Source organism: Passer montanus, unplaced genomic scaffold, assembly GCF_014805655.1.
Source record: "Passer montanus isolate IOZ18808 unplaced genomic scaffold, ASM1480565v1 scaffold103, whole genome shotgun sequence".
NCBI classification, from domain to species: Eukaryota; Metazoa; Chordata; class Aves; order Passeriformes; family Passeridae; genus Passer; species Passer montanus.
In genome coordinates, this window is record NW_024356838.1 from 759,213 (window position 1) to 831,301 (window position 72,089).

Below are 72,089 nucleotides of genomic sequence, written 5' to 3' on the forward strand. Positions count from 1 at the left end.
GATACAACAGTGGCATCTAGTGGCCAGCGGCCGGGCTCTGCTCCAGCTGGGAGAGGGAGACGGTCAAACGCAGGGGTAATGATAAACACCACCGGGTTTTTTGTTTGTGTAATAGATCGCATTATCTCAGATAACGAAATACTTCATGGATTATTATGCTCATGTTAATTATGGGCCTTTCAGCATCCTAGCAGAAGGCACGAACCTATTGATACTTGGACACTGGGAGAGGAAAGGGAAAGCCAGCCCAATGGAAACTAGGGCTGTGCCAGGCGCTTTCTGCCGTGCTAGCAACATGGACACACGTAGCCTCTTTCTGCACCTCCAGATTTGCTCCCTGTAGTCCATTTGGTTTATCGTTGAGGTCGGGAGGATTTTGGCCGCCAGCGGGGGTGGAGGCGGGAGCTGATGCGGCGGCCCCAGAGCCCCGGAGCACCGAGCGGCTCCGCTCCGCGCCCCGCACCTCGGCCGCGGGCAGGAGAGGATTCTGCCAGCCCCGTGCCCCCTGTCAGCCACACCGCTGAGGATACAGCAGCATGCGCTGCCTCTGACTGCAGCACTGGAGATAAAACACCCCGTGGAATAAATAATTACATTTTACAGACCTGCATCCTGGAAGTATTTGTAATTAATGAGAAACAGGAAAAAATGATGTGATGACAACATGCCCTAGAAGCAATGCATCACCATGACCCTGACTAACTTGCCATCAGCTGAGCACTGCATTTACCAGTAAATCTCATTTTATGAAAAATAAGAACTTTATATTCTAGAACTAGCCGTATGTTCTGGATAACAACATTGTGAGTATACACTCTTGCTATAGATGACAACCACAGGCTTCAGTGAAAGCCATGTTTTAAAAAGCATATGCCTCTGAGATCCAATACTGATCTTATTGCTCAGACATGCCAACCCAAATAATATTTCTCAGCTCCTCATTGTAACAGGCTACTCCTATTCCCAGAAAAGCCTTGGGGCTTGATACCAGAACTCCTGAAAACTCAGGCATCGTCGAATTGCCAGATTGGCAAGGTGTGACTTTGGTTACCTGCGATAACCAAATAAAATCCAGATTCAACCTCAACTCACAGGAATGCAGTACTATTTCTGAGAGTCTATAAACTCAAACATATGCCTGGCAGATTTGAGCCCTTATTTCTTCACAAATAAATATCATCATTCAGATCATGAATTAAATTTGGAAGGTCTTTTCTGTGTGTGTTCTCAAAAAAAAATATATCACAATACATTAAACATGGGTTTTGAGCATCATTCACTTATTACAACTAGTATTGTCTTATATTTAATTGCTCATAATCAATGGCATTATGAAAAGACAGAATATCTCATAGAAATCAGCTGTTCTGTGCAGTTTTTTTGGAGGTAAAAGACAAGTCAAGGATTTCATGCAGCAAACCTGATCTCTAACTAGTCTGGGATTTTCCCAATTCCCTGCTGCTGGGTCCCACTTACCCAGCTTTTTCTCTCAATCCAGCCATCCTGCGAAGGGCTGCACTAAGTCAGCATTCTTCGACTGGATTGTTCCAGTGATCAATAGAGAAAGGACAATGATTTATTTATAAAGCAGCAATGCAGCACTGCAAGAATTAGTTCTCTTCTGGCAACGTTTCCCATTTTACACATTTCCTACATAAAAGAATGCACAATAAACTTCAGCATGAATTGCAGTGCAAACCACATTTTAACTGTGCTCCTTCATTTGGTTCTTTTTAGGAAGTATTGTGTGGTTTTGTTGTTCGGCTGTTGAGGGTTTTTTTTGGGGGGTGGCGTAGGAGTGTGTATTTATTTATTTATTGATTTATTTAAAGCTTGTTGTGTATTGATTTAGCAAGGAACAGGTAATAGCCATATCAATTTTCTCACAGTGAGATGTATTGGTAGAAAAACAATTTTATAACTAAACAGAAATGACTGATCTATTGGCTAGTATGCGCTATTCTATTATACATAGATTATACAGCTGATATATATAAATAACTTAAGTGAGGTCTGTATTTTAGATATGCTTCAACTAACAGAGGCAGTATTGCTAAAAGCAAAAGGGTCACATCAGCAGTATAACATACACTAGAAGCCGATATTTTGCATAGGAAATGGGATATATGTCTCTGAGTTCCTTATTATGTTGATTATTACGTTTGGGAGAAATAACATTGAGTATTATTATGGCAGCTTGAGAAATAACAATATATCTGAATCTGCAAAAAATACAGCTTGTAACAATTTGGGCACACACTCAGCATTTCAGAAAAAGTAAATGTGATAGAAAGTATGTTTTACATTTTCAAGAAGAGATTCCTTCCCCCCCTTTTTGGGTTGTATGTTTCTTCATAATCATCATTTTGCAATCTAATGTCAGAATGAAGCACAAAAGAGAATTTTTTCCCAACAATTGGAATTGCCATGGCAACACCCCAGATCTCAGATAAAGTTTGGTCCTGTACTGATAGTCACATTAGCATTTGTTTTTGTGCTAAGTGCAATACTGCATGTGAAAAGCACCTCAGTCTCTCTAGTTATGTATAAGATGATGTAATTTGATTATTTCAGAAATGTGAAATATAAAATTTTGACAGCTCCATAGAAAGCTTCACCTTTAAAATAATGTTTTTGAAATGACATAAATCATCAGATAAAAATTAGGTATGGCTACCAACATTAAATGCAGTTGTTTGCATCTCTAGTCTCACTTATGCTGAATCTGAGTAACTGTCCACTGTCCCCTTTCCAGTAGATCTTAAGTTTCCTAAACCTACTGATCTTCAGTCTTTGAATTCACATACATATATAAAGAAACGGATGAATTTAAGCAACACCTGCTAAAGAATCAAAGGAGACTATTTTTACCAGACATATTTATAATTGCTTTACACTACCGCAAAAAAATCAGTTGATGATAAAGACAGACATTTCTTTTCTGACACATAAAAATCCCATCCAAACTACAGGGCAACTAAGAACCTTGAAATTGCAAATATTCTATGCTGGCAAATCCACATATTTATAAAATATATACATGTCAAAACATTTAGGATGTATTCAGAAGGCTTTTATTCTGTATCATTAATCTGCTGGTTTGTAGAACAACCTACCAGAAACAAAATACAGAGGGCAAATATGACCATTTGAGCTGAAACTTGATTCCTCCCCAAGCAGAAAATAAAACCAGGACATACGGGTAGCATACAGCTCAGATTTCAATCACTGTTTTTTTCAAATACTGTAGAGCCAAATGCTGTGTTTCAAAAAAACACGATGGAAATATCTAGGAGATAACCATAATTGTTCCCAAATAAACTGTCTAACAAATAGACACAGTGCCAAATCACTTACTATGAATTTTAACAGTTTGATGACTAAATAAATAGTAGAGAATACAAGATGAGACCGAAATTCTGTTGCAAAACTAAGCTTTGGGGGTAAATCACTGGGCAAATGTTATGAACATTTTTTTAAAAAAGCAATTCAAGTATGCTTGAACACTCAAGCAGGTACCACATACTCTGTAATAAATACAGTAAAGAATGTACTACACAACATTTCCAGATGGAGTGAGTAACTCAAATGCAAGATCTGTGTCTCCTTTCTCTTTAAGAGACAGATAGGTAAACAGCATTGGCTAGGAAAGGATCTTTCAGAAGCCTGACATTAAACAAAGCAGTCATGGCTGTCATTGGAAAGATCCTAAATTCTAACATTTAATGAGTATACAGGGTCTGCCTGAAATACATGCTGGTCTTTGAAGTGTTACTATTCTCCTGTTCATATTACAGACACAACTTCATGGAACCAGGATGACAAGCTTAACTCCTCAAATTAAAAACCTGACAAGCTGCAAACTCTATTTAAGGGCAGAATAAGCTGATGACCAAAGCATGAAGCTATGAAAATAATAAAGCCTAGGACCAGATACTGCTGGCTGTTGTGGGGCTCAGTTTCTAAGCACCCAGAAGAACTTTTAAATCCCTCTTTACTTGCCCCAAGAAGTGTACATTATTCTTTACTGGCTATCTCAATACCTTCACACAACAGCATCCTACCCTGACACACGGGTCCTCAGAGCTAGGTTAAGAGTCCTGCACCACTTTTGAAACCAACAGCCTCCACTATTGCAAAATCCTTGGCAAATAAATTCTGCATGTCCTGGATGAGGTCCTGAGAAGCCAGGAACACATGCTGCACCAAAGTCAACTTAAATATGATTCCTTTTTAATATTTACTGTGGGATGCTAGGGAAGAGAAAGGAACATTATGCTGCAATTCCTCAACATAGTTTAACCTTTTTCTTTATCCTATTAATTTCTATCCGACAGAACAGGCTGTGAACTTTACAGTCATTGTTTGGATTTACCCCTGCTTTAATGCACAAATTCTAAATTAAGAGACCTTTGTTATGGAAAAGACAAAGCATTCTGTTAATGCACATCATATTGCACTCTCCCAAGCAAAATGTTTACTTTGTGCAGGTAAAAACTGGAACCTTTTTGAAGACATAGGCATACTCTGAATCAGCTTTTCCATATTTGACATTGTTAGGCATTCTCTGTGATGTGAGGCAAAAAATAAGTTGAGCTATGAAAACTCAGTATTTTAGAGATCATAAGCTGAAACAGAAAGCTGGGAGGGAGATGGGAAGACAGACAGCGGTAAGACTACACCACTAAGCATCTGTTTTTTTCACACATTTCCTTGCTGCCCTACAATTCTTCTAGTAGCTCCTCTTTGAAGGGAATAACACATAGGTAGCTGTGTCACTGGCAGCCCTATCAGCAAGCATGCAGTTGTGATTTGCTTATGCAGTGCTGTGTTTTAGCAGCCATTTGAAAGCATGACTGCTTGAAATATCCCATTGCACATTACGATGACTCTTGCACCAGTAACTAAAGATGTAGTCCCCAGGAAGTGCCATTTGTGTCAGTGGAGCACAGCTGCTCTGCAGGAAAAAGCCTGGGGCACCTGCAGCAGCCATAGGGAAGCAAAGGGAACCAGCAGCTTTGCTCTGATTTGAAACAGGATTCACCTCCTCTAAAGTATTTATTTGCAAACACTTTGCCCAACATTTTTAGAGGAGTCACCATTTTTTTCTATTCTTAATTACTTATTTCTTCAGGTGTTTAGATTATTTTGCTAATCTTTCTCCATGCAAATATATCTATTCCTTTTTAAAAAGTCTATCAGTTCTTTTTTTAGCATCCAGTATGTTTATACGTGGAAATTACACATTGAAAAACGTATGTCCCTTTTCAACTTGTTCTTGAGCTCTAATGGAGAAAAACCAGAAAGCTTTGAAATGTCTCTTTCTATGAAAAAAGTTAGTTTTCTTTTTTTTTTTCCATTTTAGAAAAACATTACAGAATTACAATTGGAAGCAGTAGTTTCTGAAAATGTTTCAAAGAGGTTTACAATAGCCACTGTATATAGTTATAATTATTTTGGTAGAGATGCACAAAAAGGACAAAAAATTCAAGACAATTCTAAACTCCTCACCTCTTCCTATAATCAGGACTACGTTTCTGATGACTCCTTATTTAGCAGGTTGGGCTAGGAATCTGCCTCTCATGCTGTCAAAGCTGTGTGTTGTGATATAGAACAGGTCACTCAATCTGTATCTGCTGCTCTCTTTCTCCCTTCCTTAGCTGTCTAATTTATACAGTGAAATATCAGGACAGACTACAACACTGCTGCCGACACAGCACATAGAAAAATGAGGCATGATCTTTTAAATATAGTATTCATTATAACACTGGCACTGGAAACACTTTACTCTTTTACAATGCAAATAAGCACATCTTAGTTATGGAGGTTACATATACAGATGTCACAAAAGCACATTTAAAGATAGGCAAATATATGAAAAAAACACAGAAGAATCTGAATGAAGATTAAATTTCATGGGGTAGAACTCAGATCATGAAAGACACTTTCTGCACAGTGCATAATGGAGGGTACAGTGTATTCATTTATATTCCTCAAATGTGCACATTTTCAGTGTGTACATTTTGAGTAATTAGAAAATAAATTTGGGTTAGAGTTTACATAAATAACAAAAACTATCAGGATACCTTTTTCGTGTGATTTTTTTTTTCTTTTTATCTCCTTTATATTTTTTTAATTTCCTTTATGCGATCTCAAGATATTAAAGTCCAAATCACCTAGCTATATCACTGGAAAAATAAGTCATATGTCATGCTCAATTTTAGAGTCATTAGCTCTCTGTAGACACTGTTTTATGCAGTGGAGTTAAAAAACCTAAAGAGAGAAAGACAGAATATATCTGAGGGTAAATGTCTTTGTGGGTGTTGATGGGAGTATATGGAAGAAACCAGCAAGAACAGTGGATAATGGAAGATTGCTAGTGCAGGTAGTGGGCTTATCTATATGACAAATTGATGAAGAATGAGGAGGAAAACTATGTTGATTTAATGCTGGCAATTTGAAGCATAGGCTGCACAGCTGTTTCAGACAGAAATACTAAGATAAATTCAGAAGCAACCCCTGCTCTGACAGATTAATAAAAGACCAGGAATTATTTGAGCTTCTTAGAGGAAGGGATCACTAAAGAGCCCTTCAAATACCCAAGATATTGCACATAAGAATAGAAGAACAGCTCATCCAGGCCTTGCCTGCCTGTTATCAAGAACATGCTTTAAACTGAGAGTCAAGCTTCTCTAGCAGACATGAAAAAATACACACTACAAGTGAAAAAGTAAAGAACAAAGTGAACACTTGCTACTGATACAATTTTAGGAAAAAAGTCATTGGTAGAACCTTCAAATAGGCTACCTTAAAAAAGGCTTACCTAACATAAATTTTTGAAAAAGCTGTACTGGGTCTTCTGTTTCAACTGGTTTCTTAAAATCATTACTAGCAATAGGACCATTTATCCAGGTGAAGGTACAGACGTTTTAAACTTCAAAAGTCAGACAAAGCAACTCCATGCAAACATTTTCACCAGTGCTTTAAATATGCCTGTGGTCACTGAGCCCTCCATTCTCTGGTCAAATACAAAAGGGCTCCTTCCCCTGGTTCTGCCAGCAGTGTACTCTGTGTCCTGCAAGCTCACTGCTGGCAATGCAAGCCAGTCATTCCAAACATATTTTAGCACATTTTACTAAACAGCCAGCCATGCTTTTTCGCTGAATTTCTGAAACTTTGATTTACTGGCATTATTGTCCAGTTCCAGACAACCCAGCACTATCAGAAAGGTTATACTGCATCAGCAGCTTTCCACTGCTCTGATCCAGAACCCTTTAGAAAAATTATATGGATTAATTCACAAACGAAAGGATCAGAACTGAGAGTTATGTTAGGAGAGAAGGTTCCTATTGAAGAATACTTCAGAAGTGTTAAGACTGCAAGGTAGCATTTAAAAAAAGAAAAAAAAAAAAAAAAAAAAAAACCCAAACAAAAAACCAAACAATGAAAAACCAAAACCAAACACCCAAACCAGAAGTAAGTAGCTTTGGTATCCCTCTCCTGCTCCCTCAAAAGAGGGGAATACTTCAGTGTGATGACTCACTAATGAATTATTCACAGAAAGGTAGGGCTTTCTTTCCCAGAGGTTACAGCAATGTCAAGTGAAAACATGTCAGTCTGCCAAGAAACACCAATGGTGTGGAATATTTCAGCAGAAGGTGACACAATATCCCCGCTAATGATGTGAGCTCTTTTGGTGAGTCTATCTGAATTACATTCCTACAAAGGATGCCAGGCATTACCAATAATTTGATATTTAATTTTGGGAAAATTTAAAGATTAACAAGCTCCTCTGAGCAAATTGTAAAGCCAGGTTTTATTTTTAATTTATCAACATTGCCTAAGCTTATTATTCATCACACAGTGCTCTTCCAGCACTCTTCATATAAATAATAATTTTAATACTAAAATTACCTATGTTGTAAAAATGCCCACCACCATCTCATCTCAGTTCCGGAAAGAACTTCTCAGACTTCAGTTCAACAGGCAGTCCTAAACTGTGGGGAAGACCACAGGTCACAAAATGTGACTTTCTCCCTAATATTTGGGTTAAGCCTATTTTTCTCACAGTCCCTGTAGATATAGTGGAGCAAATGTGGCATTTAGGATGCTTTTTGTCAAGCTGTTGGTTCTGATGGTCAAGAAGAAAATTCCTGTGTCAGGAAACCTATTGGTAAAAGATCTGTGGGTCTTTTCACCTCTTAAATACAATTTAGAAATAAATTTAATTTTTCTGAACAGATTGCAATTCACAATTTATGCCTAGTGCTAGTAAGAGGTCTAAAGTACTTATCTTACAGAACAAAATTTGAAATTCATCCAGTGGACTTGATTCTTATGGGAAAATATTTGTAGACTCAAGTGTGTTGTTCACAATCTCTCTCATCCTCAAGAAGAAAGTTAAGATCATTTCACAGAGTTCACTGCACTCATAAGTCAGTGGGAGGGGAATCTCACAAAAACTCCACAGCCTCTGTTCTGCACCTATATTAAGTTTTAGCCTATAACTGAAATTCATGTTTATGCAAATCTTGATTTGCCCACTATGCACGAAAATTAAGTTACAGGCAAGGAATTAAGAATAATTTCTAGACTGAGCCATGCTCAGACACTTAAAAAAAAAATCTAACACTACTTAAAGATCCAAACTGTACAGAAATGTTCCAGCCCAAAGGTGGGGTAAACAGGCCCCTAAGAACTTGTGGTGTGTGAGGAGATGTGCTGTGCTGTGACAGCCCACGTCCAGAACCAAAGCTGGAATCAGTCAAGCATTTATGTGCAGGTACAGGAAGGATTTCCTTTAAAAGTTGTTCTCAAGCCCCAAGGTAGGACTAATGCACCCATAACAAGTTGGGTCATTATTCCTGCTCCATAATCACTGTGTATTTGCTGTCATATGGTCAGACAGGAGACTTCATGAGCCAGTATCTGACCAAGGAACTGTTGGTGGCCACCCTTCACTCCACCAAACTGCTTGGATGTCAGTTGCAATAGTTTTTATTAAGCTTGTGGACTAATTCCTACTATGCAACCTCCATTTCTCACCACAATCAGCACAATGCCTCTAATGAAGACAGAATAAAACATTTCAATTTTTTAGGGCAATACATTTAACCCCTGAACAGTAACCATGTGTTGTTCTTAGTAGTTTGTTTCTGAAACTGCTTGCTTAAGGCTAATTAATGTTATCATGTTCAATATCCAGTGCAAGGTCTAGCTCTGCTTGACTTTAATTCACCTTACTCCTATCCTTCTCTAACTCTTTTGCATACATTTCTATGCCTGTCAGTCCTTTCTGCAATCCTTTTACATTCTGCTAATTTACTTAAGGAACTGTTGGTGGCCACCCTTCACTCCACCAAACTGCTTGGATCTCAGTTGCAATAGTTTTTATTAAGTTTGTGGACTAATTCCTACTATGCAACCTTCATTTTTAACCACAATCAGCACCAATACCTCTAATGAAGACAGAATAAAACATTTCAATTTTTTAGGGCAATACATTTAACCCCTGAACAGTGACCATGTGTTGTTCTTAGTAGTTTGTTTCTGAAACTGCTTGCTTAAGGCTAATTAATGTTATCATGTTCAATATCCAGTGCAAGGTCTAGCTCTGCTTGACTTTAATTCACCTTACTCCTATCCTTCTCTAACTCTTTTGCATACATTTCTATGCCTGTCAGTCCTTTCTGCAATCCTTTTACATTCTGCTAATTTACTTTTAATTATGTGGCTATTGATCCAGTTATATTATTTCTACAATGCTTCTTTCTTTGTTCCAGGTATTAATGCCAGAGAGGGTTAAAGCTTTTGAATGAGGAAGTTCCAGACCTTTTCCATATTTAAGTTTCAGGGCTTCTTTGGTAGGTTGATTCACATCTGTAGAGTATTGAGCTTTGAAATCCTCAGTTACATACAGATTTCATTTCCTCCTGTCATTTAATTTTATCTGAATCACACATCATACATTCCTCAATCAGCTCATCTAGAACATCTTCATTACTTAAATGAAACCTTATAGATGAAGTGAAAAAACTGTCAGCTATTATCAGCAGAAATAACCAGTACTATCAGTACTTCTCCAAGCTATTCTGAAGAAGTTAAATACTTCCATATGCAGGGCTGCCCACCCATCTGGTCACAACTCCTAGTAGTACTTAAAAGCTTTAACCACGCACAGAATGTTAAAACATAAAATGCTTTAAAAAGATCCCTTTTAATATGCAAATTCAACCCTACAATATCCTACAGACTCACAAAACTAATAGAATTTTTCTATCATTCTCTGATTTTGAGGTGTTTTTGATTCAAAAAACAAAGCTACACTAAAGCTATTGACAAGAATTTGTGCAATTCTACCTTTTGTGATTATCACATCAGATTTCTCATCTGTTTTTCCACTATGCACCTGTAATCCATCTAACATAGAATCATTAAGGTTGGAAAAAAACCCCAAGACCATCAAGTCCAGCCTTTGACCTAATGCACCACACCCACTAAAGCCTATCTCAGTGCCACATCCCCTCACTTTTTGAACTGTTTCTCTCACTGTCAGCTCCATCATCATTGGAAAACACTTGAACTGACTTTTTCTTTTAACAGAAGGTAGGTTGGGCAGTCCAAAAATCTGTCTTACTCTGTTTCTTGGCTCCAGACTTATTTTGTCCATCATGCCAACCTCAGCCCCCAGAGGCAGATTACCAAAGCTATTTCCCATTTTCAGCTTCTTCAGTATGCAGCAGTACATACCATTATCTACCTTTTGATCAACTACCAGATAATTTGTATCCATTCCACTCTGCAGAGTGGTTACCTAAAAATTGACTGAGTCATATTTTAAAGAGACATAATTTTGTTTAAAAATCATTTGCATTTCAGGCCATGCTTTTACTGGAGACTCATTCCTCCAGCTTCCATGCTGATCTGCATGTTACTACATCACCTGGCTTTTTTGTACTAAAAATAATGAGCAAAAAATGATTAATTAATTAGATTATGCATTTAAATAAATTGCATAAACAGGGATTGTTGAAGCCTTTTTTCATCTGGGTTTAAGTTCATAACTTCCATTTTTGCTTTTATTGTTTCCTTTCTTCTCCTTTCCTTACTCCTATCAGGCATGTTTCTGTGTTCCAGTGTGCATGTAAAATTAAAGCATCCTAGAATCAATAACATATTTTCATGGAAACCTTCAGGTAATTTGTTGTCTTGTGAGTAATCTGAATTGGTTCTGCTAAAGCACAGGAATTAGGAATCTTCTTGGGGTATGCTCCTAAAGTCCTCAAAAGGCACACAGATATCAAAGGAGATTTGCTCCGATCTACTCAAGGACTTTTTTAGCAGAGGGAATAGCTGGAGGCAAGAATGGCTGCAGCACTACATCCAAAACACTTCTGTATTGCCTTATCAGCATAGGGCTTCAAACAGAATCCATACAGCTCATAGGAAATTATAGGAGATATTTTTGGCAGAGTGGGAGCCAAATATAAGTCTTCCAAGCCTAGTATCATTCCTCCTGGTGGCTTGAAGGGCTTTCTGAAACACAGAGATACAAATTCACATTCCTAAAGTATTGCAGCCTGCTAAAGAGCTGGAGTAATTCCCAGCTGGTTCAAAACCAGATGAGTTTACCACTGAGACCCTTCCCCCTCCACCCAGCTATTGAGTCTGGCTCAGAGTTTGACCATCTAAGATATAGTCTCAAAGGTGCTAGAATGGTTTTGCTCAAGAGACATTCCACTTTAACCAAAGGTGCTTTCAGAGATGTTGCACATGGAAATTGTATCCTTTCCAATAGCTGTGCTCTGTTCATTGCTTTTTTTCCTCATGTGTATCACATGAGAACAAGAAAAACCTAAAATTCTAGTCTGTTTCAATAGTTTCATATACAGTTTAGAAATGTGAACAATTTGGTAGCACAAATAATTAAGTCAGTTTGAAGAGATATTTTTACAGACCACCAAAACAACTATTATAGTATATATGGCCACAGGCTGAGAAATGCAATCTAGCAGATGGTCATTTGCTGTCTTAAGTGATATGGCATATAGAAAAGAAAATATTATTCTGTTAATGCTTCAGAAGCTCAACAAAGCCAAAAATAGCATGCAACTTTGCTTCATGGATAAAAAAAAGCACAATTACATACTTAAGGCAGAAGGAACTGACCTGATTTCTAAACTTTTTCAGAGTATGGAATAGGTTAAGTGTAAATATTGTAGTAAATGCCTCTTAAGCCCTAATATATTCCTTCCTATAGTCTTCCTTTTTGAAGTCTACAGCATCCTTCTAGCAATTGCTTATCAGAACGATGAATAAAGAGAAATCTAATGCATTTAAGCTTTCATGTAATATGATAGGGATTAATTCCTAGGAGCTGGGTAGATACACCTACTCTCCCCTGCAGTTTCATCTTGCCTAGCAGCTTTTCTCTTTCTCTCAGTGGTAAACAAGTACCAATGCTAGCTACAGAGCTCACTGCAACTCACCAGCACACAGTATTTCAATGCCACAGTCCATCCACCAACCCCATTTTAAACAGAAGTTCTCTTGCAAATCCACAGAGTCAACATCATCAGTGCATTGCTATCACATCATCCCTAAGTGCAAAAAATCTGCTGGATGTAATAATGACCTAATTAATCTCATTGTTTTCCCTCTAAGACACAGACCAATCTGGTCTCTTTCATTTTCTCACAAAAGAGAAAACTGCAGGAAGCAAATGACTGCTTGTGTTGCCACTGTAAATCACATCTGCTGGAATACTTCCTTCCCATCTGATCTAGAGCTCCTGCAGCTGCAGTCTGACCATACTGTCCAAAGTCACTCTATTCTTGGACTACATCATGGTATCAAGTCTTGAAATTTGTTTCCCCTGCTATTCTTTTCCAGAATTTGGCAATAGTTCTTCTCAATATCTGAAGATAAATACTTCTCAGTTTTCAAGACACAGAGCCTCCAAAATTGCACACAATGCAAACACACATGACAAGACATGCTAAGAGGAAATTAAAAAACTCCAATCTACAAAATTACTGAAGTCTGCTCTCCTGTGCACTTATGCTCATGCACACATTTGCTATATAGCATTCCCACCAGGTACACCACAAACCTTAGCTAATCCCAAGCATGTCATGCAGTGGTGAGAGAACAGACAGTAGCTGGTTTGTTGCTTTTTATGTCTTCAGAGCAATGGGAAATGCTCTGTCATTTTAATGTCCACCAGAAGCAACAGATATTTTTAAATCATGAAGAAATTTGAGGGGGTTTAAATATAAAATTAGGGCACATGAGTAGAACAGTTGTCTACTATACTACCAGTTTTACATGTATGTATCCTGGCAGGAAAGTTTTGAGGTTTCCTGAGAAGTTTTACCTAAGGTGTAAGAGATTTACCTAAGGCACAGGGTAAAAAACATTAATTCTTCTATAAATCTCTCTCAGTTCTTTTTGAGATTTAGGCATCTCTTTTAAAGGTGTTGAAACTATTTTGAGCTATTTAGCAATTTCATAACAAATAAAGTTAGGAGAGGAAAAGGATGTCAGTGGGAAGAAGAATCTTAGACCAACTTCCCATTTTTCACCCAAGCGCTTTTCCACATATTAATCTTTGAAAAGAAAACTATCCCAAAATATTGCAAACACAGCTGTTCCCATTTTAAGCTTGACATCTTCTATGCTGGGTAAGCTCAGTGCTCAAAAGGACCCCAATATTACTCCTTTGTATTTTTAAATTATTCATAAGCCTGCTTCCCTGACCAATGAGATTGTCTGATAAGATACATTATTCTTTGGTCACTTTGGAGTCTCACCAGTTTCCAGACTTTTAAAATAACCTCCACTATTAACTAAAATGCATTATTTGTTTGCCAGGACCTAAAAAGAGCTCTTCATACACTGAGGACGGTTTTTGTCTTATACAAAAAAAAAAAAAAAAAACCCCAAAAAAAAACCACCAAAAAAAAACCCCCAACAGCTATCTAAAAACTATGCAAATGACAAGAAAGCTATCCATGAAGTAAACTCAGAATTTATACCTGAAGACACTTCAGGTACCCTGTCAGGCTGTGTGGATTTTCTTGCAGCTCTGGCAGAGTGTAATTGTTTACTTAACCTGGATATTGATTGTAGTTAGACTGCTGGCTCACTTCCTTCAGCTGCAATTCTCATTTTGGCAGCTTCACATACATCACTTGAAATTCCTCTCTGCAGCCATGCTGTTCACATTCTTTCCTCTGGGTCATAATCTAGTAACATGACCATACTTTCATTTCGGCATTATGATGATGGGGCTTTTTAAAAATTTTCTGATCTTTGTAGAACAAAAAGTGGAAGCTTTTAGCAAGAATGACCTTGAGTCACTGTCCTTTACAATTAGTATTATACTATAGAGTTTTATGGAAGAGTTCAGATAGAAGGGAGAGATTCTCCAGCAGTGTAGCTGCAATACGAATTTTCTACGTGTTTTATAAATACCTATACACATGTCACTTTCTATCAATTAGTACTAAATTGTTAATTAGGTTGCATGCTGTTTGAAATTTTATGTCAATAGTTCAGATGTGAATTTGAGGACTAAAAAAAAATCTCTTATATAAAACTTTGTTAGTAGTCATCCTGGTAGTAATAAACTAAGGCAAAAGACAAAAATTTGCTATCTAAAAAAAAATCTATTAAAACATCATGAGTATGGAGTGTTAATTCAACCATAATGCATCTTCTATATTGGTTTAAGCACTTTCACCTACTACAAACATACTTAGGCTCCCCTAGTAAAAAGTTTTGAGGGTCACTGAAAGCATGTGTAAACATTAAAGATTGCTAAATCCATAAAGCAATTCTGTAAAGGCTAATTAACCTTGAAATGGTGGCAAACCCTCTGCCTAAAGGTCAAAAAATGATCACCAGTTTGCACAGTGCTTTCAGAGCCATTACACTGTACCAGCTGAAATGCACAATTCTTCAATTGAAATGGATTATAAAAAGACACTAATAAAGAAATAACATTCATATCAACCATTGTCACTTTTTTTGGATTTATTTAACAAGCAGGACTACACCTGGTCATTGATAAACAGAAAAACTGAGGTCCAGTATAAATCTATTTCTCTTTACCTAGAGTTCCAAACTAGGCATGAGAAAAATTAAAACCAGAGAGAACTCCAACTCCTGTATCAAATGAATTCAATAGGCCTTGATATGCATTTAATGTATGAATATTTTGCATACTTTCTGACTAGGAGATACTCTAGTATTTCATGCTATACAGTATGGATTGCCAAATATACAGTTCCTCAAAAAACCAGGACAGCAGCATTTATTTAAAAACAGGAAACCATTTTTTTTCAGCAGAAAAGACAATGCTATATTAGAACAGATAGACTCTATTTCACAACAATGCAAAGTATTACATCCCCTCACCCCCCAAAAAATGATGCTTTCATATCTAATGAAGCTTGAAAACTGGTTTTAGATATTGTAAAATATATGAGACCAAGTAGTGCTTCACCTGGAATATTTTCATGTCTAAAATTTGGCAGTAACATAACTTAAAAGGATAGCACATCTCCAGATATTGATCAGGGGTTTGTACAGCTGCAATGCCATAAAAATCATCTGCAGCTATAAAAGAGATAACATGATTATGAGTACACTACATTGTAATTTCCTTTGGGCAGTCAGAAAGGGAAAACAGTCTGATAGTCTCCGAAAAAAATAAGCTTGCAGGATATCCACCATCTGACAGATGAATCATTTTACAATATTCCAATTAAAGAATCTTCCAAATTTAAATTAACCACAACAAAAATAACACAAGAACTTAACAATTACCTTTCAACCACAAAACAAGAGGCAGCTGAAAACCTAAGCAGCTCACAAGTAGAGAGTTTTAATGTTCCAACTTCCTTGTGAGTTCAGGCATGGAACATAAATAGTTAACCTTATTCTAAGCCATTAAACGGAGCTTACTAAAAAGCTTGCTCTAATAAATGGTATGATATGAAGGTCAGCCCTTAATTCACCATCAAAATATCTTCTGGGTGTAAACATAATGACTTCTGCTTATGCACTACACAACCCTGACAAGAATGCTACTTGACAATCCATTTCAGACCTAGAAAAACGTTCTCATTTGCGTCAGGGTGCTGAATGTCAGCAGATTCACTAACACGCTTATTTGCACTGCAGTGGTGGAACAGAGTAAAACACCATGAGCCCTCCATGCCCCGCTGCTGCCTGGCTAGGGAGATGGTGAAATAAAACAAGATTTAATCCTGTCCATATCACTGTGCAGTTGGTGAAACTTGACAAGTCAACATTAAGTATTCAACATGGTATTGTGGCCTAAAGGGATCACATGCAGCTTGCACATAAGAGCAAAGGAATAGCTTGGTTCTGCTTCGGTGTTTGTAAATTTAATTTGTTCAAGGAAAAGCAACTCTGGAAGGGATTACTAGCTAAGATCAACACTCTTACCAAAGAAAAAGAGAAAATGCAAGTAGGAATAAATTGACGTTTTTGTAATACAAAATAGCTTTTTGGGCTTAAGTGAATAAATAAAATTTGGAGGCGATTGCAGCTCAACCCCAGCATATGAGAATATTCCACTCAGTGCTCCTGAGTAAGAGGGCTTGGGAAGCTAGAATATTTCATGAGAATTGCATAGGAATTTAGAAAAAAAAACATATTTTGCAAAATGTTACAATTTATTTAGCAAAATATTGTCAAATATAGTTTCAGTGCAATACCTATCTCTTTAAATAAGTGGGGCAACAATATTCATGCTACAACATCTAATATATTGACTTAATATTGCCAAGATCTCATTCCACAGGTTCAGGGAAGGTTATCTGCAGTAAAACATGTAAAACCCTGGTGCCCAAGAAACATGGAGCCTGTGAACATACACACATGGAAATGAAGAAAAACCAAGACCTACAGCAATGCACTTCTGAAATAAAAGTACAAGAGACACCTGCAAATCCCCTTTGCTAAGTGTAGCTCTGTATTTACACTATCTGCAGTATCTTTGAATAGAACAATTAGTCAACTATTTTAAGTCATCTCTGGTCCTACAGCAGGAAATGAGCACAAATTCCTGAGTCTGTAAAATGCTCTTTTTGCTAAACAATGTAGGGGAGAGGGACTGGCAACCCCCTGGGACCCAGCATGGGCGGGAAGGTACTCTGAAGCTGCATTTGCTTACTCAGCCCTTTTAATAGAAATTAGGGACAACTGGTGTTGAGGGTGGGGAGGACAAATGAAAGTAATCACAGAGCAGTCTCCTATTTTTTTTTAGCACGGGTTCTTTTGAGATTAAATCTCCAAATGACTGCTAAATGCTATGCATATTTTTATAGAGTGAAGGACAATGAATACCTTTTTCTTATAGATTGATACTTAAATATAAAGCACAGAAAGATAAGCACTGCCAGCAAGGAATCTAAAAATATGTCTTCTTAAGCTTGATTAATGAGCTAATAAAAAGTTATAATACAAAAAAATCCAATTAAAGTATCTTGTAATATTTCTCTCATACAGAAATAAAAAAACCAAGATCATGGTAAAACTTTGGAAAATTAGTATGATTCAGACAGCAGCCTTAATATTCAAGCCTATAGTACATCAATCTTATACTTTCTTTGACTGGCTGTCCTTTATTTATCATCTCTGATGTGTATTGTCTGAAATTGTGGTCCTTGATGAGTCCTATTTTGTTATTGCCTCACAAGCATATAATCTGAATTTAAATAGACATATTAAAAACTTGGGCATTATACAGGTTGTAGGTACTTATTTTATTCAGAAAACCTGCAGGCCTCTAGCAGAACATGTGAAACAAGGGCAAAGTCACTGGAAACTATATGCTATCAGCTATAGATGAAGTCAGAAAACAAACTAGCTATACTTCTCACTGATGGACAAAAGACAGAGTAGAAAATTTATATTGCAATAGTCACTTTTCATCAGTCTTTGGTACCTGACAGTAATCAGAGGGAACAGGAGCAGCGATGACACAGGAGAGGAGCCGTAAAAGACCCAGAGGTAGGAAGAGCTGGAGATTTAACACCAGCCGAGAAGCACCTGTGGCACAAGGAGCCCCAGCATGGCCCTTGCAGCACCTGGAGGTGAGCAGCACCCAGCCCAGGGTGCAACATTATCTAAGGGTAATGTTCTACAAGGAACACAGGCATTTTCCTCTTTTCCTTGTTTTTCAACAAGAGGAGCTTTAGACTTTAGTCATGCTTATAGATATCCCAATATCCCAATTTGCTGGTGCAGATGAAGGGTCCAGCCAGCACTAAAACCAGACAGATGTGCTGGTGGTCAAGGGACATTTGCAGGTAGCACCACAGAAATTACTGCAGAGGGTATCCTAAGTTATCACTATCAAGACTCCTGTAATCAAAAGCAACCCAAACTCCCACTTAGTCTTGCCTATCAGAGAAGTTTTCAAAAGCAGCTATGTTGAGTTTGAAGTCTCAGTCTTCAAGTAAGATTTTAGGACCTTTGGAGCCCATAAGATCTATTCCACATAGTGTTTAATCAATCTTGAAATTTCTGTGTAACTGGCAGAGAACAAGGGAAAAGGCAGGAAAGACACAAGGCATCAATGTTCCTCCATCTTCAGGACTGCCTGAAAAGGGGAGATGACAACATCTATGTTGGAGGAAGGCAACATGGAAGGGTAGACATGTACAGGTGCATATTTCAGTAGTCCTTCTGCTTCCAGAACACCTTGTTAGAACCATTAATTTAAAATTAAGAAAAGATTTGCAATTACAATATGCCTGTCCATGAAAGAACATGACAAAGAGATGGTCATGAATACCTTCAATATCCTCAACATCTTCTAAATCAAATTCCTGCAACAGATCTGCAAAACATAAAACAGATGCTTTATTAAATACTCCTAAAAGATTATGAAGCTAAATCCAGAATCACTTAAGACAAATGTACCTGATTTCTGCTGCCTGTTTTCAGGAGATGTTTCATTCATTTCCAAAACAGATATGGGAGTCTTCAGCTATGAAAGACAATTCAATGATAAAACACCAAATTCAAAGTAACTGCAAACTATTTAATGAGTGGAATAAGTAGCCAGTCTACATGAACTAATACTTACCTGTGTTTTGTTGGGTTTCTCCAAAAGGCCTGGAAGTGAAAAATATTTTGGGAAATGTTATTTTTTTAAATTGTGGATACGTTTTACTCCATTCAACATCAACAGTTTCTACAACTAAGTATTAGTCACAAGCATTATTTCACCAAGAGTACAATACTGAATTCCATTCACCCCATCATGCAATATGTGTCTTAGTATACAAGAAAAGAACAATGCATGCTTCCCATCATACACCCTGGATTTAAAATATGATTATCACAGAACTAGGACAATATAGGTGAAGCAGTAAGGTCATGCTTGTTAACAGAACAAGATTAAAATATTTAGTCCTTTTAAGGAGCTGAATCCTGCATTCTAAAAGGATTATTTCAAAAGCCAAAGCTGATCTGCTGCAATGAATAATCATAAAACAGCACTATGACTGTGATTATTCTGCAAGTGCTTAATATTGAGGAGCATGTTCTTTTCCATTGATGAGACTAAGAAAGCATGGATGCAGACAGTAAAACCTCATACATGTCTAACAAAGTAAAATCAAGGCAGTGTTCAGATTATTGTGGTTTAGCTTGCAGGGGAATAACAGAAACAAATGTTGTCTGGTTTTAATCTACATTTATAATATAGTTCCAAATATTTTTTTTAATTTTGTCCAACATTAAATCATTTCCAAACCCACACAATCCCACCTACACTTCTCAAATCCTCTGCTTAAGTCATCTTATGGTTTGAGTCTTCTGACTAAAGAAGTATATGAAAGAATACTTAGAATTATTAAGAATGGCCCCATGGCAAGAATTTTACATTTAAATAAAATTCTCTATATTTTATATTAAAAAACCAAACTAGCATTAAAAAACAAACAGTATTCAATTTCAGTAAACCTGGTGCTCCAGCAGTGTGAAAAGACCTTAGAAAGATTACCATAACCACCTTTTACCATCTTTTCACACTGATCCTAAACTTGTCTTAGTAGAATTCTTGTCTAAGCAGAATTCTGTGACAAATAGTTAACAACTACATTTGAAACTCCTGGAATCTTGTAAAGTTTTGCTCAAGACACTCAAGAGACAGTGTCACAAACTATAGGCAGAAATCCTCACCAAAAATCCCTGTACTTTTAGTCCTGCTTTAGCTCCTGGGCAAAGCACAACATAAGCTATCAAAAAGCCATCAAAGGCTAAGCTAAGGGCAACAAAAATGCTAAGCCAGATCATAGCTGTCTTCTGCTGCATTATCATCTAAGAATGTTAAATGTTGAGAAAGGTCAGTCCTAATAGACATACACTGTCATCACTATGAAACAAGAACCTGAATCAAAAAACTAGATACTCACTGGAAGAACACAAATAATGTAAAGAATTTCCTTTACAAACTGGCCAGCAAGTGCTGTGATTACTGGCATTAGTTAACAAACAATAAGCACTTCATTGGTACGGTTCGCACTCATACCGTGACAGCATTTCTAAGACAGACACTGATAAAAGTTTACTTTAGCTTATTAATGCTTACAGACAAACATTAGCCCACCAGGAAGTTACCATTGTCACTTTCCCCTGAAACAAACTGGGAGCATGCTCCATGTCTCTCTGCAGCTGGGAGCAGCACACCACATGGCATTTTTCTTGGCATTTCAGAATCTGTCTGTGTAACCTAAAACACATGAATGAGAATTGGTACAAATGCATTTTCAACTAATTGCTATACAAAAAGTTCCTGCTAAACCAATTCATGTAGCACAGTATCAAGTATATTCCAGATACAAAAATGTTTCTTAAGGCCCTTGGCATGAATCCATCAAAACACAGTATATTGGAAAATCACAGCAATTGTTTTTGTTTTCAGATCTTAAGCAAAAAATTCATACCACTATTCTGCCATACTGACAAACCTTGACAGACTGGACAACCACAAAGAAGAATTGACATGGTAACTCAAGATACAGGTTGTGAACCAACAGCCACATGTCTGCAGTGGTCCAGCATTTGTACTGAACTTGTATATGACATTCAAGTTGGTATGGACATTCCCATGGCATATATCCTGCGGTAGTGAATGAACACAGTGCTGCTCCCAACTGCAAGAGCCTTTGGATTGAGCAAAGATTAGCCAGGCAGAGCTTAAAATTACATTGAAACTAACAATGTTTGAGCCTTGTATTTTTAAGAAAGGGATGGGAAGAGTCCATTTTTCTCCAAAGAAGAACCAGAGGGACTTAGCTACAGACCTTGCTGATTGCCATGGACAGAAAGAATGAAAAAGGCAAACAAGGCCAGCATGTGCAGTGCCTCTGCTGAACGTAATTTTAAAGAGGACCAGAGTACACCTGCAGAAGGTAGAGAGGATCTGTTCAGAAGCAGCTAGCCATCGAGCTTGCAGACCCCAAGGGCAACAGCTAACCAGGTCAGACTAGGGCGGCATGGTGAAAAAGCAACAATCCTGCCAGCCTCTGTGAAAAGGTAAGAATATTTTAAGCAGCAAGGAACTTCACTGTTTCAGGACTATACTAGAAACCAAACTCTGCTGTGACCCAAGCAATTAGCTCAACCTAACTTCATCCCAAACCTAAACGAGCAGCTGGCCTAGAGCAGAATTATTTCAAGGGCCCCCAGTTATAAACATACAGCAAAAGGAAGAAAAGAGGAAATAAGCCTTATCAACAGCAGTGTCCAAATGAAAAGGAAGCTCTCAAGTGATTCTGGATCTTACTTCTATTTCCTGCAGTGGAAACCCTTGTGTCCTTCACAATAAGTACCTCGGAATCCCAGGGAGATTCAGCATCTTCCTCTTGTTCTGCTCCCACTGCTGGAAAGTCATCTACAAATAAGGTAAGAAGCAAGATTCTTGAGTGTTTGTACATTCAAAGATGCAGGTTTCATTGATGAGGTCAAACTGAGAAGCAAGTTTTATTCAACTGTTTCGTCCCACCCAGACACATCATGTTATCTCCTTTTGCTCCCTTTTCTTCCTTTCTATCAGAAGATGCACAACAGCTAATAAAGCTACAGGCAATACCCAACATGCTTGGGTAACATTCAGGAAGATACTGAAGTATCCTGCAGTTCTGCTGCATACAGAGTTAAGGTCTCTCCAGCCTGCAGCTCCAAAATTTGGCATTTGCCATGACTTTCCACTGTACCGGGGGTACCACAGAAACACTATCCAAAACCTCCTCACAAAGGTTACACAATGCACAAAGTCACCAAGAAACAATCCCCCCTTTGTTGTGCTACTAGGAAAGATCTTCCCTGACAAAGTTGTTACCCAGCCCCTTCCCAGAAGCTATACCTAAGCACTGCCATTTAAAAATAGAGGCTCACACCTCAAACACTTAACCCGAACACACAAATGCCATTTCTGTCTTGGGGAGGGGTATTAAAATTCAAACCGCTTCCCTACAATTTTAAGACAATTTTAAGGTTCAGTCTCAGGGGTTACTAGCCAGATTTTACTATCGTATTTCTATTTTAAGCTACTCCATTAGGAAAAATTGACAGATCTATGCTGCAGGAACTATGCTGCAGCCCAGGGCTTCTCCTTAAAGTAGAACTGTTAAGTGCTTGCTGTGCTTGACCCAAACCCCCACACAACAGCTTCTCCTGCAAGTCACAGACCAGATATTCCAGTCCAAGGTGCTGATCAGCTGTACCAAAGCATCAGAGCAAAAAACTGACTGCCACCTAAAACCACACTATGGCTTAGGCTGCCACATCACACTCAAAAAAGGCAGCATCAATAAACAACATGTTTATTTTGCGTTATAAATCCTTCCTAACTGCAGTGTCCAACTTTCTTTAAGTTGCTCCCAGCTGAGGCAGCGCATCCTTTGGGCTCAACTCCTGAACCTCACGCAGAGCCCTAAAAGGTGCATAAAGATGGGGTGATTACACTCAGACCTCAAACCCTGGCTAGATGGAGAATGGCCACAAGGCTCCTCTTGCAAGTCTCCTCTGCCAGGCTAAGAGCTCGCCTCCACCCCTGCCCTCGGCAGGGACAGAGGATGGGAGCCCCGGCAGCGAGCTCGACTCGGTGCGGCTCCTGCGGGGCGAAGCTCGGGGCCCGCGGCAGCCCCAGCGCGGCCCGCGGCAGCCCCGTCCCGCCGCCCCGGCACGGCCAGCTCCGCGCAGGTGCGGCCGCGGGAGGCGGGGAGTCAGGGACGGAGGAGTTCCCGCATGGAACTAGTGTCCCGGGGCACTCCGTGCTGCGTGGGTGCCGCTGTCGGGCTTGGGTGAATGGGTGACAAGAACAGACAGCAAGGATGAATGCAAGAGGAAAGGGGATGGAGCAGAGCTTCGGACATCATCTACTCACGTGCCTGAGGAATACGTCCGGTCCAGGTAGCTGGGATCGCAAGCTGCCGATTGAAATCTAGGTTAAGCTTCGGGTGGGAGCCCAAATAAGAGGCCGTGAGCTGCCAACCTTCGGGATATCCAAGGGCGCGAAGATGGGTGATGCTAGTCAGGCGAACAGACTGGGAGACACAGCAGGAGCCTGGAATTGCCTCTTTGGGTAACAAAGGAGATGAAGACCGGTGACGCCAGCGAAGTCCTTGAACATGGAGAGTGGGACAAGAGCCCAAGGCTCGGGCGGAAGAGCGAGACTGGCTCAGGGGGCCCCTGTGAGGCTGCAGAAGCCCAGAGGTTCTTTATGTAGGTGCTCTCCTCAGGGGCACTAGCTCGAGCTGTTTCTGTGCTACTGCTTTATGGAACGAGGTATCTGAGAGTCTGCTATGGGAAAGCGGGATCGAGCCGGTCAGGAAGCCCGGTGTGACCGTGTGAGAGTCGTGGTGCGGGGAGATGTGCTCAAGCGAGGCGCCCTCACCTCAGCAGAGCCGCCCGGCGTGCAGGGAGCCTTTGGCCCTGAGACACCTTTGGGCTGTGGGACTGTCAGAGCTCTGCGAACCGCCAGACTGGGAAGTTTCCCTAACACCCATGGCACACTCAGAAAGCCACAAGGTTGTTTACAGTCACTTAAGACTTGTAATATTAAAGGCTGGCAACTACCCTGTCCTAAAAGGCCTAGGCCTTTTAGGCCATGATATATACACACAACTGAAACCTCTTCACAGTCTGGTAGCTGCAGGATGAAAAGGTAAGCAGTAATTGAAAATAGTAGGCATAAAGTAAAACCAGTGCAGAATGGAAAGGTTTGCATAGCTGTGACTGGAAACACCAGTTACAAGCAAAGAAGAATCATGCCTAGAAACTGCTGGTACAAATTCCTGACCTAAGATAAATTTTCCCAGCTCCACTGATTTCAATAGAAGTAGAAAATTTACAGCGGTAAAAGCTGTAGGCCATTTTATTGCCCTGATTATGTTCTTGCCTGTGTGCAGCAAGGATGGATATCATAGACCCTGGTTTGCCTCTCACCCTGTGGAAGATGGATTTATTCTTGGGTAGTTTTAATGCGCTTCACTCATGAAGCAGCAGTAGGACTGGTGAAGAACAGGAGCACTTCACCCATTGCAAAGTCTGTGCATTCTCACTTCATCTGCATATGTGGGCTACTGCTGAGGGAGAGCAGTATATAAGCAGAGACATGAGCAGCAAATACTTCTGGAAGAGATCATCTGCACGGCCTTTGGAGGTCTAAGAAATTATGAAAATCCAGCCTCTCTCTACTCACTATTACATAGTTTTAATTGATGGGATTCAAAAGCAGTTTGAAAGTCTCAAGGCACTATTCCGCATAGGTGTGCATGTCATATCACATTTTCTCATGATTTATTAATTTTAATTCATAATTTAAATGAGAACATTGTAAAACATGACTCTAGCTGAAGATGTTGAAAATCAGTATTCTCTACCTTTTTCCTTTTTTCAGTTCTCTGCACCACGAATCTGACATAAAGGTAGAAGAAATTTAAAGGAAGGGAAGTTTTTTGGCAGAAAAATAAAAGGTATAGCCAAACAAAATCATGGGTTTGTATCTAGGAGTCATATTCTTTAAAAACAAGTTAACAGTTTTTATTTGCAAAAATTTGCTGCTAACCAAAGGAAGGGGACAGAAACAGATTCTTGGCAATCTGAGGAATTCACCTATGCATCAGCTCAACAGCCCTTGGCAATACAATTTGAATTGATGGTGAGATGCCAGGTGGGCAACTTCAATGAAGCCGAACATACAGAAATATTTAGGAATACCTGTGAAGACATTGTCACACATATTGCCATATTGTGTGACAGGAAACAGTTGATGGAACAGAAAAGATACTTCATTATGTCCTCTTGACCTCTTCTTATTACACAAAAGGATACTGAGTAAAACGGAATGATTAGAAAGATCAGAAAGATGATTAGATTAGAAAATATTTTCTACAACATATAATTAACTAGCAATAGTCATGATCCTCAACAGCAGCAAGTGGAAGGGCAACAGTTAATAAAGCAGTCGGGTGCTTGCACCAGCATTGATTCCAACAGGATTTGCTAAAGAAACACCAAGATATTACAATAAACCTGCACTGATTCAGTTTTTAAATACAGTTGGCTATGCTAACTTACAGAGACACAGAAATTACACAGGTTGCCTCTGAGACATCCCAGCGTATCTGCCAATATTCAAGAAACACAAGGGTGCTCTGGCACAGGGGATCCCCAGTTATTAAAGGTGTTTGCTGGTCAACAGGAGCACCCAACCAGAATACTCGCTCAGCAGCCATGGAGGTGGGATTCACTAGGTGAGGTTGCAAGGTTTTCAAGTTGTCGTTCAAGACTTCGCCGAAAACCGTGAAATATCAAATGTATTTCCTCATGAGCTGCCTGCAGTGTTTCACGAAGGAATACTTTTCAAAATACTTTCGTTTGATTACGGGGTTTGCCTTTTCTAATTTGACAGCAAGGGAATCAAGATACACAAAGACAATGTTGTATCTGCCAGTTTCAGAACCCGCCCACGACTCTTGAAATTTACATTAACAACAAAGTTGACTTCAGCTATCTCAGGCGGCGCCCGGAGAGCCCCGTTCCACACGGATCAAAGGCACAGGGCCGGTGCCAGGGAAGCGCTGCAGCCGGGGCAGCTCAGAGCTGCCTTCCCCTCCCTGCTCGGCCCCGGCTCCTGCAATCAGCAGCGCCGGCCATTACTTCAGTTCGGCACTGGCAACTTCCAAATCCCACAATTCCGATGGTTTTACTTTAAAAAAAAAGGACAGCTTTGCTGCTTTTAAATATTTGGTTTCTCTCTCCCCGCTGCTTTTCTGATGTAAGTGCTGTCACTTTGTTCTCACGAGCACATTTCTGACGCCCAAGAGTCCCTGGCCTCAGCACCAGGACACACTGCTGACCCCAGGGCGAAGGGGTCCAGCTACGAGGGACAGAGCGGCTGCTCAAGAGAAGCTGCACGAGAGGCAAGAGACAAAGCAGCACCGCGTGGGTTCTGCCTGCTGTCCCGGCGGCGGCACCTGAGTGCCTGCCACGAGGGAAGAAAGACCGACCCGGAGAGCGCAGGAAAGCGAGCCTGGGTACGCCCCTGCCCGGCCCGGGGGCTGCCCGGGGCAGAGCGGGCGGCTGCCTGGCAGCGCACGGAGCTCTCCGGACCGAGACACTGCACACACTTTCCAGCGGCCGCGGCCAGCCGCAGCCCTGTGGGCGGCTCGCCCAGTCCCCCCGGCAGCCCTGGGGCGGCCCGGGCGGGTCCCCCGGCCGCCACGAACACGCCTGTGGGCGTTGAGCCGCCCCGTCCCGCCTCCGCAGAGGCCGCAGCCGCAGTCCTCGCTGCCCGGGCCTGCCGGCAGGCTCGACACCTCCCGGCCCCGCTGCCTCCCAGCCCTGCCCGGCGGCGCGGCCCTCCTGCCGCCGCTTCCACTCCTGCGCACTGGGCGCGCTCCCGGGCCGGCCGCGGCACGGGGCGGACGGGGGAGCTGCCAACCGCGGCCCCGCGGGAGCGACTGTGGCGGGGCCGCCGCCCGCGCTCGCAGGGCAGGATGGAGACGGAGGGCCGGGTACCGGGGCCGGCGCTCCCCGCCGGCGGGGAACGGCCCGGGGCCGACTCGCATCTCCCTGCGGGTGCCCTCGGCACGGCCCAGGGGCCGCTGCTCGCCGCCGCTGAGGTGCTGGCCCTGGACGATGAGGAAGACGACCTGGAGGTGTTCAGCAAGGTACGGCAGCACCCTTCGCACCGGGGGCGGCCGGGCGGGCTCGCCGGTACTTTGCCCCAGCGGGCGCCGGGCGAGCCGGGGTGGCGCGACGGGACGGGACGGAACGGGACGGGAGGGACGGGACGGGACGGGACGGGACGGGACGGGACGGGAGGGACGGCAGGGACGGCTCCGCCGCGGGCGGCGAGCGCGGCCTCTGCCCGCCCGCCCCTCGCTCCCCGCTGCCGCCGGGCTCCGGGACGTGCCCGAGGGCGCGGGGCCGACAGGGGCAGCGCTCAGCGGCGCCCGCAGCCCCGGGTGACTTCTCGGGCACGAAGCGCGCGGTCGGTGCTGCGGAGCAGCAGTGCGAGCCGTGACTGCGCCTACCTGAAATGTGCCGTCTGCTCTGGACTCGCTGTACCCTCATCGTCACTTGTGTTCGTCAGGGGCCACATATGTATCTGTAAATCAAATAAACAGTCGTGTTTAGTAATTGCAGTTGTGTTTGAGTGTAAATACATGTTTCCAAGTTTCAGTTCGTGTTTTCTTTTAAAAGATGAAATCTCACTTCTTCACATGGGAGATTTGAGAAGATAATACCTGAATTTTGATGAAGGGAATAAAATGAACTGACAGTGTATCAGGGTCTGCCTTCAGACAGCACACAGCCAGGTACATGGGTGCCCTTCTGGCTGATAGTGCTGGTTTTAATTAAACCAACGAAGGGATTTAGTATATTGTTTCTCATTTAGTACTGATTTTGTACAGGTTAAGACAAGACTTACCTCTTGTCCCCTCAGTAATTAAAGAAGAGGGCATGTTATGGATCTATTTGCCTTATCCAGGTAGCATCTAAAATATTAGTGCATGCAGAGAGCTAGGGTGGAAAAAATGTGTATGGTGCTAGGGTGTCGTTCACCATCTGAGACTTGTGAACTGCTGTGACAGGGTGTGTGCCATGGGAGAGAAATAGCAGTTACAGTTCCAATTTGAAAAAGTGACAGTGTATTTCTATTCAGTAGGACAGGTTGTCATGGGCAGTAAATGTGTGGTTTTTATATTTCTGTAGGTGAGAAACACTGTTGTGGTATGAATGAATACTACTATTGGAATAAGGACTTCCTTCTTAGAAGCTATGTATTTAAACTCTCTAATAGAATTTATGTATGTATTGCTAGTATTTAAACTGTAATAGAATTCTTGAAACTCATGGCTTTTAAGGCCAGAAGGGACTCTTAGGTGATTTAATGGTCTGTAACATGCAAGAAGTTAGGCTAAATTTCACCAAGTTACCTGTATTTTTCTGAAGCATAACTAGGGTCGAGCTGAATTATATTTTCTTGGAAAGCACCAGTCCTGATTTGCCTTAAAAAGAGGAATGATTCCCTGAACTTGCATGCAAAAGCAGTGCTAAAATGTAATTTTAGTTGTTTGTACTCACTTTGCATCCATTTCCTTTTATGAGTGAAGTTCAGGCAGTTCTGCATGAAGGTATCTGCTTATCAACAGCGGATTGATGCTTATGCTGATTCCTTATCAAGAGCGATTATCCTTGGGAATAAAAAATAAAAACAAGTGGAGTTGATACAAGTTACTGCTACTTTATAGCAAATATTGAGATCTTTAAATTTCTGCCTGGATTCATGCCAAATATTTTTTACATATATGAAATCTTAACTACTATTAATGCATGCTACATGATAAGTTATTCCTGCAACCAAGAAAATTTGTCATATTACATGAAAATACAGTTTTTCTTCCAAAGCTTGGATACCTGCACTTATATATGGTTTTATATATCAACCAGAAATCCATGGTTTGTTTTCAAGTGCAATTTGGGATCTGATCTTTCGAGCTGATGAAAATCTGTGACGTTGGTTGGGCTTTACATCCTATTTATTCGTGTTCCATATATTCAAAGGAATCTGACAGGCTAAATGTAGCTTAGAACTAAGTTTTGTAAAACCAATTTTTCCATAACATAGTGTTCCAGGACTGCCTTGTTTTAAATTGCGTCTTGATGGGGTTCCTCATGCAGTGTCTGTAAGGGGTAGCCTTTGCAGGCCAAGCGGGACGGCAGCAGCCATGCAGAGCTCGCTGCCTGCCACTCTCGTCAGCTTCATCTTTCTCAGTCTAGGCAGTGCAATGTGCCAGCTAACAAAATGGTGAAAAATGAGATTCTTAAAAATTGTCAACCTCAATACCCTGAGTTATTACTCAGAATGTAAACACTGGGCTTTTATTTTATGAAAATCCATAGACGTTTAACCTGATAGTGTTATAAACCATTGACCTGGTATCCTGTGACATATCTCAAATATTACAGACCAGCATCTTCAGCAGCTCTGATAAAGCATTTCACAATGTGATATGCTTTTCACTTTATCCTAGTTTCCACTGCCACTGAAAAAGTTTGTAATTCTTTTCAGCAGAGACAAATTCTGGGAGCTGAGTTATGAGTCAGACAGATGGAATGTTTTCAACCTGCTTTCTTCCCTTAGCTTCAAAATATAGGGTACTGCCTGTATCACAAATACCCATTCAGTTATCTTTTGCATTCCTTGATAACTGATATGTAGCATTGACAAAGCTGTCAGCAGTTTGGTTAATACTTAAAATCTTTAGCACCTCTGCTTTCAAACTCTGTTTCGCAGTGGTTGTCTGCATTTCATGATTACAGAAAACAATGTTTCTCAAAAAACATGTATATGCCACTTCAGAATTGCATAGAAACTAATTTTTCTTTAAGATTTTTCTTCAACTTCATAAAGGATTTGAGACAGAATAGTTCCTTTGCCAAAAAAATGCACTTATAAATGAGTCCTCCTGAATCTCTTTGCTCTTTGAAGAATGCTCCAATAACCAAGCTATTCACTTATAAGACATACTCTGCCCCACGTCCTTTATCTCAAGACCTGTTTTTGGATCCTTGCTTCAGGATCTGCAAGCTCTGGATCCTTGCTGGGAGGGAGGGAGGGAGGGAGGGAGGGATGGATGGATGGATGGATGGATGGATGGATGGATGGATGGATGGATGGATGGGTGGGTGGATGGATGGATGGATGGATGGATGGATGGATGGATGGATGGATGGATGGATGGATGGAGTACAGAGGTGACCTTGGGTCAAGAACCTGTGCTCTGGGAGGGAGCACTGTTTAGACAAATCCCCAGGCTTAGTGTCCTCTCCAGAGAGCTGCAGTCTCAGCTCTGTGCCTAGCCTGTTTTGAGGCTGCTCCGGCTGCAGGAGTGTTTTCTTCCCTTAAGTATTTTGGAGTGTTACTGACTAGTTGCAGTCAAATGTGAGACTGAGATAGGGTAACTATCTCAGTCTGCAAGTGTTAGAGAAAGGAGACACAGAAAAAGGCCCTCATGCTGTGAGGAGCTCATTGATTTTCCCTTGCTTTGGTCTCTTAGCCAGTAAATCAAAAGGCATGAACCTGTGTGTGGACTGGCACTCACAGCTCTGCCAGCTGCTCTGTCAGGAGTGAAGGGGCTAGGAAAGAGAAGGGGCACTGCAGGTAGGTGAGGATGGGGGAAGTGTGGCAAAGGACATCATTTCCTGGGACAGGGTCTTGATGTTCTTTGCATGGATGAGGAGCAAGAAGGTTACACAACCCAAGAGCTGTCTGTTTTTCCTGTGCTACAGAACTCCTGCCATCATCAGTATGCACACAAAAACATAGTTCCAACCACAAAATTACAGCTGTATAGAAAATTATCATGGGTTTTTAACTGTGTTTCTGTGATGACATCAGGCTTAGGTCACATGAACTTCAGGAATTACTGGAAGTAAACCTGAACTATCATGAGGATAAAAGACAGATGCTTCTTTAAAAGTCACATGTATTCATCCATGTGCATGTGAATACTAAAAAAAAAAAAAAAAGACTTGCTTATTCTGTGGGTTTTTATTGCCCATATTTTGTTTCTCAAACTACATATTCATAAGCCCTTCCACATAAACATATACTTTCAGACACCTGCATGAATAGAGCAATTTTTAGTAGCAACCTAGAAGAAGGAAGGAAACATTAAGACATTAATGCTCCATGTAAAATGAGAAAATATGAAACACATTTACCTTGATCCAATTTAGGCTCTGCAGAGTCATTATTCCTCAAATTATATGGCCATTCAAGTCCTTTACATGCTCACATGCATTTTTCTTTCCCTAGAAATTTCCCATTGCCTCAGCACTTTGAATTGCATGGGCTGCTCTGAGCTAGCAGTCCTCATTCTTCATCTAGACCACAGGCAGCCAGTGCTAGCAGGCTCTGGGAGCAGCTCTGCTTCTTCTGCATGACTCAGAATAGTGCTGGCTGTACAGAACTCCTGTAGAAACACACTGAGAAAAAGTAAAATGACTGACAGGCATACAAGGAAGCCACTGTGTAATATTTAAAGTGTTGTCTTCAGTCTCCTGTGTTGCTTTTGTCTCCCTGTTCAAAGAACTGCATGTAAGTGATGGGAGGAGAACTAGTACATAAGCACTTTCTGGGCATAATTCCTGGTATAAAAGTCTCTTCCATATTTGTGGGAGTACATTGATAAATCCAAAGAAAAAGAACAAGATAAGGTGTTTCTTTCCAGAGAAAGTTTTGATCCAGTTGAATTCAAAGGATAAAAAGCAACTCTGACACAGTTCAGCAGCACTAAAGCAGGGTTCCCTTCATTCCTGTGAGATCAGCCTTGGGATGATGCCGTGACTCCAGTTAGTGTGGACTTGCACTATTCCAGTCCTAACATTTGAGCAGTTTTCTCTTTAACTACATCCCTGTTCTCTTTCCTCCATAGTTTACAAGGCACTGGAGAGGGCAACTCTTTGCCACTCATAGTCAGCGTAGTCTAACAACCTTTTTAGACAACTTCTAGAAAATAGGTTAATTTTAAAGTTTGTTATGAAAATAATTATTTGCATTACATATATTAAGGCTCATACAGTATTTGATATTTAAAATATAATGATTTATTCCCATTTCTCTGTTATCTCTAATAATTTATTAATTAGTTATGCTCTTTTATGAAGTTAGTGAATTCAATTTATTTTCATGGTAACTGTATCCTTCAAGATTCTAGATGAGTAGATCTCACCCAGATTTGTATGTAAGGAAGAAAATGAGATTTCTGGCCCATTTCCAATTTCCACTTCATTTCTCAGCAGATGAGTGAGTGCCATTGAATACACTAGCTGAAGCAGCTGCTATGGGGACATATTCTTATTGAGTTGTGTGGAAGTGGTCAGTGGTCAGTGGTCAGTGAAAAAACAGCCAAAGAGGTTTTTCACTTCAGCAAAACTGTGGTTTGACTTTTTTTTTAGAAATTAAGCAGCAAATTTGTACTGCATCCTTACTTACTATTTTCCTTAAGGAAAAAAAAAAGATTAATTTATGTACCTTTAATTGTTTTCCATTTCAAATCATTTTCCTTAAGGAAAAAAAAAAAAAAGATTAATTTATGTACCTTTAATTGTTTTCCATTTCAAATTTTATTTTAAAATAAACTCAAACTGAAATATCCAGTTCCAGTAAAAATTATATTTGAATTTTTCATTGTTTTTTTGAATCATCATTTTTTCATTCATCCTGTTCAGGTAATTAATTCCAGTAAAAATTCTGATTTGGATTTTGCATTGTTTTTTTGAATCATCATTTTTTCATTCATCCTGTTCAGGTAATTAGAGATAATTCAAACATCATACTGAGCCCGCCTCAGTAACTGGCATCTAACAATTTTAATAAAACTGGTAAGTACCCTACACAATTAATGGGTGCTTGGTTCATAACTAATTATACTATTTATAGGTAAGTTCTGTTTCTAGCTATGCAAAACATTCTTCTCAAATGGTAGTATTTTGTTCTTTCATCCATTTTAGAATAAATCTCATTTCTTACATCCTCACCAAAGCAAATACTGAAAAGGATAATAGATTTGCTATGTACTACATAATTATTTCATTTGCTCTGAGTTTTATCTGTTCTGTCAGATTATTTTAAAGCTTGCCATTTTAGTGTCAGAGACGTGTTTGTATGCAAAGATTGTTGATATGGATGTCCTCATGTCTTATCTGTAGGATACATCTCTGACTGAGGTAAACTCATTCAGTCCTTCAGTGCCAATATCCCCCTCATCAATGATAAACCAGTATAAGTTTGAAGATGGGCCAGAATTAAGAGATCTCTTCATTACAGTCGATGATCCTGAAAGCCACATTACAGCCATCGAAACGTTTATCACATACAGAGTGGTCACAAAGGTAGGTATTCATGGATTAATGGCTTACTTTGATAACAACTGACTTTTTCACTCTTCTTGCACACCTTTCTCTGGCATATTGCTAAATTTCAGCTTTAATTTTGCCATGAGTTATAAACAACTAAGACTGCATGAAACTGCACTATGTAATGGAAAAAAATTCAGCGTGAGTCTGCATACACACGTGCTTAGATTTTTTATGTTGAGAAAGTAGTTAATAATTCTTCAATGGCAAAATGAGTGCTGTGAAGCAATAACATTTTCTGTTGTGATCTTCAGCAGGAAACAGCCAAAGGACTGATCCACTTTGAAGACACTGTATTAGCACAAGTATTGATGACTTTTGGATAACTTACAGGCTACCAGTCTTATGTCTTGCATAAACATTACCTCCTACAGACTTTCAGTTCCATTCTTTTCTAATTGCAGCATCCATTAACACATGGATGTTTGCTTCCCATGTACAGTTGCATGTGATTTCTGGGGAAACTGACACAATTCTGTAATGAAAAAGTAGTATGAGAAAACAATTAAGTGTATTTTTAGTTGTCTTGAATGCAACTTATTTGCAGGAAATAAGGAAGAAAATCAGCCTTGTGAGACCAGCCAGGTCTTCTGAGATTACCAGTAAATATTCTGCAGGCTCCATTTTGAGAATTGCCCTGTTAAATTATTTTCCTTTGAGTTCTTTTTAAAAGATTCATTTAAAAGCATATTTTCAAATGGGAATTATTCATCTTTAAATAAGAAGAGATGTAAATTCCTCATAAAATATTTAATGAGTAGGAAGAGAGCTATCTTTATGTTGCTAGCAATAATTTTCACTTTATGCCTGTTTCTGTACACGAAAGAACATTTTTTCTTCAGGCAAGTATGAAGGGGCTGTAAGTTGGATTGGTCTTGCTTTTTTTATCTCTTCTATCCTTTCTTATCATATTTAATTTGGAATGCTGGTTGTTGATGATAAAGTAATAGCATTCCTCCCACATACCTTGAAAAATTTTTATTCAACCCTCAAAAATGTTTGGATTACAAAACCATGTTTTGAGGTTTTTAGAATTTACTTGCATTGCATTATAAATCTCTGTGCAACAAAGAATGCTAAATGGCACAAGTTAATCAAAACATGGGCTCTTTGAGGCTTGCCTTGAGAAGACAGAGCAGTGGTAAAGTAAATCTCAGGGTCTGACAATGTTATAATCTGTAATAAGCACTTTTTGTAGGCATTAAAGGTTTATTGGCAAGTTCTAACAGGGGGGCTGCAAAACTGGAATTGATGATAGGCTGCAGAATCCATTAAGCAGTGCAGGAGGTGTTATTGCTGTGATATGCTGAAGTTTTCATGTTTGGAACATGAGGATTATTGAGTAATGTCACCAGGTCCCAAGGATGTGTGTCAGCTCTTTGGGCTTTGTTCAGAGTGCTAAAAAATGGACTTTCCTCACTTGTAAGATGACTAACTACTTAAGAGAAGTGCCCTCAAAGTAACAAACATAACTGTGATTGCTGAGAGAAAAATGCCACATTAAAGTAATTATTGCAATAATTTGGAAACATTGTGCTAAGATAGCCATTATATGTCACTGCACAAAGTGCAGCTTAGTGCTCGCTTTCTTTTTTTTTCCTCCAATAGAACTTTGGTTTCTTGCTGAAAAAGGATGTGTTAACTCTTCAAGGAGTTGATCTTTGTTCTTTAAAATAACAGCAAACCAGTAACAGAGACCAAATAGAATGTATGCATTCCCTCAAGTACTCAGTTTTCTCCAAAATCTAAAACTTTTTTTTCCTGGTATTCTAACCTAAGCCTGTTTTTTCTGCTTTTGGTTTTCAGACAACCCGTGGTGAATTTGACTCCAGTGAATATGAAGTTCGAAGACGATACCAGGATTTCCTTTGGTTGAAGAACAAACTTGAAGAAGCACATCCAACACTGATCATTCCTGTTTGTTTACTAAAACTTAAGTTGTTTTTCTTTGTTTATAAGATGGCTCCAGTTTTATACAGAGATGTTTGAGGTCTTTCTTCAGCTTTTGAAGTTTCACAAATATTAAGCCAACCTATTTTCCTTAGCTTTATATATATGTAACAAAAATCACATAAAGGTATTTATTAGGTTAATTTGCAGTAATTTATGTCCTTTCTTAGTTGTACTTGTGTTCTTTGGCACTGTATATTATAAGAAAAATGGTATACCTTAGTTGAATACAATAACTTTATGTAGCTTTTGGGTTGTTGCATGGTGGATTTTACAAGGTATACCTATAGTTTTTAGTAAGCAGAACTGTTACAATGCTCCAAATATTATGCAAAATATACAATATATTTCTTTTTTTTTTCCCTTTAGCCATTGCCTGAAAAATTCATAATGAAGGGAATGGTGGAACGATTTAGTGATGAATTCATTGAGACTCGAAGAAAAGCTTTACATAAATTTTTGAACCGTATTGCTGATCATCCAACTTTAACTTTTAATGAGGACTTCAAAATTTTTCTTACTGCACAAGCCTGGGTAAAATGACTTTGGTTTTATTTACAGTTCCATGAAACCACATGTTGTGTTAGTAGGGTATATCAGGTATATCAGTGAATACTGGTTCAGTATTCACTAGTGTCATCCCATGGCTTGTTACAGAAGTGGCAGAAGCAGGCAGAGATTTGTGGAATATTCATAACCTGAAATAACACCTTCTTCTGTAGTTTTGGTAATCATGTACATGACCATAAATATTGCTGTACCTTCCAAAGTTGTTTTTGTTAGTGCATTTTGGATTTTGGTGGCAAATTCATAGTATTTCAACTCTGCATATTTTTTGGTACATGTATAAGTTTCCAAGATTATGAGTAAAACAGTGTTTTTAATTAATTACTGTTTTGGCATGACAATGTCTTTTTTTTTAAGTTTTACTAATCTCATAGAAGAAAAATACAGGATTTTCCTGTTGCATTGTTGCAAAATGTGGTCAGTTGCAAATTGGAGTTTTGTAGTCAGAAAAGCCTGCCTCTGGATTTCAGCAAAGATTATTCTAGCAACATATAAAACGAGTTTAAAAAAATAGATGGATTACTTCCTCCTGTAGGAGCATTGTCTGCTTTTCTCAAAGACTTATTTTTTCAATCATTACCTCTGCTTTCCTGTTCAAAAAGCTAAATTGCAAACTAGCTAACTCACCCTGAGGAGCAAAGGGTTGAAGGTTCTCTGCCATCTTCAACCATTCTTGCGACACTGTCATACATGACACGCCTGTGTTTGCTCAGAAGGGCTTAGCTAATAAATGCACAAGACAGGGATGGTTCTGACACTGCTCTAATAATGATAAGATATATACACTAAAAAGACAGAGGTTTATATATGTAGTTTTGTTTAAAAAACAATAAAAATAAAAGCATGCTTTTATTTATTGTTTTCAGCGAATTAACAAAAGTATCTGGAAGTAAAGAGAGCTTGTTCTGTGTTTAGGAACTCTCCTCCCACAAGAAGCAGGGTCCTGGTTTGCTGAGCAGGATGGGACAGACTGTCAGAGCTGTAGCATCCTCAGTAAGAGGAGCAGTTAAACATCGTCCTGAAATGTTTACAGAAATGAACAATTACATGGAAACATTTAGTCAGAAGATAAACTTACTAGATAAAATAGCTCATAGGATTTACAAGGAAGAAAGGGGTAAGTAGAAAACATGTGTCAGTTTTATTGATTTTAAGAAATTTAAAAGTAAATTAGTTTTCATTGTGGCAGGCAAAATACTCTTTCTAGGAAAAAGGGAGATGTTTATATTGTGTTTTTCTCTCTGATCATGTTTTTGACAGACATTCAAGTTTGAATAATTTTTTAATAGGAGGAGTTTTAACATGTCATTCAGCTACTTAAAAGGAACTTAGAAGAATATTTTAACATGTGCTTTTTGGAAAGCTGCATGACTTTGGTTTTTAACTTTCAAGGGAATGTACAGTTTTCTGTGCAATCTCATAGTGACATGAGGCTGTCTTGATTCCAGGTCTCTAAACTTTGTTTGGAGGTTCTGCACCTTTTTTCCATTGACAAAGTAGATTTTAATTTTCTAACTGCTTTAATGTTGGCCATAATTTTTGTCAGGGTAAGCTGTGTCTACTAGAGTTTTCTCAAGAAGGAAGGGTTAATCTGAATTTTTTCCTTAGGTAAGAGCAGTTCACACATCTAGTTGGAATGCTAAGTTACTGACTTTCCTGAGATTCTGAGATGATCCTAATCTCAGACTATGCTTGTTCAGTAGCATTTCCACTGGGCAGCACTTGAAGTATTTACTTGTCTGTGTAATATAATTTGAAGAGCTGTACTGTGTTAATAACTGAGTCCTTGAGCTTTCTTGTGCAGTACCAGATCTCAGTGTGTCCTCACTGAAAGGGTGTTATAAAAGAAAAAAACATGTTGGTGAAAAGAATAGGAACTCTTTCACTGGAGGGAACAATATCAATTGAAAGTAGCTGTCTGAGGTCTGTAGGTTCAAGGTATCAGTGCCAAAATATTTCTTGGAAAAGCTTAAGAATTTTGACATGCTCCCAAATGTTGTAGGTAATATCTTCTTTCTAGATTTTCCAAACAACACTTGTCAGAACACTTGTGTGCAGGGCCACAGTGTTGTGAATAGGAATTGTTGATAGCTGAGATACAGAGAACATTCCTGCTTGCAGTACCTTAACATGGGGTTATTGATTACATCTTCCATAGAGGGGTTTTTTTTGGTCCAAATAATCTCAAAGTAAACACTCTTTATGCCACATGTCTGCTTTCATCTTTTTTAGGACATTTCTTCATTATAAATTTAGTAGTGACAAAATTGCATTTTCAATTGGTCAATGCATGACCAATGTGGTCACAGTGTCCTCCTGTGAACTGCACCTTGCCCATGTTGAGCCCAACCAAATGGCACAGTGATTTGTGGGCCTTCTCTGTTTATGGATTATCACTTCATCTAGAAACATAAGAGAAGTAATTAATAAGATATCTCTGTATTTAAATTAATAAAAGCTATTGAAGGAGATACCTGCCGAGAAGGAGTGAACTTCAGTGTTTGTTCTGAAGCTTTTGGGACATAACAAACCTTCTAGTTTTAATAACTGAGACTGTATTTGGAACGTTACTATTACCAAGAAGCAGAGGAATTCAGGGCAGTAGAGGACAGCAAGTCTGACCAACTGCCGTGGCTCGTGTTGCTCTATGAAGAGAATGTGAAGTAATGCAGATCATTGGTGTCTGAATACAGCTCTTCAGGTCTGCTTGAGTATGTGTGTCATTGTGAAGTGTGTGGGGCACTTTTGCTGATAAATTTCTCAAAGCTACTTAATTACAATACATTAATTAATTAGTTTCTTCATAAACAGTGAACTGGAATTTACTTGTCTTGGTCATTTGAGCAAATTTAAAATTAGAGTCAGTCTCTTGCTTGGTTCACAGTAAATATGAAGTTGCAATTAGTATCACTTAGAGCTCTATTAATGAAGAGTACTACGTGTATATGTTCCTTTTAAGACTACTTCAATGAAATGAAGGAGTTTGGCCCCATCCACACGCTGTGGTCGGCGTCGGAAGAAGACATAGCAGACTCTCTGAAGGGGCTGGCCAGCTGCATCGACCGCTGCTGCAGGGCCACGGAGAGGAGAATGGCAGGGCTCTCAGAGCACCTGCTGCCCATTCTGCATGAGTACGTGCTCTACAGTGAAATTCTCATGGTAAGCTTTCCTGAAGGACTCTTCATGGCTCAATGTAAAATTTGGCTTAGTCCAGTGACCATGTCCAGGAGAGAATTTGTAGCTGATGAAAATGACTTCACAGTCCCTGTATTTACTCAGTACAAAGCATGCATGGCATATGATACCTGTGTATTATTGGGGAATCCAATTGGTCCTGGTTCTCTTGCTAATCAGGCAAGAGGTGCCCCTTCCAAATAAGAAGAGCTTGATAGTTTTGCCTGGCAGGCAGCCGTGGGTAGCTGTGCTAGGGTATCTAGTTTTGCCATCTTCAGTGAGCTCTGCATTGTAGCAGTGAGGGTTTGGGAACAGCAGTTGAGAAGGACCTTCCCTGACACTGCCAAAATATGAACTCATTGAGTAACAGATTGTGTGTGGGAAAAGGAGTAGAGAGGTTTTTCTCTTTCTAGGAGCTCTTCCTAAGTATGTTTTCTTTTTCCAGAACAGCTGGGAACTTCCAGTCCCTGCACCGTTATATAAGCATGTGTTAGTCTTTGCCATAAGCTACTGCTCTCAATTTCCTTTATGTACGTATTTTGCTTTTTGAGAGGATGTAAAAAATCAGACTCCAGAGTTGATACAGTCAGTGCTGGTGGATAATCAACATAATAAAGTAACTGAATTCAGTATGTCATAATTCCCACTTTGCTGCCTACAGAAAGCAGAACATGTGTACAAACCCCTCTTTTTCTGGGTTTTGAGCAATGCCAGCTGCAGAATCTGTTGTGTTCTTGCTGGGAACCCAACTCTTGCTGCAGTGGTTTCTGGCTAGGGGCTGCAAGGGTCTTACAGTCTTCGGGTAGAGAGAGACCCAAGTTAACTGAGCCTTTGGTGGCACTCTGCAGGGTATTGCCACTTTCTCAGTAAGGAGAGTTAGGAGCTCCTGCTGCAATGACAGCTGTCTTTAAAACAAGCTTCACAGGAAAAGGGCCCTTACAAAATGTCCTGTATCTCACAGTCCTCATTATTTTCTGGTAGATGGAGGTAAGTACTGTTTTGCTTAAACATCTGAAGAGATACTGTCCTAGCAATTGCAGGTCATCTTCTCCACCACTTCCAACCTTATGTTTCAGAATTTGTATGTTACCCATAAGCAAGTGTAGTTTTCATGCTGCTGAGGAGATGCTGCTCGCCCATTGCCTTCTGTTTTGCAGCCTGACTCACCCTCACCCTTTCTCAGGCGTTCTGTTTTGTGCAGAGCACAGAGAGATTTCTAGGGACAAGCCCCAGGATGATTACCTGGCTCTTCCTGCACACCTTACTGTTGCCCACTGCATTTTTTTTTCCTGCTTGTAGCTTTCTTGGTGCAGCACTTGCAACACAGTATTAGGCTGCCATGAGGTCCTGTCCAGGGGAGAAGTCTTCCTTCAGTAGCTCATTCCTGTTTCACAACTGTTCCTTTCCCTCCATTCACCATGGATTTTTGTTTTACTTACTTACTGCTTATTTCCCTCTTGCACTTTGAGGAGGGAAATACTAGTCACTAAAATAAAATACCTAAAAATACCCTGTGTGTCACCCACTAGTAAGCCTTTCAGAGGTGTGTTTAACCCCTCATCACAGGGACCTTGGTGCAGTGCTGCCAAGATCACATGCAAATGTGCAGTACAAGGTGTGATCAATACAATACAATCCTTGTATTTTCCAGTGGAAGTTCAGCCTGTAACTAGGAAAAGAGTTGGATTAATAACTAAAATATTTACATCTGTGCCAACCCCTTCCTAACTGACCCACAGAACAAATCTGCTGTCCCTCAGGGTACAGCATTAATTAGTTATGGGTCCACATAAAATTATTTGTGGGTTTTGTGGCAAGGTACCATTAAGTATTATACAAAAAATCTGTAGAAGTATAATAATATGTTTTAAAAGTATAGTGCCTTTGTTTGCAATTAGAAGTCAGCACTTGCTGATGTAGCACCTTAATATTAATTGTCTTGTAATTTAAAGTGTATGTGTGATAAATGTTTCCAAGCTGTCATTAAAAGTTTTAAAAGAGGCAAAAGAAATAGGAAAAAAGGGAAAACATTTGTATTATTAAGAAAAGCTTTTCCAGACTTTTTTTTTTGCTTCTGTGCTTCCAGATAAACATTTTCTGTGTTTATCTAGCCAAAAGATTCCAAGGTATTGATGAGCATTAGTCTGTATTGCTGATCTATTGCTCAAAAATCCCAAAGTCAGATATACCAAGTCTTTATAGTGATTATCTGTTCAAACATTGAAAAATTAAGCTCTTTAATGATTCTATCATGTTTGATAAAGTGTCAGGATCTCAGAGAGAACTCAGTCAAATAAGAGAGCTAGAGAAGGTAGAGCTGCTTGTGCCCTGTGCTGTTTCAACTTGCCCTGTGCTAGAGGTGAATACTGAACATCTCTGCAGAAGAAGCAGTAAAACCAGTTGTGGCAAGGTAATGTAAAAGAAGGTTTTGAGATTTGTAATTATAAATGTCCTGCTTCTGATTTTTTTTCAAAAATAATAAAGCCTTGCAACACATTCTGCAAGATAAGCATACCTGAGCATTGGAAATGGAAATTTAATCTGTAATACTATTCCTGTTTTGTTGCTTAACAAGTAATATTGCTTCCCCTTTCAATTTTTTTTTTTGGACACTATACTAAAAACTCAATATCTGATAAGATAGTTTCAAAGGAGGTAAAAATTACATATGCTGAAAATAAAAACATATATTAATGGTAGAAATGCTTTCATTCCTAGGATAACCTTATCTGATTTTTCTGATATTTTTTTCTGATTTGCCAGAACTATATTTGGCACTTACAAAATAATATTAAAGGTTAAAGACACCATTTCAATAATGTCTTGCATACTATTTCTAGTTATTCTAATTATATTGTAAATTTTACTCAAAGAAGATACTTCTGTTCACAAGATTTGGCAAACTCATGTTGCTGTTATTAAATTAATATATTGTAAGTTAAGTTGATACCAAGTAAACTCTTGTAACAGTTCTGCTCATACAACTGGCAGTGACATTGTGTATGGCAGATTCTTGTGGCACTGATTTTGGATTTAGTAATGTTATTGAAAAACCTGTAAGATAAAATGCAGGCATGGAAAAATAAGTCTTCTTTTTTTTCTTTTTGATAAAACATATACAATGTCAAAATTATTAAATGGTATCATTCTGTGGTCTTGTTTATCAAATACCCAACTTGTTCGATGGTTTTCTGAAAGAGCTAAAATTTGGTGCAGTTTACTTCTTTTTCTTTTCTTCCATACTAAGGGTGTTTTGAAAAGGAGAGACCAAATTCAAGGCGAGCTGGATTCCAGAGTTGATGCTTTAGCCAGCAGAAAGACAGAGAAGGACCTGGTAAGTGTTTTCAGAAAGCCGGACTCTTCCAGGCCGCGTGGTGCCGGCAGCAGAGGCGCAGGAGGACGCGTGTGCTCTGAGGCCATGGCTGGGCTGGCTGCTGTCTGCACCTCTGGCAGCTCTTTGTGCCTGGCAAAGGCCATCACCAGGAAGAAGCAGCACTTCAGAGCTGGGCTGCTGGAGGGGAAGGGCTGGTCGTGGTGGGCGACCACTGGCCTTTGTCAACACAGGCTGTACCACGGCTTATTTTAAATTTTTCTGTTGGCTTCCACACTTGGAGTTAAAAGAAGGTAACCGTTGCTGCAGTGCTCTTGTAGCTGCTGCTTCATTGATGTAGGAGAGGTACAGGAGGTGATTAGAATCAGCAAAGCTGTTCATTGAACTTATTTAAAGTAAAATGTTATGCATTCTGTTTTGTTTTTCTTTTCTGTTCAGGTTTCTGGGTTTTTTTCTAGTTGGGCCCAGGGATATTTTTTTTTGCTTCAAGTGTGAATCCTTCATTCATTCTAGTGAAGTCAGACTGTAACTGGCATCCCCAAAACCACCAGCAAGGCTCAGCAGCCAATTAGAAACAACCTCTGGGATGAGAATTGGCATTTTTAAAATTTTTCATTGTTCAACTCTCCAGCCTCAATAATGTCCTTTTAGCACAGTCAGTACTAACACCAAGTGTTATACAGTGTAAATAATATGTAAAAATTACTAATAACTTCTTAGTACATCAAAGGAGAAAATCCTTAACATTTCAGATACTTTTTATTTGGCTTGTTCTAATTAGTTTCCATATAAAGATGAGCTGTTTAGATAGTTTTTGGCACTTGAAATGCATATTTTCATTTGATTTTTTTGGCACTGAGATGAATAAATAAGAATATATTGCTGAACTCTGATATCTACAATGGCTGTGGTATATTATATTACAATTTGCCTCTGTGTACTGCAGTGGGACATCAAGTAACTATCTCTGGTTTTGGGGATTTTTCCTGAAGCAGAAATGTTGTGTTCTGTAATTTCTTTTTGTTTCTCTACTTTATTTGCTGTTTCTCCTGTCCTTTTTTCTTAGTGTAAAGCCTGAAGCTCTTATAAAATGCATGGAGGATGGTGAGTTGGAGAAGTCCCCTAGGCTGGGAGTTGGGTAGCCATGGCAGGTGCATTCAGTGACGAATTCAGCTCCATAGAGCTTGTTTAGCAGCCAGACTCATTGTTGTTTACTTGGAAAAGACACCATAGCCTGGCAGGACATGCTATCTTTTCAGGATGCATTTCCTGTTATAATCTGATGTAACTCTCAGACAACATGCATGCACTCCCTTTTCCTGAACTGTGACAAATTAAAAAGGGATATTTTTATTTTAGCATAGTATTTTTGATCGTACCATGTTGATTTGATGCTGACAACGGTTTACTCCATCATGAGATGTTTGTACTTGCTTCCAGTAGGACTTGGAAATAAGTTTGCCCAAACTTATTTTTTTTGACTCTGTGTATGTTTCCGTATCTGCATTTACAGTTTGGTAAAGGCTTTAGACACTCTGATTACCCAAGTGCTCAGATATTTGCTTTATCTTTCCAACCCCTCTATTTCTTACTAATTTCAGAGAATCCTGTTTTTGAGAGCCTGTTTCTCCTTGCAGTCTCAGAAGAGCAGTAAAACAGATGTCTGTTAGTTTAATCTGATAATAAAATCCTGTGTTCTCTAATTGAGTGGCAGCTGTATCCTGAAGACTTTTTCTTAATTAGAAGCTGAAGCCTTTTTCTAGTAAGGATAGTTTGGCAACAGAGAATGGTGTACTGCTATTTTTAACCATTCAAGTGACTTATCTATTTTCTTGGTCATTTTTTTACTATGTTTTAGTTTTTATTATGTGTTGAAATATTTTTCTAACACTTCTACGCAGACTTAATAAAGGTGGTCATAACATAGGTGTGTTGTTGGAATGGTCTCAGACACCAAGTTTGGGTGTATTTGCACATATCTATTCCTAAGCAGAACTCCTGTAGCTTCTAATGATCTCATAGATGTCAGATTGAACTTGTCAGTGCAATCTAGTAGCCAGAAATTTTGCTGACAATGAGTGGCATGAGCCCTAATCTCATTTGAAGTACATTTCCACCACAGATAAGGAGTCTCAGACTGTCACTAGAGCTGATAAAAGGCTGTGAGATATTTAGCATTGGTTGTGGCAAACATTAAATGATTTAACAAACACAAGGTTGTACAGCAGAAGAATGTAAAACATCCCTAAGGTCAGTGCAGTTGAAATAGGCTGGAATTGCAAATTAAACCTTATGGGACATTAGGCTAATCAGCTGGGAAAAAAAAATGTTTTCTTGAGCTGTGTTAGAGAGCTGCTTGTGGTGCTGCTACAAAAGCCAAAACCTTGGTTTCTACTCCAAAATTTGGTCCATAAAGGAGGCAGTTATTCAGGGTATGGGTGGTTTGGTGATTTTGGATGCAGGCTCTGACAGAGAGATTGGGTCTGACTTTGGTACCCTCCTGCTTATCTAGACATTTCTTACCTCCAGAGCTGCGGCTGTAAAGATAGTGGGATATGCTGCTCCATGATTCCCACACTCCATCCTGAAGGTAACACAGCAATGCTTGTGTATCCCTCTATGGTTTGGGCATTTTTAACAGTTTTAGTCTTGCCACTAGGGCTGATAATAATTCTGAAAAAAGGTTGGTATTAATGTGTTCTGACAGAGCAAGATAAGCATTAAATGCCAAACTTAAGGATTCTAGTTTTCAGGCTTGAAACTGAGTAGTAAAGAGATGAAATGCTGAATCTATTACATTCTGAATATATTTTGTGTTTTAACTCCAGGCTAAAAAGAGGTTAGTATCACCAAGCTGTAAGATTAATTCACAGAGCAGGTAGAAATTCATGCTGTTTTGCATAGTGAGATGGTGTAAAATGCTGTGTTGCCATGTGATTTGGCTCCTGGGCCATGACTACAGTCACACAGTCCATGTCTGGCAGCACTCTGCCCTATCAATGCCTGGCTCCCACCTTCCTGAGCTCTGGTCCCATGTCTGATGAGTGGTGTGCTGGCCTCTGGCCATCACTGGTGGGAGATTTCATTTCTCACACTGGCTGCCTCAGTGAGATCCATGTAAGAAAATGGATGCAGAATCCTGTTTAATTTGCAGGATCAGTTGTAACAATTTACACCGTGTAAATGAGGAACATACTAGGTAGATGTTTTTGTTAAGTCCAAGCCATTCTTATTTCATTTCTGCTGTCATAGCAGCTAAAGAGAGTAGCATTGATGGTTTTTTTCAGTTTTGAAAACATAGACCTTGAACGTGTCTACTTGACATGGTGACATGTGGCATAATGCTGCCTTTAGACCGTAAGTCCAACCCTTGCCTTAATACATGTGATTTCTTTGGGGCTTTAGAGTGGGATGTTTAAACTGCATATCCAGGCAGAATTGTATAACAGAGTCTACTTGTCCATATCACGTTCTGACTACAGTGTGGAAGAAATGTGTAGTTCCTAGAAAAGGCTAGACAAAAACAAACTGTAAAATAACTTAAAGTTATAAAGACCAATGTAAGGGAAAGCTGCTACAGCCAGGACTCCTAAGTCAGAGAAGTTCTTTACGTGTGTAGACTAGTGTATTCCTACATAGGAACTTTTATTTTGCAAAAGCAGAGAATAGATTCAACTGTCTTTCCTACTCTAAATCATTTAAAATGTCAGCATTTTCAGTATTCTGTGCACATTCATTTTTTGGTATTTGAAGGAAAGGCAATTAGCGTGGCCATGGTCAAAATACCAAATCCAGTTGTCTGTAATTCCTTTAAAGGTAATTCCCCCACATTTAAACTTTGGATTAGCCTTTTCATTTTGAATGCAGTGTTAATAGTTGAAATTGCCCTAGTCTGTAGCTTAATTGGTAGTCTGGCCAGATAACTGAACTTGGGTTTTTTAGTAAAGTAGAAATTTTTTTTTTCATTTTGTTCCTCATTAATAACCAGTATGTCATTAACGTAGAAGTGTGGCAGAGAAAATCAGTGTGGAAATCAAATCTAACTAAAAATGTTTGTTATTGACTGTGAATAACATTGATTCAGATGAAATTTTCAGTTTTACTAGCTAAGGAGTTCTTGGCTTTAAGAGCTGAATGGGATCCAGGTTCTGTGACCCTTTTAGGCAGTGTTTGATGATTCAGTTTGGGTCTGATGGCAGCATCACTGCTGTTGCAATCACTGTTCTCCCCCGCATGGTCCAAGCTGGAGGCTGTGCACCCAGGCTTTCCATGCTTTGCTTTGAGTTCTGACGTTTCTGTGTTCTACCGGGAGCACAAGCATTCCTTTAAAATCCTGGCAGTTAGTCCTGAACTTCCTGAACAGGAATCCTGAACTTCCTATCAGTGAAAACACCAGCTCTGCAGAAAGCAAAAGTAGCTATCCAACTTTACACAGGTGTGGTAGAAAAGAAACTGTTTGCTTTCTGGCAAAATATAAGGACAAAGAGATGTATGGCGCCTGAGTTGCAATGGAAGCAATTCGAGGAATTAAGTTTTCCTGCTTGATGTTCCTTGTTTTGGTGGTGTTTGTGCCTGCCTTCCGTCCTGCTGCAGACAGTGGCTCTGCAGTCCCAGTAGGTGATTTTGCACTGTAGCCACAGGAGATGTAGCTCATTCTGTGACCTGGTGCCAGGCAGAACAGACACAGCTGATGAGTAAATGACAATAGGTAACCGAATTACTGAGAAGACCAGAAAAACTCGTTAAAGACAGGGCTGCTGTCCACTTACTCCCATTAGCTGGCAAGTCAGCTTGTGCATCAGCTTGTACATCTACAGTAATTAGAAGCACGTAGTGTCTGTAGAGTAGTCCTCAAAGTTTTGGGTCCTGGATTGCCGTGAAAGAGTTTCTTCTCTGTAGAAGACCTTTCATTTAATTTCTTTCTCTGCTTCTATATTTCTTTTTCCTTCATATGGTCACGCACAGTTCCACAAGAAAAGATGGTAATGTGACAGGCAAGAAATCAGAAAGTTTGTGAGTTTGATTTCTGCTGTCTTCTCCCATTCTGTTTTCTTCTGTTATCAAAGATTCTGACAGGATTTTCTCAGTTTTCCTTGCCAAATCTAATTTGTACAATTGATTCTGCTTCGGTAAAGCCCTCTATATATTTCTTTTTTGATGCATTAATGTCAAGTGCTAGTGAAGAGGTGCCAGAGTCTATAACTTCTCTCAGTGAAAAGACATATCTTCAGGAACACTTCCATTCTGGTCTATATTTTCTGTTATTAATATTTCAGAAATTGTAGTGAGTTATTAATTAAGAATTAATTTTAAATTTATCCCTGGGGAAAGACTTTTTTTGCTAAGTTAAATACCAGCCTTGGTTCTGCAGTTCTCTTCATCTCCACTACAGTCAATTGATTTAAATAATTTTGGAAATGGTGATTTTTGCTAATATTATTTTAATGTTTAAAATTAATATTTAGTTCTCAGAAGAAATTGGGAAACTTGAAGACAAAGTTGAACGTGCCAATAATGCTCTGAAAGCAGATTGGGACAGGTGGAAGCAGAACATGCAGTGGGATATGAGATCAACATTCATGAATGTGGCTGAGAATAATCTCCGTTATTATGAAGAGGTAAAACTCTTTCTCACAAAAATATTATTTTTTCATTATTTCAATGAAGAAGTCCATGGGTTTTCTGTAAAGAGGAACTCTTCTATTTTAGTTCAAACATTTGGTAACTTTGTAATCAGTTTCTGTGGGAATAGTGAGGCAGTTATTCTTAAATTGACAGATTTCAAGCAGAATGTATTTTATTGTGCCCAAGTCGTTGATCCTGAGTTCATCATCGACAGAGGGCACTCTTGTTTTACTAACCACAACAACTTGGAACGTGATTTTTGGTAATGTCAGCTGCTGTGTTTCAGTTTGGGAACATTTTGCTGTGAGAGCATGAAGAAGCCCTCTGGAAGGCTCAGACCTATATGAGGAAAACCTTTAAATGTGATTCCATCAGATTTTTATTTTCAGCTCAAATGCCACAGGTAATGTTCTTGGTAAGAATTTCCAAGAATATATGCTAGGAAGGAGAATTTGAAAACATATAACAAAATACATTAAGCATTCTGTGAAGTTTCCTCATGGGAAACACGATGTTGATTGAAATGCGCATTTTGAAAATATCCCAGATGTCTTGAAGATTTTAAAATAATTTCTCCTTACTTTTGGGGAAAAAACGGAATGCACTGAGCCATCTATTAATCATAAATTAGTCATTTTCACAGATATATTTTGGTAACTGTAACTTCAGTCCTGTAGTCTGAGCCTTTTATGGATTGCACATTAGCCAATGGCAGTGCTCTGATTTTACAAATCATTTTGGTAAAACATAATTGAAAAGACAGAGCTCTTGATCATCAAGTCTAATTAATTAACATGCAGTCTGTGAGATGCATGGACATTGACAATCTGTTGTTACATATTAAGATCAAAATATTTTCAGAAATCAGGCAGCAAGCTTTTGGCATCCTCTAACATTGTCTTCATTTATTGATGGTCTCTGACTTCTATAGCAGCAATATGTATGTTAAAACAATGCTGAATATATTAGAATATTTTCTTTGTGAATGATTAGCTAAAACATAACAATAATGATTTGGTTCTTTTTCCTGTCTAGAAATGGTTTTTTTGCTGAATTAGAAGTTTAATCCAGAGCACCAAAGCACATATTGTATGTGAAATTAACTGTTCTAAGGCCACAAACTGTAAAAATTTATTCAGCTGTCTCTGTAACTGCCAGAGGTTCTTCTTAAACAGCTTCTAAAATACCAGACAAATTGGTTTATACTGAGGCAGGATATTTTGTTGATGCTTTTCTTGAATATTGAAATCTTCATTAAATGGTTTTGCTGCTACATCTTTGTAGATCTACATTTTTTAAAAAGCACCTTATCTTACTACAGCAGTTGCAATAATAAGCAACATTGTGCTAACGCTATCACTCCTTGTTTGCAAAGTGAGAGTTTACCAAGTTCTTTCTGTTTTGTCAGAAAATCATTATCTAATCGTGATATTCAAAAGAACCTGATAAAGTTAATATTTTGATTGGGAGTTTTCACCTAAAATTCCTTTATTTAAGACCCGTGGTTAATGGTGATGGTTAATTAGTAGAGAAGTGATTACTGATTACTCTCAGAGGCCTGTGTATCTCAAACTACAAGTGTGTACTCCAGAAAACAGCAGGAAAAGAAGCTCTGGCATCTGCTCCTGCTGTTTGGGACTGAAACTTCAGGAAGGGAATCTCAGAAACCTGAGAAGCACAATATTATTTTTATGCTTTCAGTAGGAAAGAAAATTCAACCTTAAATGTAATAGTTTAAGTCTGACTCACTAAACTCATGCACAACCACAGTGTCTGTTACAGTGTTTTTCACTTGTTCAGTTATTACTTGCTTCATTAGCATTCTTTCACATGTCTGAAGTTACTCATTCAGACTTTTGATGCACCATTTGATGCTTACTAAGCCTTTTCTTGCTGTAACATCCCTCATGTTATTTCCTGCCTTTTCTCTTCCCCAAAGCATGTTCTGTGCATTTTCCCAGACATCATGGATGCTATGAATGTGATTCAGTCTTCCAATTCTTCTGTCCAACTCCTATGAAGAATCATCTCCTGCTTTCTAACTCAGTGACTACCTGATTCTCATTCTTCCCACAACTTCCCCCACCTCTCAGTTAAACTGTTTGTGCTGCTCCATGAGCAGTGTCCCATTCTCTTCTCTACAGCAGCATTTTGCTGTGCTTCTCATTATTCCCCGTGCTGACTGCATTTACCAGGCACACAAGCAAAGAAGGAGGCATTTCTGTTCACAGACATTCTCTGCAGCCCTTAGATTTTGGGAACCACAAAGTACTGAGAGACAGGCATCTGGTATTTTCTGATAGCTGCTGCAGTGGAGAATGCAGCCCTTCAAAACTGTATAAACCCAAGACAGTACGGTCAAAAACAACACAGCAGCATGTCAAAGTACACTAGAATTTCCAAAATGTCATTTCATCTTTGTCACAATGGGAAAAGAATATATGATCTTATGTTTGTTTGGGTTTTACCTTAATTGTAGTTGCCTAAGTATTCTGCTGTCAACTTGCCAAGCATCACTTAGCTAGCACAAAAGAGTATCTCTTCCTTAAGCTGAATTAATGTTCACATGAATTAAATGTTACTTACTCTAAAGTGTTACCTGTAATTATGTTTCTCCAGATTTACAACTTTAAGAGTTATTCCTGTAGTCTTCCAGTTCACTGGCTATCTGCATTTATTAAACTTGAATAAGAAGTATTCCTTTGTTTCTCCAGCTGTTTTGTGTCTCTCAATGCTGTGGTAACAAAGACGTGAATAAAAGCCCAGTGTTGCAGATTTACAGGGTGCTCCAGTGCAGGCCTGTGAAAATGAAAGCTTTCAAGTAATAATGTGCAAGCTTTGTTATAATATATTTAAAATAATTTAGGAGCCAAGAATTACCATGACTGACCACTCATTTGGTATTCCTGTAGCTGGTCTCAGTGGTTCATACAGTTCTGTACTTCCTTTCCTCTGGAAAAGAGGTGAATACATCCTTAAGTCTCACTGTAATCCACAAAGTCTTAAATCCAAAATAATATTGTAGTAACAATGACAGTAAATGCATTGCTAAAATAAGGAGGACTTTCTGAAACAATATGAAAAGGTTTTAATTTTTAAAAGTTTATAAATGTCCTGCTATTTCTGAAGTAAATAGCATTAATTCAGCGTGTGTTAACACTGTACCATTTATTTTATTCCTTTTCATCAGGCCTTAGGCATGACACCACTGTCTGACAGCTTAGTCCAGAAGAGGTATCTGCCAAACAGCTGGAATCACAAACTGTCCACAGGGTGGAGCTTTCAGCTGAGAAACTGAGTGTCACCGTGAATATTTTCATTAGTTCAGAAATAGATATTCTAAAGATGCAGCATCACTAAATCCAAAGCAGGATACAGAATTAGTGGTGGTGCTGGCAGTGTTACTTAGCTGGCAGCTTTGAAGTGTTGCTGCTGCAGACTAGCAGAACCAAACCAGGCACTGTTGAACTCTGGCTTCAAAGAACAGAAGCAATTAAACATATGCTAAATTTTTCACTTTTTCTCATGTGTTTAGTATAGCTGGTACATATGCAGCCAATGAATTTTGGTAACCTATTCTTTTCAGGAAAACCACCAGAATAAGTGGCTAGGTTTTACAGCCCAACCCAAAGTTGGGGTTACAAATTATACATTATAAATCCAACAAATATACCAGAGTTTGGGTTTCCACTGCCTGTTAGGAAATGCAGGACAGATTGGTGTTTTTTCCTAAAATGGGATGATAGTTTTGGCATTGAATGAATGTGTTTTTTCTTCAGCATGGATGAACCTTTGTTTTAAAGCATAGCATTTGATTTTATTTATTACATGGGAAATTAATCCTGTTAAACCCTTGCATCTTAATCGGATAATCAGTTACCTTTGATATAGTCAGATTCTTGTTGGTATTGGCACATCTTACTATTTTTCAAAAATATAAATAATTTCTTTATTTTCTTAAGTGTTTCAAACACAATTTAGTGTATTTCTGTGACCTACATTGTTGTACAGGCATAAATTGATCCAAAAGATTCATCAGGGCAAAGCAATACTTGTTCCTCATTGCAGCAACTTCCCTCTAAAGCCATTATGTACCTCTCAATCTTGTAAAATAATTGTAATTCTACAGCTTGTAAAAGCTGTAGAAAAATAGAGGAGATTTGTTATTTGCCCTAGAGATGCATTTAAGCAGTCATTTGGTCGTGTAGCAGAAAGTTGGCTGCTCCTGTGTGTTGATCACGTCCTACCTTAGCCGTGCCTGAGAGTTCAGCTACAAAACTTCATGAGATTTTCAAAAGCTCCCCCAGCTGAGCCTGTTTGTCCCTGTGCATGTTGCTTCAAAGGCAGATCCATCTTTGAGCCCTCATTCATTTAGCCTTTAACATTTTTTTTTAAATAGTTTTGGGAAGACTTTTGTGGAATGCAGATTACTATTTCTATGTGGTCTAGTTTTTGTTTCCCTGCACACAGAAATCATGAAAATACTTTCTGATTCTCTCAGACACAAACAAGACTTCATTTTCAGATTCTACTCCATCTACTCCACTAACGCCATCATGTGTGCTATATTTAAGGTATCAGCCATGGATAACTGGGGGACTGGAACAGAAACACACATGGCATGTGACACACTTGCTTCTGCTTGCATCCTTACTACATGTTCTATTTCTGTATCTCCTTTTTTCACTAAACATGCAATTGTACTATATGAAAAACTTTTTATTGCTTTTTCTAAGAATGATGTTGCAGAATAGAGTGTCCTCCAGTAGTAATGAGAATATTTTAGATATGGTAGCCTTATTTAAGTTCTTGCTATTTCGTTTTGTGTATTTAGGCTTTTTTATGTTTTCCGTCGGGATTTTAAGAGTAATTGGATTATGAATTTCAATCCTGTGCAAACACATTTAATTTCCTCAGTTTGGATTTTCTGGGGTTTTTTTCCTTTCTGTCTCCTTTCTGAACACTGGCTGATCCCCTATTTTGATCTCCATTTTCAACCTCCCAGGAGAATGGAGTAAAATCATTCGGTAATAACATTGAAGTATACATCACTAAAAAAATGTCGTTTATGCAGTTCATGCTTCACAATGTGAAAAGCTTGAGCCTAAGGCACAGGGACCTAGTTTTGTTTTGGTGTGGTTAATTATAAAATCTGTCAGCTGTAGGAGCACTGTGATCTCTGACAGTGAAATGAGCCACCATTGCTCTTATATTTTAAAAAATGTGTTTTGGTTATATAAACTGGGATAAATTATAAGCTGAATAACTTGTGTGAAAAAAATGTTTTGCATCTTTGTCTGGACAGACTTCAGTAGATCATATCTATCTGGTTCAGCAATGTATTATGATTGCATTTTAACGTGCAGCTTGGCTCAGTGTTGCAAAGATAACACAAAGCCATTTTTACATTGCAGCCAGTGCTGATATATGTATTTTAATTCACATTCCTTAAATTGTGGAATAACAAAACTTGGACTTATGTGGTAATTCAATTAAGCTGTGGTTCAGAAAAAAATCTGTAATTTCCAATGAAAAACTCTTCAGGAAAAATAAATTTTTTCTAGTAGAAGGTTTTCTTGTAACACACCTAGAAAAAGCTTAGAAAAGCAGCTGTGCCTTGCAGCTTTCTAGGATGGTGATCCAGGCTGGGCTCTGACAAACAGAAGTTGAGTTTGAGTGCCACAGTGAAGACACATTGCTAGCAGCTGCCTCACTGACATTTCAAAACCAAGAGGCCACGTTGCAGCTCAGGCCTCTCAGATAGATTCATCTGCCTCTCAGATAGATTCAGCTGCCACAGTGTCACATGAAGTAGGGGAAAATCTAATGATCAAACTTTAAGGTTTTATACTAAAGGTCAAAAAGACCTTTAAATCAGAAATCAGTTTTCAACACTTGTAGTTCACTGTTCAGGCTGGCAGTATCTTCACTCTTTCTCCCTGGTGTACCATTTCAAAACAACATTTCTCCAATAAGTCAATGAAGAAAGCAGATTTCCACATGAATCTTATCCTTTTAGTCCTCTCTTTTCACAGTAATTCAAGCCTTAGATATAAATCTGAACAGTAGCATAATGCTGTTGTGTGCAAGAGCAGCAGAAGTTACTTGGGGCTTTTGTCAGCAAGATCTGAAGAGAAAGACTGGGGCAGTAAATTCATGGTATCCATAGTCTAGGGGACAAAATCTGAATAACAGGAATGATCTCCTGCCTGATAATAGCAAAAAACCTGTACAAAAATAAGCTCGTGCTTTTTCTTTGTGATCTTTCAGCTCAGCTGGCTGTTTTAACTGCTCTAATTTTCTTCCAGACCCACTTGTTTTACTTTCTTATGTCTTTAGAGACAAAGCTACTGCTTGGTTTTTTTCTTGTTACTTTTGTCACCTTTAGTTTTATGGGTCTCCCTGGTTCTGTATCCTTGAATCATCATGGATTCCCCCAGCTCCAGTCATCCTGTGTGTATTCTTTGTTTTTCTCTTTGAGCTTATATTTAACATTATCAGATCCTCCCACTCATCTGCTTACACACAGACATGCAGTTATACCAGGACCTAGCTCTTCAGTGTAGTATGATTAAATCTCCATATTTAATGGCAGAGTTTGGAAGTCATTCACAAGAAACCTCCAATGGAGTTAGGTGGCTGCAAGTTCTTTTAGGGTCATTTTCATGTCTCCTAAGCAATGACAGATGGATACAAGGTGTTACAATGAGCTGGGCTTAGCAGGTTGCTGTGGCTTGAATAGTTCATGGCAAAAGATTTCAGTTAGGAAATAACACTGTTTTCAGGGTACTGATTTAATTCAAAGTTCAGGTGAATTGAGTGTGCTGTCCAGGCTTTAATATATATTTCCTGGGAAATTTCAGAAGACTTATTTATGGTGCATAATAAAGATTCTTCACAGAAAAAAAACTGTGAAGAGGAAGTAGTAAATCAGCTGCATTGTCAAGAACAATAGGTATGAATGTATAAGTCAAAATTCTGTAAGAACATTTCCGTTTCAAGGGCTTTTTTTCAATAAAATCAGAACAAGGAAATTACTGCAGCAATTTGCCTGTCCTGTTCTACTGACAGACTAGAAATAGTAGAAACCTGGTGCTTTGGGTTACAAGCAACAACTCACTGCAGGTTACCTTGTGACAGCCTTGCCATGGCTCTCAACACTAATTTATGATTTAGAATGGCTTACCAAGCTGCCAACACTCATTTAAGCCAAATTGAACCAAAGTAATTTGGGGGTTTTGTTGGTTTTCTGGTTTTTTCATTTTACTGCCTCCAGAATTGATGCTTCAATAAAAAAATTAGTTTTTACAATTGTAAATACATTTTTCCATAAGCTGAGAAATACCACTTGTAAAGATAACAATTTCCCTACTCCCAGCCTCTGCCTTTCTGGTTCTATTTCTTTGCCATTACTCTGGGGAAAAATGAATTCTCTCCTTATTTAGAAAAAAAAATGGTTTAATTTAACTTGGAAGGAAAATTGGGTATACATTAGGAATCCACAGAGATTACAAGGGAACAGTGCCTGACAATGTGCTTTCTATTTGGAAGAGATCTTTGCCTGTAACTAAAGGAAGAGATTAAAGAAGAGCATAATTAATGTTAGCATCTTCCCTGCTACAACATACAATTACAGTGCTCACAGTGTGTGCCTGTCATTATGTAAAATTGACCTTTACAGCTCACTCAGCACGTTAGCTAACATTTTGCATATCACTGAGCTGCCTAGGAAACCGTATTTTGCTCTTCCCATGGTCCTACAAAAGCAGTTTGTGACAATGTGTGTGTATTCTGCTATTTTTTTATTTTTTTACTCCTTGGCTAACAGTTCACAGAAATCTCTCTGCTGTACTCATATGTGTGTGTTTGTTTTTTTTCAGTGCCTTGCTACGTGGGAGTCCTTCCTAGCATCTCAAACAGTGGATCTTCGTGTGGATGAAGATTCTGAAGACAGGCCTTGAATAATATCTCTGCTTGACCTCTGCCTTTTCCATGCAGTTTCTCCCAACCAAAGTGCTTTATATGAGATCAGATACATTATTAAGTTTAACTGTTAAAATCAGTGAAATGCAGGAAACCAGCTTATTGTACACTCAGGTATTCTAGTCCTGAAATACATTTGGAAACATGCTATATATTGCTTTATATTGCTTAGCTCTGATTTTACATATTTTATGCATTTGCATACAATTGTTTTCATAAATATTGTGTAATTTTGATATAAAGTATTTTAAATATGTAAAAATAGCTCCATTTTAATAAAAAGTTGAATAAGGAAAGTTTGTCATCAGTCTGTATCCTAGTCTTTTTTAGAAGTGTTGTAGCATGCTTCTGAGATTCTTTGTCTTGAGTAATTTCTTGTACTTTATTATGTCATGTAGTCCTCAAGGACTAGTACTTTAGTATTATTTTAGTAGATCTTTCTAGTTGCCCAATGGCAACATAGGACATAAAGATGCCAGATATATTCTGCTCCTTTAAAATGTTGATAATTTAGTTTTCAGTTTGCGTTATTTATATGTTTATTAGACATCTTCAATTTGACATTTTTTAAAGGATAAAGAAAAAAGTGACAGTTCACAATACAGACTGTGTGTACAGTGATGCCATTAGTCACACACTGATCCTGCCAACACAAGAACTTCCATTTGGAGTTTGCAGGGTGAAACCTGCTCCCATGGCTGACACTCCTTAAATCCTCAGCTTCTTTCCTCTTTAGATAGTCAGTGTAGAAGAGGAGGGGTTAAGAAAATAAGAGGTTTGCATTCAAATGATCAGCTGATTCACTCATGCAATATGCATTAAAGTCTTCCAGTCACTGAATTATTCCACCCAGAAGGTCCTCCAGTCTGCAGCTGTAGTTTCTGCAGTTCTCCCTTGCTGCTTAAGGTCTGAGCAAGCCACAGGCTTCATATGGCAAGAATGAGGTGCAGGGACCAGAGACAGCCTAACCAGGGCTCTGGCCTTGCAGAAGAGCAGGGCTTCAGCCATCACCTGCACCTTTTGTGAGCTTGCTCTGGTCAGTCACCTAATGGCTGCAGGGGACAATTCCAGAGCACGTGGCTGCCGCTCCTGGGTGGCTGTGGAGCTGTCTAAGCTGGGCAAGTAAGACCTGGAATACCAGCATGACCTTTTCAGCAATGTTAGGAAAAGTGCTCTCATGCTGCCCCCATGAAGCACTAGTGAAAGCTGAGCTCGCTTCCTTCATCTGTGGAGTGTCAGTTACACTGCTCCTGAAATCCTGCAGGGAGCATGAATCTCCCCAAAAGTGGACAACTCCCTGTGCAGAGGTGAGTCTGCTCAGAGGGCAGTGCAGTGCTGAAGGGCTGTGCCTCACAGGCTGTTCTCCAGCTGTGCTGGCAGTGCATCCTTGCAGGAGGCAGGGAGGAACAACGTGGCTGGGCTGTGCTCTTTTCCCTTCCTGATGATTTTTTTAACATCACAGCTTCTATCAATATGCTTAATAGCCTTAATGGCTTTCCCTTTCTTTTTTTTTTTAATATCATCTAAACTTATAGGATTTACCATGATGAATATCAATGAATTCCACAACTTAATATGTAGGAAAAATCAATTAATTTTGTGATCTCCTAAACCAGCTGCCCAACAATGTCAGGTAACCTCTTCTGCCTGTTAAATTGTGAGAAGAGATGAACAACTCTTTCCTATTTGTCTTCCCTGTGCCACTCAAGAATTTACAGACCTCTAGCATGTTTTCCACGTACTGCCTGTTTTCCCAGAGGAAAAGCCATAGCTTAATGCCATATTGTACAGGAGGCACTTCACATCTCTGCTCATTGTTACTGCTTTTCTCTGTATTTTCTAGTTCCGCTGCAACCAGTGTTCAAAGTGCAGACACACCAGAAATGTACATGTTGTCATAATTATGCTTTGATTTTTGTGATCATATTCCTAATTTATTTTTTGAAGTACCACTGAATGCTGAGCTGCCATTCCACAGAACTGTCCACAGAGCGATTCTGAAGGTTACTGAATAATTTAATATCCATCAGTGTGTATATATAGGAGAATTGGCTTTTCCCCAGTGAGCATTTATTTGCATTCATTAATACTCAATTTAGCCTGCTGTTTTTAGCTCCTAATCTCTCTGTAATGTACAGTTCTATAAACAGGATTGCAACAAGACAGACAGCAGTAACACTCTGAATACCAGATAAGTGGAGGTTCAAGGAATTGAGCTTGAACAGGCTTACAGGAAGGCTAGAAATACTTGAGTGTAACCAAAAATTACTACTATGCTGCTAATTTAGGCACCTCTAAGGTCATATTGTGTCTGATTGGCTGAGATGGGGAGTGCCAATGTGTGTTGCATTGGTTTTACCTGTATATTCTGCTGGACTAGAACATTGTTACCTGAGACATGTGGAAATCAGAAGCACCAATGGACATTTTCCGTTGTAGATAAAAATGTTCATTATGTTCATTATGTATTTTTCATTTCTTTTTCTCTTAGCTAGGCCGTAACTTATATGGGAAAGACTTTAGCAGTCAGTTTTATAGAGGCCTTCTTGTGACCATGTATTCCTGATATTTTAGTAGCTCTATCGTCATGTAATAATAAGGTCTATTGTGAGATCAAACATTGTCCTTTTCGTGTCATGAAAATACTTCTGAAACTTAGAATTTTAGAAAGTCTATTGCCTATTCAGACTTATTTCCAAAGATTTTTCTTTTGTGAAGTCTTGCCTTCTTTAGGCTTATGATTGGAAAGTGCTTAAACTATTTGATTACTGAAAATCAGTCTGCCCCTTACTGGATTTTCATGCTCTGTGCATGTCAGTGGTTCATATCTAGGGCCTGTAAATAATGCATCTCTCTCTTGTTAGGCTGAAAACATACCAAGAAAACAACAAAAACCTTCTCTGGTCCCTAACAGGGGAGCTGTCACCAGAGCAAGTTGCTGGCAGTAAAGGTGAAACAGAGAGGTGTGTAAGAAATCAGCGGCCCTAAGCACTGAAGGATTTTAAAGGGTCACCTGATACAGACTAGCACTCTTGCTGGCAGTAAAGACGAAACAGAGAGGTGTGTAAATCAGCGGCCCTAAGCACTGAAGGATTTTAAAGGGTCACCTGATACAGACTATCACTTCACAGCTGATCTATGGCAACATGCATGTCTGGAGAAAAAAGAAATAAATACAGATTCTTCTGGCCCCTGCTGCTGTCAGCCTATGCCTAAAATAGTGACCATTCAAAAAGATTTGTGCACTATGTATTATTTTCATTTACCTGATAGCTGTGGCCAGGATTTCACTTCTAAAATCACTAAAATAAAATAAGGATAATACTGGCATCAATTAATCATTAAATCAACCTTTAAATCAGGAGCTTTGCATGCCATGAGGAGTATCAAGTAGTTTTCTTTTATATGTCTAAATCATACTTAAATATCACACATCAGCACTGCCCACTATTTTGGACAAACAATCCCTTACAACTTCATGAAGAATGGATGAGGGCAGAGGTGAATGTAATCAGCTACTCTGATATGTTTTTAACTTACTCAAAGAAAATGGCTAAATAACCCAATTTTGAACAAATGGAGGTGCCCCTACCTGCCAGCTGGTGCAACTGACTCGAGTGAGTAGAGGATGAGATTGTAAAAGCTTTGCAGAAAGCACCTGGACAGCAAAACATTCATAAAGCACTTGCTAGCTTTGCAGCTTTTAGTGTGTGGACCTGCTGTATGCCACCCAGGCATCATTGTGAACTGAGAGAAGCCTTATCTGTGCAACCCCACAGAGGCTCCTTACGGAATACAGAGTGACTGCAAGAAGTGCTGGCCAACAGCATGAACCACGAGCTCCTTCACAAAACCCACTGTGCTGCAGTTCTCAAGCTGCACCCATGTCTGGAGGCAGCCCCCAGTGCTGGTGCCACTGCCTCACTGGGAGGAACAGAGGCAACAACTCAGCTGAACCTGAACGGGATGGACACGATCTTTCAGCTGATTTGGGAGGTTCTGGAGACCTGAAAGATGAGGGTACATCCTGGTTTAGGTAAGATACACAACTGAAGAAACGAAGAACAGTAAGAGGATGTCCTTGTCCGAAACAGAATTGGAAAAATTATATCAAAAACATTGTATTCATTGTCCTACAGGAAGAAAGTCATATTTGAGGTTCAAAATTTTTTACCTATATTGTGACATGACAGTGAGTTTTCAGCAGGAATAATTCATTTGATAGTTGTATTGTTCAGAAGTTTACTTAAGGAATAAGCATTATTGTGTCTGCATTAATATTTAACCAAGAGTTACCAGAAAACCATTAACTCTTAAAACCAAACTCAGAAATTTCTTTCTTCAATAACACAGCACAAGAGTCCAAAGTTTCTATCTAATAAAAAGTTAAAGAGGGAAACTTCTGAGGGTCCTTTTGAACCTAGAAAATATTACATGAGTCTATGAAATAGAGTGGAAATTTACAGCAATTATATTAACATAAAAATTATTATAAGAATTCAGTACATCCTCTCCTGCTTTTGTCCACCAGCAATTCCTTTTGCAATGAACAAAACAACCTGGCAGATACTCAGCTGATATAAAAGTAAATGTAAAGCAAGGTTAGAAGATTTGTAATTTGGTTTGAGAGAAAATACCTAAATGAGAATAGCTCTTTAGAGCTATTAAGAGCTCTTATATAAGCTATTAAACTATAGAGACCATGTATTCAATCACTGACAGGACAAATTTTATAAATGAATTGATTATGACAGCTTAACATTGTAATAATTGAAAAATTACATATGTAATAATTGAAAAATATTTGTTCAATATTTATTGGTGCAGTGCAGATGTTCCTTTGATTCTTAGATTGCACCTGTTTTGTTACCATCTTGTAGAAAAGAAAATTAATGGAGAAGTATAAAAGGGGAGGTGCTAAATCAGAAAAATCAACTCATTTCTAATCTGTGATGATGATTGTGCATTGTGACACATAGTTGTTAAAAGAATTTTAAAATATTATACAAATACAATTGTGCCTCATTTTGTCACATACAGTTACAGCAAATGAAAAATAGACTTCTGCTACAAGCTGAACCTAGAACCTTTTATTTCTATTAGCCTTTTCCTCATGTGTGACTTTCTGCTGAAGCAGACTCTCAGTACAGATGATCACCATCCCTATCCAGAATATCTAATACAGAATGGCAGTACTGGGTCAACCTGGCAAGCCTCAGCCAGGTTTTTATAACCAAACTGAAAAAACCTACCTGGTTAAAATGCAGAGATGCCAATAGAAGACATCCTCTATTTTCCCCTTTTCCACAATGGCTGTAAAGCCACTTCTGGCCCTGGTTCCTGCTCATCCACTGAGCACCTGGTCCAGGTTTAATTTACAGCCATGCCCAGACAGAGTGCCTGGCCTGAGGAGGTGGCACAGAGCAGGGTGAGCAGAAGGACTTTTACAGCCATGCCCAGCCAGAGTGCAGAGTGCCTGGCCTGAGGAGGTGGCACAGAGCAGGGTGAGCAGGGCTGGGAGCCAGGCACACGCTGGGCAAGGACAATCCCTTTCTCCTGGCCACCCCACTGCCAAGAGATGCTGAGGAGCAAAAGGAGGAACTACACTTTGTCTCTTAGATTCTGGGAGTGGTACAAAGATAACTGGCATCTGTCACTTGGATTGCAATCTAGACATAGATTTCAGAAAATAGAAAAACAGAAAATAGGGCAGAAGAAAAAGAATACCTTGGATACAATTAGAAGGATATTTTCTTTCATGGTTTAAATTATATTTAGCTTAGTTCTTAACACTTGAAATGTTCCTACATTATATGGGTTGCTACCTACACTGAATGTGTATGTGAAGTTTGTGAAGGTTGCCATGGGAATTCTGCCTTCCATGCCTGGAAAATCATCTGCAATTTGACAAAGCTCATCAATGCTATTGCTATACGTGTTCATTTGCCCTTAGAAGTGTTTGTCTTCTGGAAGACTTCTATGGAAAAAAGTACTTTTTCATCTCTGCTTTGTAATATGTCATCTCATTTATCAAAAGTATTTATTCAGAACAAATACACTGCAGGGTTTTGAAGGTTTTCCTTTGGAGTCCCTCTCCAATAACATGGATCCAGATGTTAGATTATTCTAATTCATTATTTGTGGCACAGCTCTTTTACTAATTTATTGGTATTAATCTTAGTTTTTAAAAAATGTAAGACCAGAGCAGAAATGAATCTCTGAGTAATTCTAAGCATTCAAATGTATTTATATGGTGCTTCTTGGTTTTTTGGGTTTGTTCATTCATTCTGAGATACCTGAACATACCCAATATGATTGCTGACCACATCATCACCATGCTGTGATCCAAGATCTATGGAAATTAATGAAGAGACCAAAGACTGTCTCCCAACTGATCAATATTCAAATTATTAATAGTACTTGGGGAGAATTAGCTCATTGAAAAGAAACAGGAACAGAAAACTATAATCAGTATCTTGACTTACTCCGATATTTGGCAATTACCACAGTCTTTCTGCCACCTTTTTCTGAAAGGTTGGAAGGTGATTTTTTGGGGGAGAGGGCAGCATTTTCCATTGTTTCATTTAAATTATCTCAGCTGCTCTTTAGCAGTGGCAATGTGTTTAGAAGGGAAGCAATAAAATCTTAATTATAGGGCTGTAGAAAACAGCTACAAATGCATATTCTACTGCTACATGTTCTTCAGAAGAATGTAATCAATTCACACTGTTTTTGAATGATGTTTCATATTGTCATCTTGTAAACAGATCTTAAAATAGCAAGTTTATAAAGAAAGCTAAATCTCTGTAATTATGAAAGCTTTTCTTTTTTCCCAGTTAATCCTTAAAGAAAAGGTGGAGGCTGGAGGTGCAGCAGCTTTGATTGTGAACCCCCTACTGAAGCAAAAGAACGCTAATAATTTGAAAGTGGGTTTGGGGTTTTTTTAAAGAAAAATGTGGAGCCATGAAACATCATATACAGCTAAATGTGGTATGTCAGAGATGAACTTAAAATGGTGTTTCTATGGTGCCACATCACCATGACTTTGTTCATGTAGTGAACAATGACACATTGTTTTGGATTTCAGTAAGAAACATGAAAAGAGAGTTGTCAGAATTCAGCCTTTACAGAATTTGTTTTGTTCTCTATTATTTAACTAGTGGCCAGTGGCTTCTGATCCACACTGTGAGGTCCTGTTGAAAGCTCAGATCTCATGAGAACTGAAGTGTAATCTTGGGTTTTAAACACACCACCAACTGAGGCTGATAATATACTATCAGTGAAAAACTGAACTAATGTTTCATTACAACAGATTTTGAGAAAATCTGCAAATCCCATGTCATGGAGATGGAACTGTCCAGAGTATATTTCATTTTTTGGGGTGAACTTTGAAGAAGATGGGATCAATGGATAAATCACAGTTGTAACAGCCCTATTTCAGTATCTACAACAACATAATTACTATTGTCTAGGAACAAAAGGAACCTGAATGAGGTCCAAGGGAGTTACACCAGCCCTCTGCTCACCCCCTTTGCAGAGACACATCCAGTGCATGCAGGGGCTGAGCACTGGTGAACATGGAACAGTTCTATCCACAAGCCAGTGGTGCAAAGGTGCCATTGAACCAACTTCTGGTTGCTGAGGCAGAGATCCATTTTGGATTTTAAGTCCCTCTCTCCTTTGCCACTTGCCAGCAAACTTGAGCAGAGATGACAAAAAGCTGATTAACAAGCTGAGTCTCCATACTTGCTACATATGAGTATCATTTGCTGTAGCAAGAGCTTCTCATCTTGGACTCCCATGTCAAAACTTCTGATGAGGCTCCCTGTCCACCTTATCTAACATTTCCTTGCAAGGACATGTTAATAATATTTTAATGATCAGGGACAGAAGGTGTGCCTGTTTGGGGAATACTATGTATTTTTAAATCATAAATTATTGTTCCAAATTAATCACTACTAGAACAAACTATGCTTTGCTTTATCTCTGGAAGTTGCTTAGGACACGGTGATATCCCCACCCTGTGGCAGAGGGCAAGAAAAGCTTCTCAGTTTCCCAAGTCTTCAACGAAATACATGTAGTAGGAAGGAGAAAGGCTGTCAAGTCTCTTGGCCTTTTCTGTTTCCTAAGTTTTATCATGTACTTCTGCAGCATATGGGTATAACTAATTACATTTTCTGAGCAGATGTGCAAGAGATGGATTGATATGCCAAGGCTGGTAAATGTCCAATGAGGAGGCGACTGGTGTGCCCATGACAGATTTTGCAAATGAGACATTTACGGAAATGACGAACGTAAAACATTTCATCTTAATATGCTACTCCTGAGGTTAAAAGAAGACCAAGTCCATTGTCAATAGGGAAAAAAAATGTGTAATATGTCCCCATTTCTACTTTAGAAAAAAAGTTTGTTTCAAAATCTGTTTGGAATATGAGGGGTTTTTCAGCTTCTTTCTTCTCTCCTATTTTCTATTTACTGTTGCAAAAGAGAGGTCAATAGGAATGCATCTGGAAGAAAAAGAAGATTAAATTCCTCTCTCACATTAAAATAGGATTTTAAAAATGGGTTTTTTGAATATTAAAATGAAGAGTCAACTGATAAGATTAATGAGAATCTGTACACACTACATCTGAACAGAAGAGCAAACCTGGAATTAACACTGTTGCTCCTTGACACAGTGTGTCAAAGCAGATTTGACTGACCATTCAGACGTGATCAGTGGCACAGCAGCTAAAGCTGCTGAATGCACACCCAAAGCACAATAAAAGCCTTATGCATTCTGTCCTTAAGAAATACACAGTGCTGTTCTCCCACTTCAGTATTAAGCTGTTGAGAAGTCACTTTGCAAAATAAAAAAACCCAAAAAACATTGTTTGATATTAAAAATGGCATTTTTCTGCATTACAGCCCTTTTGCAAATCAGTATCTCTGATCATGTAACTCCCTTAGCCAGATCTAGATATGTTCCCACCTGGCTGACTCTAGGGGGTGGGGTCTTCTTTTGTTTCCCTCATTTTGCTTTTAGACAGAGCTGAAGGAGATTTGGGAAGTTTGTGTATTCTCTGTAGAGAAAGAACTAAAGAGGAAGAGTATTTTGCCTCTTGAAGTGACTCAGAGTTGTCAACCTTTTTATTTCCCCCCTCTTAAGTCTCTTCATTGTTATTCACATATATCAAATCTTTGTATTCACCTTCTCCAATTTTCAGGTGCTTTTCCTTCGTAGTTAATTTCTTTCTTCATTTCAAAATTCTTCATTTCCCTCTGACACCATGTAATATTTATTACATCAGTGCTAAAGCTGCATGAATAATTCATCAACTATTTTCCTTCTTTTCCTATTCAAGTATGGCCCATAATAATTCACTTGAAATGTTCATTATTTGAAATGTGTCACTGAATAATTTTTGCAAATAATTATTGGTTTGTGCATTGTTCAGAGGTGCAAACAAAAACCCAAGTGGCAAAACCTAAACTTTTATCTAACCATCCCCTGATGGAAGCTCTTCTTCCTATGTGGCATTTGATGTGCTTGCTGAAATTGTCCCCACTTTCAACTGGCCTCTTGGAAATGCTCCTCAACAGTCACTTCCCAAGTTCTGATACAGAATAAAATACCTTCCAAATAAGTGAATATTCTTTAGACTGCTTGGAAAGGAAGGACATGAGAGTCAGTGGGCTGTCATGCTCTCTTCATTCACTTACTGCCTTTGCTCCTCAGCACCATCAAACAGCAGAGGTTACACCAAGTGACGAGTTTCCTAACAGTACAGATGATTTGCATTCTTCTCCGTGAGGGTTGTGAGGCCCTGGAACATGTTGCCCAAAGAAGTTGTGGATGCTCCATTCCTGGAAGCGTTCCAGAACAGGTTGGATGGGAACCATGGTCCAGTGGAAGGTGTCCCTGCCCGAGCAGGGGAGCTGGAACTGGATGATCTCTAAGGTTTCTTCCAGCCCAAACCATGTGCAGGGGAGCTGGAACTGGATGAGCTCTAAGGTTTCTTCCAGCCCAAACCATCCTATGGCTCTGTGATTCTGCACAGCCAGAGGGAGCACTGATACCAAGAGCAACAACAGTGCTGGGGTTTCCCTTGCAGCACTGATCCTGGACTGAAGACATGCACACCAGAGGCTTCACTCATATTCAGCCATATATTTTTCAGCCACCCGTGGCAGTCTGAGTGTTCTGACCTCTCTCTGTTTACATGGATAAGGGATACCACACCCAGTGAGGGGCTGAGCTTCCAGGAGTTTGAAACTGGTGGGATCAGGAGGTCACATTTCTACAACTCATAAGCAGAAGACAGTACCATAAGCAGATAATAGTATTTTCTTGGCTACTTTGGCTTTTTGATGGAAAAATTGGTACCAGAAATAAAAAAGTGACAACAAGTTTGAGTAGTTTATAGTTGTTTCCAGGCATTTGTGTAAGCACTTATGTAAACATTGCAATCCTTAGATTGTCACCTTTCAAGACCCAGGTATGTTTCAGTTTTGTTGAGAAAGCATGAACACAGCAGTTTCAGCCCTGAAGTTGGAACTCCTACTTGCTATCACAGTGGAATTAATATTTACCTGTGTGCAGGTATTTTTGCTATGTCCTAGGGTGCAGGCTATTTGCATTTGTAGCAGAAGCAAGTACTCACTGCAAAGTCAGGGCTAGGCCCTATAAAAGTGTTACCTATAAACTACAGTAAAGCTGTTTGCAAAATACTGTCAGATACTAAGTTAGTTCTCAATGACATTTCTCTTGCAGTGAGAAGGCTGTTTTAAATTTAATTGCAAATTAAATTTCAATCATTTACTGCTTAATATTCCCAATGTAGCAGTAAATGAACATTAAGCGATGTAACGGCTGCTGAGGTCCCTGACCAAATCATAAAAGGAGGGATGGGGGCAATCTTTCAAAGCGTCAGGGCTCAGTCTGTGCTTATGTCAGTTTTCCACCTCCTTTCTTTAGCAATGCTAAGCTGGAAGTGCTGACCCTCAAGGTTTGCTCCTCTTGAGCAATAAAAGTGGAAGTGAGATGAGTGTGGCAATCTGCTGCAGGCTGAGGGCTGCCAGCTGTACCTGTGCTCTGCAGAGGCTCCGGGAGCAGGTCCAGGGCAGCAGGGAGAGAAGCACTGAGAGGGAGAGATCGTGGATCTAAGGGAGCTGTGCTTTGAAGAGGACCAAGGGAAGGTACTGTGTTGCACACCAAAGCAAACAAGTGCAACTAACTTAGAAGACAGAGGAAAACAAATATATTTTTTTCTTCTGAATTCCTAGTAAAACCTTGATACTTAGAAATATATACACAAGGAAGACGAAAAAGTAGACAAATGGCACTGAGAAGTAGTCTGCAAATAATTGCCTAAAAAGCTGTGACTTTTTGGAATTGTATTTTTTTTTTCTGTTAGGCTGTCACACACCATAACCAGATTCTGTGGATGAATGTGTATCCTTTAATTAATTATTACTTATTGTTTTTCTGTCTGACCCCTGGAGTTGGTTTTTGCAAACTGAAAATTGTCAGAATCTGGCTCACAGTTAGTGCTGCTGGAAGCGGGAAAGATCAGAAGAATTCACTTAACAAATGTAGATGATAAAATAAAATGTCACATTTTATTACATACTTTCATTCCATCTGTCTGAGCAATTTCAAATGCCAGATTTAAAGAAGTGCCAGCAGGCCATGTCTTTCAGGGATGCTTGCACATGGCTGAACTCACAGCATTTCCTTTCTATTAAGAGGATAATTTGCGGTATGATAAACTCCTGGAAGGGTGCAAGAACACGTGTGTTTGCATGCTCCTGCCCCTGTGCCAGCTCTGGGGAATGCACTGGGAATCACCACACCTTGATTTCCTTCTCCCTAGCTCACATGGTTGGTTTTCATGGCACTGCCTTACAAGGGAAGCTGCATCATGGTTTCCACACAGCTTTTGAAGGTCACCATGCCTCAACCCCCTGCTAGTAAGACACTGCAAGAACATATCTCTTGCTGGGCTTTCTATCACTCACGGATTTCTCTTGTTCACCTACCAAATATCCAGGCTTGGAAAAATTTCAGATTATGTTTAAAGTATTTCTGTTTCCACCAGAGAGGCAGAGGAATGGTGGCAGTGGTTAGTTATGAGGCTGGGGTGCCTTTTTTAGCTCCAGTGAGCAGCTCCCACCAGGCTGCTCCTACTTCATTCTAGTTTTTGCTGGGAACATCACCTGCCCTGCTTGCCAAGGCTGTCTGACCAGCCAGATGCTCTGGGTCCACCCCATCCTCCTCATCAAAGAAAGAGCTGAATTCACATCAGCCCAGAAGCCCCTTAAAGATTGAGTGGTTTTAAAATTCTCTTCAAAATCAAAGCATCTCTGATGTATTTTTTGCTTCAAAAATGTGAAAAAAAAGAAAAAAAAAATTCCCAGAGGAAATAACAGTAGAGAAAAAAATATTGGGAAATGGAGCACTAGGAGGTAAAATAAAAAATGCAAAGAGTCTCAAGTTACAGAGTACTGAGGAGAAGAGAAAAAAAGAGATCATGAATAAATAAGTAAATGGTACATACTACTTGTCCAGCTCCTGCTCGCTGTGCCTGCTCAGTGGCACTCCAGCTCGAATGCACAGAACTGGCACTGCACAGGGAGGAGAGGTCTTTTTCTACTTAGTAAAATCTGACTGACTTTCAAGGGGGACAGTGGTAGTATAGAGGACAATCTGTTACTGCCCCAGTATTAGTGAAGGTAATGTACAAACCAATGAGCTGCCAGCAGTACCTCTGTTGTCACATCCACCCCATGAAACAAAACTCATTCCAATCTTCACCCTTCAATACTTTCATGGTTTAACCCCAGATGGCAACAAAGTACTGGGGCTGCTTCATGGAAGGCATGTCCTCCTTTGGTTCAGTAATTCCATAAAATGCAATTCAACAAGGTATTTCCATTACAATATCCACTCCCAGTTCCATCTAGCACATTCCAATCAAAACCGTCATTATTTTGAACCCTTTGAGCCCCACAATGAGCACCAAAAGGGGCTGTTGTAGTTTTACCCTAGATGACAACTAAGCACTCTACAGAGGGGCACTCACTACTCCCTGGTGGATGCGGTAGAAGATCAGAAGAGTAAAAACTCATGGGTTTTTGTAAGAAAACTCATGGATTGATATAAAAACAGTTTTATAAATAAAGCAAAAGCCACACATGCAGGCAAGCAAAGCAAAACAAGGAATTCATTCAGTACTTCCCACGGGCAGGCAGACATTCAGCCATCTCCAGGTTAGTAGCGCTCCATCACACATAATGGTGAGTTGGGAAGACAAAACATCATGACTCTGAATGTCCCCTCCTTCCTCCTCTTTCCCCAAACTCCATGCACTGAGCATGACTCCATACGGTCTGGGATATCCCTTGGGTCAGCTGGGGTCACCTGTCCAGGCTGTGTCCTCTCCCAGTTCCTTGTGCACCTCCAGTCTCCTCACTGGTGGGGTGAGGTGAGGAACAGAAATTGCCTTGATGCTAAGTGCTGCATCAATAGCTAAAACATCCCTGTGTTATCAACACTGTTTTCAGCATAAATCCAAAACACAGCCCCAGAGCAGTTCCTGCGAAGAAAATTAAATCTACCCCACCCAAAACCACCACAGCTGTCCTGTATGTAATTCCCTTTGAGAAGTTCCCAACCTGTCAAAGCATGTAAAAAACCCAGCCATGTTTTGGACTGGAGAACAGACAGTTCCCTCTACACACACATGCATTTCAGATGGAAAGACCTTGAAAGCTGCAAAATTTCAGCCCACAGATCCTTACCACTGACTGAAAAAAAGATTCTCATATCACAAATAATCAGCTGCTTGGAAATATAGGCAATAAGTTTTTATTCAGTCTTCCAGGGAAATTTAGATTGCATTTTGAAGTTGAAATTTGCACTTATTTACAAGTGTTCACGGTATCTTGCTTTAAAAAAAGAAAAAAAAGTTTACTTCAGTTCTTTTTAGGTGCATGTTTGGAGATAGGCATAATTGTGAAGGCATAACCAAAGCCATTTATTCCTCTTGGGACCCAATTTTCTATATTGAATTAATTAGACTTGAACTTCCCAATCACTAGAAGTTAAACTTTTGTATCTGTGAACTGGAAAGCAAGATGGTAAATTGCCTTGGCTGCCTTTGAGGAACATAATGTATTTTTCAACCTTTCATATAAAAGCAGGCAGTACAATGGTAATGGTCACAGGAGAAGATGCCAAGCATTTATCAAGTTAAGGATAATATAAAAAAAATACCAGAAAATATGTCCACTGGAGCCAAATATGTCACATATTTTAGCAACCATTAAGCACAGTTTTGTTGAAAGAAAAAACTGAATTTATTAAATACTCCATCTTTCCATACTAAATCTTTGTAAAGACCTTGGTTTTTTTTTCTTCTTTAAACTTTTATCTTGATGCCTGATCCCTGCACACAATACCAGAATAATGCAGATTATTAGAGAAGGTAACTCAAGTATTGGGATTTAAACGTGAAAACTTTGCTTACTCCATGCTACTATTAGTTTTGTACCCTGCCAGTGAGCAAAGTATGGATTAGGCTTGCAGAAATACTCCCAGCTGTGCTCATGCCTTGGGGAGGATTTAGATCAGACTGATTGTTCCAATAAGCCCCCAGTCTGGTGAGAAGTCACACTAGTAATTTGCATCTTCATAAAAGAATTAGCAGAGCTGTTGCTTTGAAGTTCAATTATCCATGAGCATGTTTAAAGCAGAGTATTGGAAATTCATTGTGCTGTTTGCACAGCTGCAGAGAGCTGAATACACGGGGTGTTTGCAGGTTTGCTACTCAACTTTCCACACAGCCAGGGAAACAGGGTACTGGGAATCCTGCAAAAGGCCCAAACCCATGGGCAGGCTCTGAAGAGAAATGAAGCTCTAAAGAAAGTTTATAACTGCATCTGTGGACATTGAGGATAAATTGAACTGACTGCTTAAGTGTTATGAGGTGCCAGCTGCAGCTCTATAGTTTAGGCTGAATTGAGCTTCGAATTTAAAGCAGGGGTTCATGTTCATTATTTCTCTGGATGATGTGGCTTCCTTTTTTACTCTGTCTCAAAATTTACAGTACTTGCTCTTTGAGAGCATGATGGATTTCCTATTAAATAGAAAGTAAATCGAGCAGTTAAGGATTAAAACCAAACTGTAAAAATAGGCCTCTTGCAAATTCAGATTTTGTTCAGAATACTATTGATTTTTTCACACTGTTAAACTTCAGTTGTAGAACACAAAAATAGCAGAAAAACACAATGAAAGTAATTAATCAATGTTTATACAATTACTGTGATCAACAGCTTATTTATACTTATAGGAGTCATTACAACATCAAAGCTTAGGCAGCCTATTATCCCTCTTTGCCAGCAGAGCCATTCATTGCCACTGTCTTCCAGCTTTCCACCCCCAGGACTTCCACTCACAGGAGGGCAAGAGGCACCTGGCCCAGCCATTCCACCCTGGGGCACCTGTGAGCTCCTGCCCTGTGCTGCTCAGGTGTAGTGACCCTGCACTCCCTGCAAGAGATCACTGGAAAGAGCTCCTGGGAAATGCACCGATATTGGCCTGCTCACCTCAGTGAGAGAGGTGCCACAGCTGAATGGGGCTTTAGAGAAAGACACAGCCTAGATTATCCACTAGGGAAGATGATACACTGTGAGGAAAATTGCTGTTAAAAAGCAATTTTAGGTAAACTACAGTTATTGCAGTGTGTGCAAGGCACTTGATATATGGATTATTTTATGTCCTTCGTCCTTACATAATTGACATAATATTTCATGGGCCACTCTACTGCTTGCTGCCACTCTGCCACATGTTGACTGCTGGTCATTTTTGCAAAGAAAGGGAGGGACTGCTTCAAAAGAGACAGGCATGACACATAATATTTATCTATGAAAGAGGAAGATGTTTTGGTATGACTTTCATATTTATTGTTAATGTTGCTTCAGAAGAGACAGGCAT

At 39.3% G+C, this 72,089-nt stretch overlaps 1 protein-coding gene across 1 annotated transcript; it reads left to right on the top strand.

Annotated features, from left to right (window-relative positions):
• The first annotated feature begins 26,706 nt into the window (after nt 1-26,706).
• SNX7 (sorting nexin 7) lies at nt 26,707-56,404 on the top strand. Its single transcript, XM_039718108.1, has 9 exons — nt 26,707-27,224; nt 33,277-33,459; nt 35,290-35,400; nt 35,803-35,967; nt 36,916-37,117; nt 38,960-39,159; nt 42,422-42,508; nt 47,971-48,123; nt 56,011-56,404. The coding sequence occupies exons 1-9, from the start codon at nt 27,051-27,053 to the stop codon at nt 56,089-56,091; spliced, it is 1,356 nt and encodes a 451-aa protein (XP_039574042.1). The 5' UTR covers nt 26,707-27,050; the 3' UTR covers nt 56,092-56,404.
• Nucleotides 56,405-72,089: the final 15,685 nt, after the last annotated feature.

Bases quoted from the DNA above. Each gene is read 5' to 3' on its own strand.
- SNX7 (XM_039718108.1), top strand. From the start codon at position 27,051: ATGGAGACGGAGGGCCGGGTACCGGGGCCGGCGCTCCCCGCCGGCGGG. The intron at 42,509-47,970 runs GTAAGTGTTTTC...ATTAATATTTAG, and splicing joins GAAAGACAGAGAAGGACCTG to TTCTCAGAAGAAATTGGGAA. The intron at 48,124-56,010 runs GTAAAACTCTTT...GTTTTTTTTCAG, and splicing joins ATCTCCGTTATTATGAAGAG to TGCCTTGCTACGTGGGAGTC.